This window comes from Triturus cristatus, chromosome 9 (genome assembly GCF_964204655.1).
Source record: "Triturus cristatus chromosome 9, aTriCri1.1, whole genome shotgun sequence".
Classification (NCBI taxonomy): Eukaryota; Metazoa; Chordata; class Amphibia; order Caudata; family Salamandridae; genus Triturus; species Triturus cristatus.
The window spans coordinates 370,220,887-370,292,975 of record NC_140592.1 but is presented as its reverse complement, the minus strand read 5'-3'; positions in this window follow the sequence as shown (position 1 = coordinate 370,292,975).

The following is a 72,089-nucleotide window of genomic DNA, read 5'->3' as shown; positions in this document are numbered from 1 at the left end:
TCCTTCCCCTAATACTTCTCGTACAGGATCCAAAACCAACTCTAAACTACCTTCCGCATCAGGAAAACGAGTGAAGACGAATCCTCCTTCTCCGATTAGTACTCCCTCTTCCATTTCCATGGAACTTCTTCTCGAGGAAATAAGATCACTTAAACCATACATGGCCGAAACAAATGTTCGCCTTCAAAACCTCGAGGATAATTGGTCGCATACGGAGCAACAGGTTGCTGATCTTGAGAGGAAAATGTCTTCAGTGCAGGTAATCTCGGAACAAGTTCCAGGAATGCACAGAGAAATAATATCTCTTAAACAACAGGTTGAAAATTTGGAGAATCGAAACAGGCGCAATAATTTATGCATTTATGGCCTTGCGGAAAATCTTGAGGGTACCAACCCTATATCCTTTTTTCAATCCTTCCTGCCAACGCTTCTTGGTCTTCCAACTTCTCCTACGTTGAATATTCAACGAGCTCACCGCTTAGGTTCACTGTCTCGTTCTGTTAACTTTGCAACCACGTCAGCGAAACCTAGAGGTGTCATCTTGTACTTTCTAGAATATACAGATCTGTTAAAGGTCATTCATGCTGCCAAACAGAAGGGGAAACTCACTTGGAATGGTTCTAATCTCTTTTTTGCTCAAGACTACGCTAAAGCTACCGCGGATCATCGTAAACAGTTTTTGGATATAAGACCTGCTCTTAGTTCCTTAAATGCACGTTATGGACTGTTTCATCCTTGTCTCTTCAAAGTGACTTATAACAACAAAACGACAAACTATGAAGATCCTGTGCTTCTTCAACAATTTCTTAATTCCTGCAGAGATAATGCCATGGACACTCTTCAACTATAATTTTCTTGATGGTTTTGTTCATTCTTCTTAATATATGTTTTTCCGTAATTTGTATTATTATCCTTTTTGTTGTAGTTTGATGTGTCCTGAGGTGTCCTCCTAATGTTTTCTTTTTCTTCTTTATTAGGTGCGATTTTGTGGTCCCTTTTTGATTTATAATATCTTCGTCTTATGCCCGGAGGCTGTTCTTCCCTCGCTGCGCCCTCCTGGATTCCTCCATTTGGTGTGCTGTTTTCCCTCATGTGGTTCCTCCATCCCCACCTTCATTGTCTTTCTGTGGTATATCTTTTTAGACGTCTTTCTGCATTATCATATGTTGCTTGTTCTATTTTGTATTACTGTTTTGTACACTTTTCATCTCTACCCTATTGCTGCTCTTTCATCTTTCCTTTCTTTTTCCCTTTTCATTATTCTTCTTCCTCTCCTTCTTCACTTTTCCTTCTTTCTCTAGATGACAGCACCTTTACTTTTTTCTCTATCCTTTCTCTAGTCTGGAACTCATATTATTTTTCCTGGCGTTTTAATTTCTACCTTTTTCTCAGCTTTGCTTCTACTTTTCCTATTATCCGTAAGATAATTATTCCGTTTGAATTCAACCGATTGCATTTTTGCTCTGAATTTTATACTACTTCGGCAATGTATTTACATTTCTTACTGTTTTGCATAACAATTGTTTCAAGTTATTTTTGATGTGTTTCATTCAGAGTCGTTACATGGAATGTTAAGGGAATAAATAACCCCATAAAAAGACAACGGGTACTAACCCATCTCTCTAAATTAAAAGCTGACATCACATTAATTCAAGAATCACATTTATCTGAGGCTGAAGCATCTAAATTGAAACGAGTTTGGGTAGGCAATGTTTTTTCCTCTCAAGCCTTAGGCAAGAAAAATGGAGTCTCTATTTTATGCCACAAAAAGTATCAGATGTCAGTTTTACTTCAGGAATACGACTCGGAAGGTCGATGGGTAATAGTTAAGCTTCTCATAAATTAGATACCTTTAGTCCTTTTTAATATTTATGCTCCAGTTACTGTTGATAATGCCTTTTGGGCTCATATATCTGAGAAACTTCTTCTGTTGAATGATGACTATATTATTTTTGGAGGCGACTGTAATCAGGTTCTTGACCCCATACTAGATAGACACTCCCCCGTTAAATTTACCAATACTAAGATGCATTCCCATTTTACGTCCACCATACGACGCAAGTCCCTAGTCGACATGTGGAGGCTTTGTAATCCCGTCACTCAAGAATACACCTTTTACTCCCCTTCACATCACTCGCAATCCCGAATAGACTACCTCTTTTTCAGTAAATCCCTATCTCAACTAGTTTACCATTCTGAAATTGGTTCTATTTTAATCTCGGACCATGCCCCAGTATATGTGGAGTTTGATTTATTACCCTTTACCCCGTCCACACGTAGATGGCGGTTTAATAATACTTTACTAACTGATCCTGCTTTTACAAACCAATTCACCCTGTTTGCTTCTGAATTCTTTTTCATCAACGCTACTCCGAACTTATCTCCTGCTACGTTCTGGGACTCTTTTAAGGCGACTTCCAGAGACTTCATTATAAATTTTGTTTCTCGCAAAAAGAAGTTCTTCGAAGCCAAATCGTCCCGACTACTTACTGAAATTAAACAACTCAAATATTTTTATTACCATTCGAATTCTGAATCTTCCTTAAAAAAACTTATTGATGCAAAATTTAAGTTTAATAAAACATCCACAGAAGCCGCCTCCTCCTATCTTTTAAGAAGCAGTGTTCGTTATTATGGCGGTCAGAACAAAATGGGGAAATTATTGGCAAACTATTTGAAAATACGACGTGATCGAACTGAGATAGAATCTATACGGAATAATATTGGCATCTCCTTAGTTAAAGACAAGGACATTTTAAACGAGTTTGTTTCCTTTTATAAGGCTTTATATACTCCTGAGCGTCAGCCGAATACTTTTAACCTCTCTTCTTATTTTCAATCTATTAATCCCCCTTCACCTCCTAATATTGATGTTGCCTCTTTAGAGTTAGATATCACTCTTGCTGAAATTACGCATGCAGTTTCTGTTTTAAAAAGAGGGAAAGCTCCAGGTCCGGATGGATTTACTATTGAATTTTATGCACAGTTTGCTAATTTACTTCTTCCGCGTCTCTTAATACTTTTCAACTTCTTCATTACTGTTGGCGCCTCTTCTGGTACTTTTCAAGAAGCCATGATTTGCTTAATTCTCAAGGATAACAAAGACCCTTCTCTTTTCAAAAATTATCGTCCGATCTCCCTAGTCAATCTTGACTATAAGATATTTGCAAAAATGCTTGCCCTCCGCATTGACCCCATTTTACCCACTCTCATTGGCCCTGAACAATCAGGTTTTGTGAAAGGCCGTTTATCTTCTGACAAATCCAGAGTCTTTTTTAATATCCTTGGCAAAGCGTCTTCTCTTGATTATCCTATTGCAGCCATAGCGTTGGATGCAGAAAAGGCATTCGATAGGATTGGATGGGAGTTTATGTTTCAGGCACTTGACTGGATAGGATTTCCCCCTAAATTGAAATCCCTTATCTCGTTATTATATTCGGGTCCTAAAGCATCTATTTTTGTCAACGGTAACGTTTCAGATTATTTCCCACTTCTTAGAGAAGTACGCCAAGGTTGCCCCCTATCGCCACTCTTATTCATAATTGCTTTGGAACCTTTCTTAACTAAGATTAGACAGGACACTCAGATTACCGGCTTTCGTCTTGATTCTTCTCATGTTAAGATGTCTGTCTATGCGGATGACATTCTTTTCTACTGCTCTAACCCTTCCTCTTCCATTCTGTCTTTTATGAAACAGGTTGATGCATTTTCTCAGCTATCTGGCTATCGTCTTAACTCAGACAAGTGTGAGATACTACCTCTCAATATGCTTTGCCTTAAGCAGGATTTTATTTCTACTGGTTTCTCTTGGCAATCGGAGAAGATAACATATTTAGGTCTGTGGTTTTCTTCGAATTTCCCGAGCACATTAAAACTAGACTTTGATTACATAACTAAGACTCTATCTGATTCTATTGACCGTTGGCATCCACTATTTCTTTCTTGGTGGGGAAGACTAGATTCCATTAAAATGATGCTTTCTCCCATCCTTTTATATATTATTTCTATGATTCCTGTACATATTCCTGATTTTTACTTTAAAAAAATAGATTCTATTTTATCAAAATTCCTTTGGAAGAATAAATCTCCACGTATAGCTCTATCCTCTTTGAAGGCGGATAAAACCTCTGGTGGTCTTAAATTTCCAGATTTAAAAAAATACCACCAAGCCTTCTCATTAAAACAATCTTCCCGTTGGCTTTCTTTTGATCAGGATGCTTCCTCTCCTATCTGGTTATCCATGGAAAATTATTTTATGTCTCCTTTTACATTTGAAGAAGTCCTTGCCTTCTCAAACAATATTTCCTCCTTTCGTAATCCAATTATTTCACATACTCGGAAATTAATTACCCCGTTATTGCCTTCTTCTTATCCTTCGCTTTCCTTGTTAGATCAGCAACCCATCTGGCATAATAAGCTATTACGCATTAAAAACCGCACTATCTACTGGAAGTCTTGGAGGTCTAAAGGAATACTTTGGATTTCACAATTACTATCAAACAATATCCCTTTATCTTTTTCAGAACTTCAAACGCAATTTTCCTTATCTTCTTCCTGTAGAACTCAATATGATCTTTTATATTCCTTCATTATGTCAATACCTTAGATCTTTACCTTCATCGACTCTCCCTTCCGCCGGCTGTTCTTCGCTTTTTCCCTTATTAGCAGGGTCTTCCTCTGCTTCATCTTTATACAAGGGTTTATCTCTTTCCTCTGAAAGGGGCAAGACGAGAGTTGAATTGGCTTGGGAGAAAGAGCTTCTAGAATGTTGGTCAACCCCTTTCTGGGATAAGCTGTGGCTCAAAATTCACAAAACGTCCAGAGCTGCTAATACTTCTCAAACCCTTTATTTTGTCTATCAACGCCTCTTATTTACTCCTGCAAAATTAGCCTCTTTTTCTTCAACGTCCACCGCCACCTGTTGGTCTTGTTCTTGCACTAAGGCAGACCTATTCCATATGCTTTTTGATTGTACCCCCGTGAACCGTTTCTGGTTTCTGGTTTGGTCTCAAATTAATAAAATCTTTAACACAAACATCCCTTTCACCCCCTCCAATGTTTTTCTAGGCTCTTTATCCCCTTGCTGGTCCCAATCTCCCTCTAATTTCAAAATCATAGATTTGTTATTGGGGATTGCTTTCCATTTGATCACTTCTAATTGGAAACAGGCTGATAAAATCACTTTTCGAGCCTGGTGGAATGCAGTTTGTTTTCATCATAGACTAGATACTAGTTACATTACCCCTATCTCTGTGTCTATCAAAAGAGACCTTCTATGGCTCCCTGTCTCCACATATGTAACTTATATTGCATCACATAATACTCCTATGGTCCGAACCGCTGCTGAAGTAAGGAAACCTCCATGATTTGCTTGTTGTCTTTGTTCCCTTATCAAATGTTTTATTAATCTTCCCTTTGATTTTCTCACATATTGTAATTTGATATGTTTATTTTCCTAATATTATCTTTATGCCTATAGGAATTAATCTACGTGTTATTTTTTCAACCAGGATTTTAGCTAGAGTTTTAAGATTATGCTTCCCCTCCTCTTTTTTATCCTCCCTCCCCCTTCCCCTCTTTATAACTCTTGTTATAATATGATTACTTATGTTTTATGTTATATATGAATTTTGCTGAATAAACTCAGTTATTAAACTAAAAAAAAAAAAATGAGCTCCAATATTCCCCCACCTTCCTCAAGGCACCCCTCTGAGGAAGCTGTCTCTGTCCATTTGTAAATGGAAAAATAGCCCCTCAGATGGTTTCCTTCTCTGGGCCATCTCTTTAACGCTATGCATAGATCTTGATCTTTTTCTCTTTCTCATGGGCTATTAGTATGAGGCCCAGGGGGTCTGAACATATCAGGGCTCTGGGGTCTGAATGCGACTTTACTGGTCAACCATGTGCCATCGTGCCCCTCGACTCACCTGTAAGGACAACTGGACAGAGGTCAAGGTGGCAGGATATATGGGGATCAAAATGCCCACACTTTTAAATACAATATTTTTTACAAAAACCGTTTCCATACATAACCGTCCCGTAATGGGTAATGCGGACCTTGAGATTCCTCTTGGAGAGAGAGAAGTGATCACATTAACCAACTGAGGTTTCATAATATAAAAGACTTCATTTACCAATGATTACTTTAACTTGCATTTGTCTTGCAATTATGGTTTGTGCGTTTATATACAATTATCTGAAGGTGAAAAATAAAAAGACAAGGGCTATTTCGCTCTTTTTAGTTTAACCTTTGATCCCTACCACGATGGCACGGATTACAGTTGCCACTTTTTTCAGCATTTCAACTCTGCATGTAAAAGAAGGCAGCCTTGAAACCTGCCAAATAAAGAAAGTCATGCTTCCAAACCATCTTCATTTACAAGTACTTAGAGGCATTTGCGTCATTCTGGGAATGCAGCTATGGACCCCGAGAGAGCACTCCATACAATTTGAAGACCTCTGCACTACAAGCACCTGGGCCCGATTATCCTGTATTTTCCTCAGGAACCTGGAGATCAATGGGAATGGAGAAACACATCAGTGATGCCTGGACCATACTTTTGATAGATCATCTTCTCCACCATGCTTTTGGTAATGGAATGAGAGAGCAGAACCAAGGGAAAAGACAATTGTTCTCTGAAGAGAAAAGGTCTAGAAAAGAGAAAGCCAATGCGGATGTATGCCAGGTCTCTAGGGGCCTGTGTTTGACCTCATGGTCAAAGGCTGAAATCCCAGCAGGTCCACTCAACTTTTCATCGTTCTGATGTTGATAAAATGAGTACTGTTAAGTTGGATAACATTAAACATCTGTTATTCAGCGTCAAGATAGCCTTCTAGGTAAACGTACACTTTACAAATACATGTTACGTTATATGATCTGTTGAAAGATTTGTGAACAATAATGTTAAAGTTGGCAGGCCCTTTCTTCCTCCCTGGTATGTAGATTGCGGGAAGAGACAGGAAATTGACTTCTGCCCATTGAAAGTATTTTTGTTGTGTTGGAAGTTAGGAGAGGAACCTTGGGACTCCCCTAATGGTTTACATAGAACCTGGCTACCATGTTGACTACTCTTACACAGACAGCTAGCCTCTAAATATATGTCTGAAATTGAAGGAGATCTCAAAAGATGGCCAGCAATCCCCTACAGTTGGATACATGGAGGCTCTCCTCTCAAGTCCAAAAGTCCTAAATCGACTTCTTTCCCATCACTGCTCCTCATCTGTGGTACTAGCATCTGTAGTACTTACTACAGGGTGTAAAATGACCCTTGTTCAAATTCTCCTGCTTTAGCCACCATTTAAGAGACTAGCGAATCACAAAAAAAGACAGGAATGAAGGCATCATAGTTTTGGAAGATGAGGAACCAATGGGTTACGACATGCCTGACTAAGGGTTGATGGTGACTTTGGACCAAAGAATTACAAAGCAGCCAAAATATCCATCTGCACTGCCAATCATTCTCTCGCAGGTGGTGGCATTTCTGCAATAGAAGTAAATTGTTGTCTCAAGGTAGGAGGAAGAAAGACTTGTCCCAATTAGGCATGGAAAAGTGCTCAAATGAACTGTAATATCTGGGATGAGATTAGGCTTGTGTTCTTCCAATTGGCAAGAAATTCAAACTCCTGAGCCACCTGATGCACTTGTTGGATATCCATGAAGCCCCTAGACAAAGAGGAGGCTCAAATCAGGTAACAATCTAAATGCAAAACCGGTCCCAGGTTGCTTGTTGCCGCTTCAGGGAAGACCTGGCTTGGCAGCTTGGGCTGGACTGTTTCCCTGAGGAACAGGGTCCAGACTGATTTGCATATGGCTGGGTCTGAACTTGGGTGGTGATGTGAGCTAAAGAACGATGATGGATTCAACCAGATCTGTGACTGGGGGTGAGTGTCTGAAAAGTTTCAGCGCTCCGTCCATCATCTTCTTGTGTTTGCTCAACAATCTAAATGCAGATATTTACACCCATAGAATACAAAGTAGCCACAAGAGGAGCAAGGACCATTGTAAACACGGTAGGAGCAGAGGAAAGGCCGAACAGCATAAGTTGAAACTGATAAAGGTGACCCAGAAAACACAAAACAAGAAACATTTAGCCTTCTGGGTGCATTGGAATATGGAAGTAAGCATCCTTTGCATTTAAAGATGCAAAAACGCCTCTTTGGTTTACGGACAGAAATATTGATTTAAGTCTTACAATCTTGAATGGAGTGTGTGGAATGAAGAAATTGATGCTCTTGAGACCCAGGCCAGAAATGTCTAGTGTGTTTTCGAACCAAAAACAGTATTGAGTAGCATCCCTGGAACAGTTTATTTTCTGGAACCAGAACAATGGCCGAGTTGGTAATCAGGTCGTGAATTCCCCCAAAGTAGCACCTTGTATTGAAGATGACAGCTAGAAGTTGGAGTGTTTCTGAAGATTTTTGGAACCTTTTCTGAAAACTGGATCTTGTATCCACGATCCACCACCTCCAAAACACAGGCATTCAGAATGGGCAGGTTGCATATTCCTTCAAGATTTATGAGGGTCTTCAGCGATAGTGGAAGCTACCTGGAACCAGGACTTTTCTGCACCAGGGCTCCCCTGGCCTCAACCCCTGCCTTTGAAAAGGCTGGTTTTGGTGTCTTGCAGAGAAGGAAGGACAAACAACCTTCTTGACACTACAGTTTGACATCTATCAGAAAGGATGAATAGGAGATACCAACCTGTGATCCACAACAGATCTCTCGACCTTCTCTTCTTATTGGGCATCAATCAATCTGGAGCCAGAGAAGGGAAAATTCATCAAAAGGGACTTGTGGGAGTTGTCGGCCCTCTTAGAATGTATACAAATTTGATGACGAGGAGCAATGGAAGAACCTGCAGCATATAGATAGTCAAAGGAAATGTACAGTTAGTACCATATTGCTTATTGTATATTGTCAGCTAATGATTGCAATTCTAAGCAGGACTGAACAACATACATTCCAAGGGTGTTAGTTCTGTTGCGAAATGTTAACTGTGGCAATGACTGTGTTTTCTACCCACTGTCACTTTTTTATGTACTAAGGGCCTTATTTACAAGGCATTAATGCATCGCGGTGCTGCAAGCCACTTGACTGCGCCACGCTCTGTTAATTTTGAAGCACAGGTATGTGTCATATCTTCAACCATATGATGGTTCCCTTTGCTCTCCCCTGCGCTGGCGCACAATTAGCTGCCTGCGCTGACGCAGGCACCCTTTCACCATAGTGTAAGGGTGCCTACGTTGAGAGAAATTATTGTTTATGTGCAGGAAGGTGTCCCTTCCTGCACATAACCAATCATAAGAGGTGATTTCCTCGTTCTATGTGTGCTGCAGAATACATCACACATGGAAAGAGGAAAAAAACGAGGAGAAATGCAAAAATGTCTCCTCGTTGCTCCTCCCTACGCCTCCCCTGGGAGGCGTAGCATTCTGACGCATTTCCAGGTTTACAATTTCTTGTAAATCTGGGAATGCGGCAGAAGCCATGGGTGTTGCATGGGAACACCCATAGCAACACCAATGGCACGCCCCTTTCACACAAAATGTTGTGTGTAAAGGGGCCATATTTACAAGTACACGAAAAGCCACGCAGGGTGGCTTTACGTGTCCTTGTAAATATAGAGCAGCAGGTTGCGCCGCCAGTGTGTCACAAAAGTGACTCACTGGTGGTGCAAGGGGCTTGTAAATAAGCCCCTAAATCTGCTGAAGAAACATATTCTGAAATGATAGACTCTTGGAAGAACGACCAGACATCAAAGGAGGAAACGCCTCATTGAAACCTTGGAGCGAATTCCTTTTTGATTAAAACCTAGGAAAAGTATTTTCTATTTTCTTCCACACTTTAGATAAATGCTTCTGAAAAGATCTGTGTAAAGGCAAGGATTCTGGTTGTCCTTCGTGCCTTCTGCAATAGGGTCTGGAAGAGGGAAAAATAACTATAAGATATGGTATTACCTTCTTGAGCTCAACACCTTCGACAAAGCAGACTCTCACCTGCTGATGTTCATCTGGATCACAATCTTCATCTGGTTGGGGTTCCTCACTCATCTTAGCTGCTTTGGTTCAGTAGAAGACTCTTGCTTAGAAAATAGCAGCCAGTGGTGTAACACAGGCCCCTGCAGGTCCTGCGGGGGGCGCCCAAGCTCCAGGGGCTCCCCTCAGCAAGGTACTCTGGCCCCGAACTCCTGATTGATTCCGGAGAGGGCCCCTCCACATACCTTGCAGGGGGCCCCTCAAGTTTTGCTACGCCAGTGGCAGCAGCCAAATCATCCTCTATCATAGCTCGAATGGCTGGCATAGTAGATACTTCATTGATAGGATCAGTAGACATCTCTGCAGCATCTGAGTCCAATATTGTGTGCTTTCTTTAGAAGATGCGCATTTTTGTCTCCATTTCAGCTCAGATATTATTACTACTGGCTGTTACATGTTGGGTTCCTTCTTTTCTACTTAGCATGCAAATTGTGATCATAGTCTACAAAAAAAAAAAACCTTTTCTCTTTTTTCACTACTCACAACAAAGGATGAGCATTGCTACTCAAAGAATGCAGGTACCATACAAGCAGGCTTTCAGTTCTTTATCCACTAATCCATGTAGCCACATGCCAGCAGTACTAAAGGGAAAAAAAACTCACAAATAAGGACCGCTGAACATACTCCTTAGGAGTAAGCAGTGAGTGCTCTAAATTTAACTCTGAGGGACCGCTAAAGTAGATCCCTTCCGAGCAAATTCAGATGTGCCCTAAGGGCCTCATTTATGAAAAGTGTTGCATCGTTGCGTGAAAACAGCGATGCAACACTTTTCAGTGAGCCCTCCTTGCGACACCATGGATGCATTGTATTTAATGTACTGTGCTCCATGTCCCAAGGATTTACAGATACGTCAGTATTCCTGGCGTATCTGTGTGCACAAAAGTGGCTCCTTGCTGGGGTGTGTCTGAAACAGACGCAACTCCAGCACAGTCGCTGCTCCTGGAGGGAGTGCTGTGGGGCGGTGGGGCGGGCTGGGGGAGGGGCAGGGTAGGGGGTAGTAAATTCTGGCATATGGCCGACCGGAGGTAAGTACATAAATAAATAAATAAAACGAATTACATTGCGCGCGCTGCAATGCCCTTTGCGTTGCAGCGCGCGCAATGTAACTAGTTTTATTTTTTTATGTACTTGCCTCCAGTCGGCCGTATGCCGGAGTATACTGCCCCTCCCCCACCCCGCACCACCACCCCTCAGCACTCCCTCTAGGAGCCGCGACTGCTCCAGCAATGTGTCATTTCACCTTGGGCAAGCCCCATGTGAAAGGGCCTGCATCACTCCTTATGCCTGCTGTGAGGCGGGTGTAAGGATTTGACGCAGTGGCGTCCTAGAAGTGTTGCAGTGAAATATAATTTTTTCACTGCAACACTTCTACAAGCGTTTTCTGCACTGGAATGTCCACCCTGCATACATTATACATGTCACAGATATAATGTAGCGCAGGGGTTTACAAAGTGACACATCTACCTAGATCTGCCTATATGGCGCAGTGCAAAAGTGACGCAAAGGTGGTGTAAGGGCCTCATAAATAAGGCCCTAAATTTGCATCTGAGGGATCGCTACAGTGAGATATATCTCCACAGACTCACAGAGAAGCCCCAAGCAAGTACACTGTGGGACTGCTCCAGCTGGACCCCTGCATGCATAACTGAGTGCATCGGGCAGAGTAAATACTTACCTCATGGGAAAACTATAAATATAAAAGTAAATTAAATAAACTAACCAAGCTCCAGGAGGAGGCAACATGCCTTCTTGACATGAACACAGAAACTAAAACCGGAAGTATTGTTTGCGAGGTGAAACAGGACAGAAGGATGCTAAATCATTGTTTTGTTCGACCTTGTGACTGATCCAGCAGGGGTACGGCGCACTCTCTGCGATCTAGGACAAGGCTCAACTTGTAATGACCGGTCCGAGGGGAAGAACGCTCTTGATGCCTCCTGAATGCTCCCTGATGCTTTCTTAGGAGCGGGTCTCACCAGCTCCCTTTGAGCTTCTACACACTAGTGGAGGTGAGGTTGAACCCTTTCAATTTACAGGTGATGCCAGAAACTGGGGCAATGGAACTGATCAAATGGATCAGTGAGTAAACTTGTCCTCCATCCATTTTTTTACACTGACGTCACACATGCAAAATATTAGCATTTCCTGAGCCATTAGCATTCTCCTATGCTTCCCCTTCACGTTGCTTGTGACTTCCTCTTTTGGACAGAAAAACTTTTTTTCTGAGATGCAGAAAATTAATTTAATTGCACGACTCAATTGGAGCATGGTGAAGCTTTTGATGCAGGTGTAATTCGTAGCTAACAAAAGTAGTGTTGATGATAGGGAAATTGACTAATAAAACAAAAGTTGGAGATTGGATCTTGGATGTACTTGCACTGGATGTCATAAAAAAATATTTGATTACTCACGGAGGGCAACAGGATAAACATAATGTCATGTGGAATGCTTTTTGGAGTTTTATGAATAGTCTTACCTTAATGTGAAATGCTTTATTCATAACCTTTTCCCCAAATGTAATTGTATATTTGCTTTATTCTAACTTGTTCTCAGCGTCCTTTGGCGTTATGTCTCATAGCCTTCCTGTGTGGCCTTTATCTAAAACAGTGAATGAAGTTTCTGACTTAATTTATATATCACTTATATTTGTACCTTTGAGGGCATTGGCTTGTATTATATTTCGTTTGATCAACTGCATGTAATGCAAATGTCTCATTATCTCATTATGTTTGTATTTTAATAAAAATAAATGTAAAAAAGCTATTGAAATGTATGGGTAGCTCTAACGAGTCGAGTTCACTCCGCCTTCATCACTTCTAAGGGCCTGCGTCAGCAGCACTGAAATGGCAATCGCGTGTGGAAGATCACTCCTTGGACACACAGCTGAAACTTCCACGATCATCCCACAGATGATGTGACTTATTTTGTGATCAGGACAGTAAGGTAGTCAGTGCCAGACTGGCCATCAGGCACACCTCCAAACCCCCAGGAGGAAGGAGTTGTGCCTTTGCATTGTCTTGTCACTCCCAACCACTGGGGATTGCAGCACGGTCCAGTGGCCAACCCCTATTATCACCATACTTTAAACGAGAGTAATGCATGATACAGACGGCTTTAACAGACGCCATCCTGAACGCGCACTTCTCAGTCTGTCCACAACTGAAACACTTCATTGGGACAGCATGGCTAACAGTGAGCTTGAGGGAATTCCCCAGATCCCTGTTAAGGATGCAGACACTAGCTGAACAACCACTGCAAACAAATAGACAATTTAGCAGGGCAGAGCTGTGCAACAATTGTTTGTGGTAGCAGCTACCTCATTGCATGCTCTTCACCAGCAACCTGACTTACAAAAAGCTATTTGCTCATGTTGGGAGTGCACCTGAATACATTCAAGACCGTGAAAGTTCATTTACTCCAGCCTCCCCTTCCTGCATGCTACCAGACCACGTCGCTTTCATCGAGTATGTGGGTGTGGTCGTCCACTGACACTGGCTCCTGCAGGGAGTGATAACAAGTCTTGATGTGATGTAAACTGTAAGACCTGAGCCCATAATCCTACTCTCAAGACTGACAACGCCTTTGTCATAAAGGACTTTGTTCTGGTAGATTACTCAGAATGTAATTACACACAGGGTTACATCGAGATAAGCCTTTATCACAGCAAAATGTGATTATGAAGTCATGGGGCTAGATGTAGACCTGAAAAATGCTAATACAACATAGAGTCCCGTTTAAGGCGTTATGTTATGTTTTTAAAGCAAGGACAGGAATTGCTCCTCACCACATTACCAGTCTGTTAACTGCTTACCAACCTGCTCGCTGCTTGCATTCCAGCAACCTTTCTCTGAGTACTGTTCCCAGATTCAAATTGTCATTTATGGGAGGTCGCTCCTTTGGGTATCCAGGCCCTAAGCTCCGGAATACCCTTCCTGAACATCTCAGATCTTGCACCTCTTAGCTCACCTTCCACAGGCAACTGAAAACATGGCTTTTCTGATCCTCTGGGCTGATTCATCTTACCTGTTGCCTAAGTGCCAGGAAACCCCTTGTTGGGTAGCTGTTGCACTATACAAGTACTCTAAAGAAAGAAAGAAATGAGAACGTTTGTGTATACTCATAAAGTAATAATACATTTTGAAGTGCAAAAATGATAGGGTAACAATGTAGCAAACAAAATTGTACTGTAGTTGCATTTATATAGTGCCTCAAATTCCTGACAATGTGCCACAGCGACTTAGCTCCGAGGTAGTACGCTCCATTGAAGTGATTGGTTGTGTTGTGCATGAGTATGCTTTTTTAATACGTTTTGATAATGTTACAGGCCTTGATGGATGTCAACATAGTTTATGTTCGTACATTGGATGCATTGGAGCGCTTGATTTTAATTAATAAATATTTATAGCAAATATTTATAGTTTTGGGAGGCATCATAGAATTAACAACTCAAAAGTTCCAGATTTAATGGCTTCCTAAACAAGCATTTGCAATGCAATAGGTCTCGCATTTGAGAGAGTTTGAGCTATTGGCATTGTAAATAACAATGCATTTTATTTATGTGTTTTTAAAAGCTGCAAATAGTGCATAAACACACACTTTGTACTTATAGTCCTTGCTTACAAAGAGCAAGGCTGGCAGTAAAAGAGGTGTAGGTGCTGCCAGCGTTGCTTCCCATAAGCAGCGACTGTAAGTCCAAAGTGCATATTTACGCACCGCTTGCCGGTTTTTTAAAATACATAAATAAAAAGTATTGGTATTTACAATACCAATAGCTAAAACGCTCGCAAATGCGAGACCTATTCCATTGCAAATGCTTGTTTGTGGAGTCATTGAGGCTTCCTCGCTCGTCTAACACGTCTTTACAAAGGATTATGGCCAAGGCAGGCTTCAGACATGCAAATCTATCCATATGGCCATTTGCACCCTATCTGTGAATGGTGCCAGCCAGACCCTGGTCCCACAGCCCAAGAAGTTACACATACTTGTTGGTAAGAATACCCAGTTATCACACCTATCTAAGGGAGACAACCGTAGCATGCATAGATACCATTTACCCTCTAAATAAGGGCATTCCTCCTATGCCTAGTCACCTTGCTAGCTAGTCCTTTCAGTCTGTAAGAGTATAACAAGCATTTATGAATGCATGGATTTGACCCTGTATAATATTTAATTTTGTATGGTCCTGCAATATTTGGTAATAGTTTGTTAAAGTCAGTTGCTATTTACCTCGATTATATAAGGCTGGGGGTGTGTCTTAGTAAGGCCGACTGAGTCCAGGTTATGTCTGTAATGGACGACATCTGTTGAGAAAGATGAAGAAAGGTCTGTGACTGTACGTCTGTGAACCCAACTGAGTGCTGTGTGCTTCTTAGGACGGAATGTTGCACATTGGCAAAACATTCACCCCCAGTCACAGATCTGGGTTTAATCCATCGTTATTTTGCTCACCACGCCACCCCAGTTCAGACATGGCCATATGCAAATCAGTCTTGACCCTGTGCCTCATGGGAACAGTCCAGCCCGAACTGCCAAGCCATGTCTTCCCTGGACCGGAATCAAGCATCCTAGGACCGGTTTCGGGGTTTCACCCCTCTTCAGCCAGGATAGCTTGACTCCAGTGGCGTAGTGAGCGCCGGACCCACGTCTGGGCATACCCTTCCCACATAGGGCGAACAGAAAAACACACAAGATGATGGACGGAATATTGCACATTGGCAAAACATTCACCCCCAGTCACAGATCTGGGTTTAATCCATCGTTATTTTGCTCACCACGCCACCCCAGTTCAGACATGGCCATATGCAAATCAGTCATGACCCTGTGCCTCATGGGAACAGTCCAGCCCGAACTGCCAAGCCATGTCTTCCCTGGACCGGAATCAGGCATCCTAGGACCGGTTTCGGGGTTTCACCCCTCTTCAGCCAGGATAGCTTGACTCCAGTGGCCTGCTGATCAGAGGTTCTGGTGGTGTACTCTCACAGGTCCACTAAAATAGCACTGATTTACCTGCTCCTGCACATTAGGAAGCCTTTCTCCCTGTACAGGTTCCTTTGGTCGATGAGGGAGTTCCCTGCTAAGGAGTTCTCTTCAAGGGTGATTTTCTAATTGCATTTCCTTTAGAGAGCCTTTCTGTCCTTAAGCCACGCTAGGCTGTAAACTATTACAAGATTCTGATAAACTAACGTTCAAACGTTACTACAACATATCACTTTCACCTAAAATGACCCATTACAGCAGAACTTGATTTCTGAAACTCTGAAATAGCACATAAACCCACTGCACCACAGCGATGCAAAAATAGAAGCACGCCCTCTCTATAGAAGTGCATTCTAAAGGAAAATGTGAGGTCATTTATAGAACAGCTATAGCGTAAATGAAATCGCGATACTGGAATCGTCTAGTCAAAGCTCAGACCTTAACCCAATTTGGATACTATGATGGGGTCTAAAGAGAACTGTTTATACGCGAATGCTGTCAACATAGGGTTTTCATAAGCAGTTTTATGGGGAGGAGTGGGCCAGAACTCCTCCCCGACAATGTGAGCGGCTGATAAACTATTACAGGACATGTTTTCTTCAAGTTATTGCTGCTAAATTGGGCCCCATACGAGGTGCACTTTTCTCACACAAAGCTAAAGAATGTTGGCTGATTTTTCAGTTTAGTAAATGATGACAAAGTGAAAAGTATGTGTTCTATCGCCAGACGTGAGATTTACCTCCTGTTAGGATACGGTAAGGACTAACAGAAGTAAATATATGTCTTAATATGAAAAACCATAGAATCTTCAGAGGATGTACTTTCTTTTTCACATCTGTATATTATCTACACGCTGTTCGTTTACATCCTTGTTTATCCAGCAACAAACCTACATGTATAAGGCATTCCCTAAATGTATGTAACAAGAATGACTCCTTTTTATTTATTTTGCCGTTACCGAGTGCTACATATAGGAACTGGCACTATGCATTTTAGTGAGACTCAGTTGACCGACCTCAAATCATTTCAAGGCTCAGTTGACCTTTCTGACATTGTCCCTGTAGCCTGCAAGGTACCACATGTGTCAGCAGTGAGATTTTAACTCACTGGAGCTTCCTACTTTGAAGAGTGACTGTAAATATTGTTCAGTTAAGGAGGTAGTGCAAGAAAGATCTGATGTAACAGAGAATCTGGGAAGGTAAATAAACGTACACAGCATGCGTATGCCAGTGCAAATACTCATGGACATCATCAAAGACTTATCTGGAGTGAGTTTTGAAGAGAGGGACGGTGTGAGAAGTTGGCCTGGCATATGCTGTCTCCTAGTTATAGGGACACCTTGCACCAGTCCAATTCGACTCTTATTGATGATAGGTTTAAGACAACCTTTAAAGAAAGCTATCCTAGTGGTAGCTGTGGAGAGCAGCCTTCAGGCTAAGTCTTGAAGGAGTGTTAAGCTTATTGTTTTACCATAGATAACCTCTTGAATAACCAAATGAAAGAGTAGCCCACACAGGTATATATATGGAGCTGTGGCAAAGTTACAATTCAAACAAGCATTTATAAACACAATAAATAGCACAGGAATCACAGGGCCCCAGGGGGGAGACCAAACCATATATCAAAAAAGTGGTATAAGAACCACGACAATTCTATAGACAATGCCTAGGGCATTTAGGATCGCTGGACCCTTAAGAATCCACCCCAGGTTATGAGGAAGGGGACCCACGGGAGGCGCGTGCAGTGGAAATAGCTGCTATCGGGATCTCTATTAAAGCCTATGGAGAATGTCGCGGTTTGATTTACACAGATTAAAGTCACTTCTAGCAGGAGTACAAAGTTAAAACTTTAGACTTAAGCTTTTGAGGAGCCCACTACCACAAGAGTACCGAGGTACCACTGTTACCTGCCCCCAGGGAAGCCGGGTGCATAGGTCGTTTTCGATGTTGGGTCGCGGGTTGATTTTCTATAGGAAAATGTTCAAAAGTGCTGCTAGCCAAAAGCGTCGATGATGCCGTGAAGATCAAAGATGTGAAGATTGTAGAGAAGAACCTGAAAGCAGAGGGGACAGAGTCTGGGTCACGGCAAAGTGACCAGGGAGCTCAAAGCAAAGAGCCCTTCAATGTTGGGTGCTTCAAGCGGAAAGAGGTGTAGCTTGGATCTGCAGCCACGGGCTCCGGGAGGCTTCAAGGAAGGCCAGCTTCGGGAGGGGGAGGGCAACTGTCCCACGTCGGATGAGGGTCGCTGTGGTGTTAGTGTCTGGATTGGATCCACTAAGCCTTGGCAACCGCAACCCACGCAAGATAAACAAATCAGCTACTGGTGCAGACCCACGAGGTCTGTGAGAGGTCTGTGAGAGGTCTCCTTCGAGGAAACTGGAGAGCAGGCCTGGAGCAACCAGGGGAACTCTTAAAGTTGAAGATTGTCCTCCGCCAGGGCCCACAAGTCGAGAGACAAGGGACCGCGGAAGGCAGCAATTTGGCGTGCGTAAAAGGGAGCTCACGGGCCACCAGGGCGAGCTAGGGCGCTGGTCTTTGGCACAATTGCTGCTGAAAGGTTGGCTCAAGGTTGGGCCAAAGCATGACTTCCCCACTGGTCAGGGTTGTGTGCTATGCAAGAGGTGGCTGGTGTCCTGGGGTATTGGGGATCTCGGCACCCGCGCAGTCCACGGTGCTCAGCTCGGCTGGGCACACTCACTGGCCTCTGGGATGCTTAGGAAACCCACCTCAGGGTGCTGGGAGTCGACGAAGTCCGAAGGAGCAGCGAAGTTCCAACTGGGTCACTTGCAGTGTTTCAGGTGCCTGCCAAGCAGGGGGGTAACTCCTTTACCCCAAGGGAGATTTCTTCCGTCAGCTGGGCAGCAGCAAGTCGAAGATCAAGACTGTGAAGTTCAAGAGTAATCTGAGGCTCTGGGGCCACGTTATTCACCTTTATCCCCAAGATTAGGGGAGTGTCCAGAGTAGTGTCCACCAATGAGTGGTGAGGCGGGAAAGGATGGCTACACCCTCTCCCCTTTGTGTGTTTCCCGCCTGGGCGAGGGGCAGGATGCCCCTGAACCGGTTCCAAGCGGTGTATGCAGAATGAGGACTCTGCAGCTGCATACGTGCAACTCTGAAAGGACATTTGGTGCACCCACCCTGTTCCAATCCACATTATCCTGTCTGGGGAGATGCTAGCACCTCCCTGCCACAGGAGCCCTATTGTCCAGCTGGCGAGGCTGGGGTTTTCCCCAGCAACAGCCAGCCAGGGTCGTGTAGGTGGCGGGCAGTAGCCATTTTGTGCTACTTGTGCACTTTTTAATTGGTGTCTAAATTCTACCGCTTTTCCCATATCGCCCCTCTAGCAGGGGGGAATCATACCCTCATTCCCATGGCTGGACTGGGGGTATGATTCCTACATGTTTGACACCAAACACGATATGGTTCTGTGTAGCCATTCGCAAGTTATCGCGATAGACTTATAATGCGGTTAAGAGTATATGGTATGGCTACACGACAAACAACCCAGCAATGATTTTACGAAGGTTGTAGGGAGGCCCTACTCATGTAGGGGTCCCCCCTCACACATACCTCAGCACCCTGCCTTGTAGGATTAGCAAGGCCTGCCATAGGGGTGACCCACGAGAGTACATGTGTTGTAATGGGGTGGGATATAGGGTACCTATATCCCTGTAAGGGGTGCTAGCACCACCTTACCCAGACTACAGTAGTGGTCTGGTGTTGTCAGTTTGTGTGGCTGTCCCAGGGTGGCACAATAAGTGCTGCAGCCCTGGTAGACCTACTGAGGGACCCATGCCCTGGGTACCTAGGGTACCATCTACAAGGGACTGTCAGGGCATCCTCAGCATCCAATTGGTTTGTACCTAGGGTACTCACATTAGTTTTAGGGAGAAAGCAGATAGGCTGGGGTGCTGGATAGCAGGATCCCAGCCAGACTAGTCAAAAACCATTCAAATACCAGGCAAAAAGTTGGGGGCAACCATTAGTCAGATTCCACCTTCCTACATAACGCCCCCCCCCCCCAAACGAAAGGAGATAAGGCTAACCTTGTCCAGATAAGCCTTTATTTCCTGAGTGGCCATATAAGGAAGAACCTGCACTAGCATGGTTGCTCCCTGTCTTATGGTCCACTTGGGAAATCCTACCCCAAGGGGTTCTAGAGTTTCTCCAAAGTCTAGGGGAATTACCTGTATTGGTTTTTGGTACAGAGGTGGGCTGGTGGGGTGTCTGAGTCTGGAAATGAGGCCCTATTTGGGGTGGTCTCAACCTCCTCAGGTCACTGGTCACCATGGTAGCCTTTCTGCCCATGACTGTGTCATATCTGGCCCTAAGGGTCAACCTCTGGCTGCCTACAGCTGGGGGTTGGATCCCTTTGGTTGGAATAGTGAAGGGTACTGGAAGGTTTGGGGCAACTATGCCCCAGGTTTCCCTGTGCCCAACAACATCCATTTGAGGGGTACCTATACCTAGGGGTAAGGGGGATCCCTCAGTTTGTAGAGGAATATTCACCTGGCTAAAACTATTCTGCTGGGTGACCCTAATCTGATGATGAGGGGGTTACTCTGGACAGGGGCCCATTAAGGGTCCACTGACCTCCCTGACCTCTGCAGCCCTGGGCTGACTGAGGCAGGGTAGAGAGGGGCAGGATACCTGCTCCAGACTGGGTATCACCTTGGAAGGATTCCCTGCCATCAGAGTGGTGGCCAGGCCAGGCCTGTCCACTTCTGGGGCAGTTACTTCACAAGGGGCAGGATCAGTTCCCTGAGAAACTTGACCCTTACCTGTAGTCTGGTGGGGGAGGGCTGTTCCTCACCCCCTATGCTCTCTGTTTGGGTGGAGTGATCCATAGTTTCAGGCTTCACTCCCTTTATTTTCTCCTGGGGTGGAGGTGAGGCCCTCGGGGTCTCATCCACTCTCTCAGTGATGCCTACCATCTTTAAATGGGCTTTGTGGTCCACCTCAGCCCAGGCTGAGATTTCCAGATCATTCCCCAGTAGACAATCTACAGGCAAGTTTGGGGACACTGCCACTCTCTTCGGGCCAGTGACCCTTCCCCAGCTGAGATGTACCACTGCCATGGGATGGTCTGTCCTTATTCTATCTATATTGGTCACCTGGTAGCTAAACCCAGGTAAAAGCTGTTCTAGGGGCACTAGTTTCTGGGTCACCATGGTGACACTATCCCCTGTGTCCTTGTAGGCCACAGCCTTCTGACCATTGATCATAGGCTCTTGTCTGTACCTGCCCAGGATACTGGGACTCATGGTAAAGTTGGCAAACCCCATGCCACCATCACAGACTAGAGTTGCTTGTGTAGGGGACCTGGTTAGGCCAGAGTCCACCTGAGTTCCCCAAGAAAGCCCAACTAAGTGTTTGGGTGCACTCCCACCACCTGGGGGATTACTACTAGTAGCAACAGGAGGTGTTGGAGCTGCAATGGGAGGAACATTTTCTTTATTGCCATTCTTTGGACAGCTGGAGTCAGTTTTCCAGTGGCCAGGTTGCTTACACACATGGCAATATGGTTTCTTGTTAGAAGAGGAAGGATTTTGGGACCCACCCCCAGCACTGGGTTTTTGGGGCCCTTCAGAGGACTTTTCTGTTTTATTATCCCCACCTTTCTCTTTGGGCTTGGTAGAATCTTTCTTCTGGTCACCACCTTGGTTCTTGAGCCTAATCCTGGTTCTGACCCATTTGTCTGCCTTCTTTCCCAATTCTTGGGGAGAGGTCAGATCAGAGTCCACCAGGTGCTGGTGTAAGAGTTGGTTTTGACAATTATTAAGAATCTGCTCCCTCATGATGAGATTATACAATCCTTGATAATTATTTACTTTACTGCCATTTAACCAACCTTCCAATGCCTTGGTAGCACAATCCACAAAGTCTACCCAATCTTGATCCTGTGCTTTTTGGGTGTCTCTGAACTTAAGTCTGTATTGATCAGTGGTTAAGCCAAACCAATCTATTAAAGCATCTCTCAAGATATAATAATCATCTGCATCCTCTTCTCTTACAGAGAGGAGCTTGTCTCTACCTTTGTCTGCAAAGGAGAGCCACAGGATTGCTGCCCACTGCTCTACTGGGACCCTTTGTACTTTACAGGCCCTCTCAAGAGCAGTGATCCATTTGTGGATATCATCCCCTGTCTTATAGGGGGGCACAATCTTGTGGAGGTTCCTATTGTCAGGGACTTTCTCTCTAACTCTAGAGGTTTCATTACTGCCACCAGGGGTCTCTAGACCCCACTTTCTTGAAGCTTTCTGAAGCTCCAGGGACTCCTTGTCCAATGCTAACTGTTCTCTCCTGAGCTGTAGTTTTGCCTGCTCAAACTGGATCAGTCTGCATTTCCTCTCTTGGGAGGATTCTCTCCTCTGAGGATGCCCCTGAACCAGTTCCAAGTGGTGTATGCAGAATAAGGACTCTGCAGCTGGCTACGTGCAACTCTGAAAGGACATTTGATGCACCCACCCTGTTCCAATCCACATTATCCTGTCTGGGGAGATGCTAGCACCTCCCTGCCACAGGAGCCCTATTGTCCAGCTGGCGAGGCTGGGGTTTTTCCCAGCAACAGCCAGCCAGGGTCGTGTAGGTGGCGGGCAGTAGCCATTTTGTGCTACTTGTGCACTTTTAAATTGGTGTCTAAATTCTACCGCTTTTCCCATATCACCCCTCTAGCAGGGGGGAATCGTACCCTCATGCCCATGGCTGGACTGGGGGTATGATTCCTACATGTTTGACACCAAACACGATATGGTTCTGTGTAGCCATTCTCAAGTTATCACGTTATCGCGATAGACTTATAATGCGGTTAAGAGTATATGGTATGGCTACATGACAAACAACCCAGCAATGATTTTACGAAGGTTGCAGGGAGGCCCTACTCATGTAGGGGTCCCCCCTCACACATACCTCAGCACCCTGCCTTGTAGGATTAGCAAGGCCTGCCATAGGGGTGACCCATGAGAGTACATGTGTTGTAATGGGGTGGGATATAGGGTACCTATATCCCTGTAAGGGGTGCTAGCACCACCTTACCCAGACTACAGTAGTGGTCTGGTGGTGTCAGTTCGTGTGGCTGTCCCAGGGTGGCACAATAAGTGCTGCAGCCCTGGTAGGCCTACTGAGGGACCCATGCCCTGGGTACCTAGGGTACAATCTACAAGGGACTGTCAGGGCATCCTCAGCATCCAATTGGTTTGTACCTAGGGTACTCACATTAGTTTTAGGGAGAAAGCAGATAGGCTGGGGTCCTGGATAGCAGGATCCCAGCCAGACTAGTCAAAAACCATTCAAATACCAGGCAAAAAGTTGGGGGCAACCATTAGTCATATTCCACCTTCCTACAGACGGCTATGCATGTAGATATTGTGCAAGATCAGTAGCACCTATCCGTTTCGTCTGTAAATCTCTGAGCCTTCCTCACAAATGGATTTGATGGAGGCAGAGCCTGGTGAGTGTGCAGAATGTTTATGTAGGACTGAGTACATACTTCCTCAGTCCTTTCTCCGAAACACCAGAAACACAAAAAGAGAATTGGGTAAGAATGTCCATTAGTGTACACATACTACATGCACTGGCCCCTGACTCCATTGGATAATCTGAGCCCTGCCCTACTGAAAGACAGGGGTGCATCCCCACACAGTATCTGTAGAACAGTATGCATGCTCATTCAACACCTCTGGCGGAAAATCTGTCCAGTCTCCTATAGAGAGACCGGGGAGTATGCACACTTTTATACAATGCTCTGCATGCCCTGGCCTGTGCGCCTTAGAGCATATGAGGCATTGGCTTAGTGGGGAGGTGCGGGTACATAGGCAGCATGTGTACCAGTTCCTCTTTGCTTTATGGTATGCATTCTCTGTATGCACTGAACTGTCTACATTTTTTTCTTTTTTAATTTGTGGTTTTTATATAGCACAAACTCGACCCAAAGGTATTGTAGCGCTTTACATGAGCACCTGTTAAGTTACACAAGGAAAAATAAAATTTTTGGTAGGCATGGAGAGATTAGGTGATTTGCCCAGAATCACAGGATGGTGAGTCCGATTCAAGTTAATGAAGCAGGGGCACTAACACTGGGGTCAAGTTATGCAGCAGGTGCAGTAACACTGGGGTCAGGAGCATAAGGAGCAGTTAAAGAAAGATACAGAGGTAGGCTAAATGGGTATATGGATAGGCAGGGCACTGGGCATTCTCAATAAGTAAACTCACTTTCTCCCACCACTGCCTTCAGCCCGGATGGCGCCATCTTCCTCAGGCCAGCTTCTCTCATCCTGGTTTGTGGGCATGGCCAAGGCTAACCGTTGCGTCATGGCAACGTTATCAAAGGTTGTGTCGAAGCAAGACCAGGCAGGGCCCCCTCTTTAAGTTAGAGTGAATAATATATATATACACGTGGTAATGCTGTAGCTTATTATTTAATTTTATATGACACAAACTGGGAGGAGTGAGTGTCTTACTAACCCTCCCGTGAGTGTGGACTTGGCCCGGAGGCATTGACGCTCATAACAAAGGGGATTCTGCTGTAGTTGGAGTGAGCACCATGAAGATAGAATTGGAGGAAAGTGGTGAGTGGAAAAGCGACGGGTGGACAAAACAACTTACTTCGCAGACCATCTACTCCTGTTATACAAAACGAACATGAGGTTCTGTAATTCTCGAGTCTGACTTCATTTCGTTCTGTGCCACCATTTTGTGTTGCCCTCACGTAGGCCTGTGAAGGTAGCCTGGCGAATAAAGTGGCCTGGCCTTCTTAGTTCATGTATACATTAACTAGGATTCTTTTTGACTCTGAAATGAACTGTAAGAAACTGACCTCTGCACCTGAAACTGACCCCGCAAAGCCAATTTCCCTGATCGATCTTTGTTTGAGATTGCCAATCAATGTTCAGGACATCGTTAACTTTTAGTTTCCTTGCACATGCCTTATCTGGTTCAGCATCTGTTACCGTTTCTTTTTTTATGTTTCTTCATTACATGGGTTATGCTTTCAATTATAGGTTTGTCCGGCTTGTGGAGATTGAATTTGGGACATTCCTAATAATTAACTTTTGGGTTGGGATACTGTAAATTGAGTTTTTGTTATGTGACACTTTGTTTGAAAATGTACCTTATTGGCTAGAATTTTGTGCAGTGGGTGTACATTTATAATGTGAATATTGGGTATAAAAGGAGACGTCTCGCCTTAGTAAAAGGAGCAGTCTCCTGAGAATTTACACTGTGATGTATTTCTGGGATCACTGTTACTAGCTGCAGCTAATAAACTTGGTCTCTGACGCCATCCAGAAGTATTCCGTGTCTCTGTATACCAAGACAGGTGAACTCGAAGATCTTAGGCGTGCCCCTGACGCCACTGGGTTAAACCCCGGTTCTTCAACTGGCGCCCAACGTGGGGGGACTTCAGCGGTACTGGTCCAAGCCCGAAGATTGTGAGGAGCCCCGTGAGGAAATTCTGAAGGACGGCCGCCACTTTATTGACCCCTGCATGTCGACGTGGGCCGAAGGTTTTTTCTGCGAGGCTTCCCCTTTCCGACGGCTGCGAAGGACTGCTGCCCTGACTGTCGCCCTGTCTTGGACCCTCTTGTGATGATTTGTAAGGCGAGACGTTAGACGGTCTTCTGGTGGCGTGACAGACATTTTGGTTAAGTATAAGTGGGTCGCTCCCACGACTTTGTTTTGTTTCTTGGTTTTGATTCGGCCATTGCAATAGTCGAAGCCGGGGGGTTCGTATATTTGCGAGTGTATTATTTTTAATAACCCCTTGAAGTTTGAAGCAAGACTAGTGAGCTAAAAGATGCCTGGTTTTAGCAAAATTAGGAAATGGTTTTGTTGTAGTTGTAATAGGGATTCCCGATTGGAGGACTCGTGTCCGATACCTCCGGTTGGAACTCCAACTTATGAGCTCTATTCAAAGCATGGTGTAGGTCCCATTACCTTTAATGCAGTATGGGTTCGTTATACAAGGAAAGATGGTGTTTTACGATGGCCCCAACATGGTAGTTTTGAATCAGATGTTTTAGATAACCTAGAAGTTGCGCTATTTAAGAAGAAAGCCCGGCCGGCGATGTTTTACTCTTTCCGCCTTTGGCGTAAGGAAGCCAAACAGCGAGAAATTAAGCAAGCTAAGAGAGATAGGAAGGAAAGGAATATATCGGTAATGCAAGCTGCTAGGCAGTTTAAGGAAGATGAAGAAGATCGTGCGATTGAAGTGTCAGATAGACAACATTGCATGGCCATTGACAAATGTTACCCGGCTTTGCCACCTCCCCTTTCAAATGTGACTGTAGACCCTGAAAAGGATCCTTTGATGTCACATTTACTGAGATTACCACCCCCTTATGTGCAAGGTGCTACTGCACCTCCGTTACCTCCAGTTGTTGCACCCCTTGTTGTCGTTCAACCCCCTGTTGTTGTTCAGCCACCCGTTGCTTCACAGGTGGTTCTTCCTCCACCGGCGCAGCCCCCTCCAAGGCCGCCAGCCTTGCCACCAGCCTCGCCTCAAACTCCTTTGCCTTACACTCCTTTATCTTCGACTTCTCTTATTTCTGTCCCTACATCTTTGTCACCTCAAAACACTTTGTCTCCTGTCCTCATGTCAACTTCTTCTCCTTCCGCTCGGCAACGAATGACTGAGACTGTCACTAGTCTTTTGTCTCCTTTCTTTGTGCCACTGAATATGACCCCTGTTTCTGAACGTAAGCAGAGACGTAGTCAGCTCCCTGGTCCCGAAGAGCAGGCAGTGTTAGATCTCCTTGCTCGTAGATGGGTTTTGAATACCTCCAAGTACAGTCCACAAGTGGTTATGGATATCTTCCTACAGTGGGCGGCACCAAAACAAAGGTATGTTTTTGATGTCATGTGTACCTTCCTTCGTCAGGAGTGGGAAGATAATGAGTTGGGTTCAATTCTGCTGGAATTGCTTAATGTTCAGTCTGAATTTGCTAAAGGGACGATAGTGGGTTCCGATGTTCCAGAAGCGGTAGAGACACTACTCACTTTTAGGTCTAGACTTCCACCTCAGTCATTGTTCGAACCTGACCCTTCTATTAGGAGAAAAGTGAAGCAGTATCCTATGAGAGAGGTTTTCCCTGTATGGAGAGAGGCAGTTGTGGCTGATGCCGCTCATGGTATTGCGGCTGCACCGGCTCATTTTCAGCGAGTGTGGGTGCATGTCCCTTGGAAGAGAGCTGAGGTCCTGGCTCTTAAGCAGACTTTGCCTGACCCCCGTAAAAATCCTGCTGGTTATTATAAGGAGTTGTCTCAGACAGTTGATGCGTGTGTTATGAATTTAGCTGACATAGATATGTTGATGGGTAATGTAGTTCCTCAACCCTTGTGGGCGAAGATCCGTCACGAGGATCACGCGCCAGAGTTAGGAGATATGTGGGTTAATATTACTGCTGCAGATGGTCGGCAGGTAGGAGGTGCCAAACCTGAACCCTTAGTTGCAGAACTACCTGGTAGGATTATTAATTTAATGAAAACTATGATGCCTCCTCTGCGGGTGAATTGGGACAAGTTAGCAGCATGCAAACAAAAGAAAGACGAGAGTGTGTCTGATTTCTTTAATAGGTTTGAGGAAACATTCATTGATCATAGTGGTCAGGATATGAGTACAGTAGGTGGTCAGAGGTTGTTTGTAGATAAGTTTGTTTTTAATTTACTTCCTGAACTTTCTAATAAGTTAAAGGACTCTGAGAGTTCATGGGCTGTTTCTTCTTCGGCTCAGATATTGCCTACTGCACAATACTATTAGAATAGAGATAAAGATGAGAAGGATAAAATAGAGAAGAAGACTGGAGAATTAAAAACGAAAGTTCTTCTGCAGCAGGCTTATCCGCCTCGCCCTAATCAGCGTCAGTTTCGGCAACCTTCCCAGTTTCAGTAACCCCCACAGTTTCAGAAACTGTTGCAGAAGCCTGAGTCTTTTGCTTCGCGACTCCCGCTAGGCCCTAATCAGTGCGCTTATTGTAAAGAAGAAGGTCACTTCAAGAATAGTTGCCCGATCTTGCTACAGCGTGCGAATGGTATGTCTGGTCTGAGAGGTCGTGGTGGTTTCCAACAAGTACCTAGGGGTAGGGGACGTGGTACCTTCCCCCAGAATGAACGTTCCTTTTCCCCTCAGAATTCTATGAATTATTTTGACCAACAGAATGTTTCGACCGTCCAGTCCGCTCAGTACTATACTGATGATTATTATGTTGGAAGTGAGAGTGCTGGTTTTAATGATAGTTAGGACAGCCATGGACAAAGGGAGGGAGTAGTGTCAGTTCCAGTAGACCAAAGTGGACCTTATGTTGAAGTGATTACATCAGGTGTGGCAGAACCTTTTCTTTTGGATACTGGTGCAGCAAAAAGTTCTATCATGCACTCTAAACTCCCCGGCGCACCTTTGTCTGGCTTGACTAATGTTTCAGTAGGATTTTCTGGCGCCCCAGTTCATAATCCGGTTTCTTGTCCTTTGCCCTTTTCTATTGGTCCCTGTGATTTTGAGGCTCCCCTTATTCTAACGACGGGCTGTGGCGAGAATCTGTTGGGTTTGGACTTGATGAAAAGATTGCATGCAACATTATATTGTTCTCCTTCAGGAGTACATCTTTGGTGGGTAAAACAGTGATTTCCCCGATGTATCTGTCTAAGGATCGCCTTCCACTGGAACTGCGTTCTCTCCCTGATACACTTTGGGCTACAGGTCCCAATGATGTTGGTCTCTTGCAGATTCCACCCTACGTTGTTACCCATAAGTTGAATGCTAAATTACCTCGCATTCCCCAGTACAAAATTTCCAGTGATGGTGAAAGAGCTCTTTTAGCGATTATCTATGATTTGGTTGAGGAAGGTGTGTTTGAAGAAACAAGAGGTAATGTGTGTAACAGTCCTGTTCTGCCTGTCCTTAAGCGTACTAACTCTTCTCAGCCACCTGTGTATCGGTTTGTGATCGACGTCAATAAGATCGTTGTGCCACAGTTTCCTGTTGTCCCGGACATTACTGCTTTATTGACAATGGGCCCGATTCACAGAACTAACTTAAGACAAAATCCTAAACTTACTACCATTTTGGTATTCACATAAGGCACTTACTCATTTTGGTATTCACAGAAGACACTTATTCATTTCGGTATTCACAGAAGTTAGGAGTCCTAACTTTAGGACTCCTAAATGCCTTCTGTGAATACCGAAAGCCTTAAAATTAGGATTTTTGTCACCTTAATAGTAGTATAGTTAGGACTCCTAACTTTAGGACTCCTAAATGCCTTGTGTGAATACCGAAAGTCTTAAAATTAGGATTTTTCTCAATTTAGTAGTAGTAAAGTTAGGAGTCCTAACTTTAGGACTCCTAAATGCCTTCTGTGAATACCAAAATCCTTAAAATTAGGATTTTTCTCAGTTTAGTAGTAGTAAAGTTAGGAGTCCTAACTTTAGGACTCCTACACTGAGAAAAATCCTAATTTTAAGACTTTCGGTATTCACAGAAGGCATTTAGGAGTCCTAAAGTTAGGACTCCTAACTTCTGTGAATACCGAAGTGAGTAAGTGTCTTCTGTGAATACGAAAATGGTAGTAAGTTTAGGATTTTGTCTTAAGTTAGTTCTGTGAATCGGGCCCTATGATCCCTGCCTCAGCTGCTTGGTTTTCTGTTATTGATCTGAAGAATGCCTTTTTCAGCATTCCTATTGCTGAAGAGAGTAGGGATATTTTTGGCTTCTCTCTAGGAGGCCGAAGCTTCCGGTTTAAACGAGCTCCTCAAGGTTATTGTGAAAGTCCTTCTATCTATAGTCAAGCTTTGAAAACACAGCTTGATACCTTTCCTCTGCCTCCTGGTGCTACTCTTATCCAGTATGTTGATGATCTTTTGGTTGCTGCTGACTCTGAGGACATTTGTAAAGAAGTTACTCTTTCTTTGTTACGCCATTTGTCTGACCTTCATCACAAGGTTTCACCTTCTAAGTTGCAGTATTGCCGCCAAGAGGTGACCTACTTAGGTCATCTCTTGTCGAAGGAGGGAAGACGATTGACCCCAGAACGTATTCAAGCAATTGCTCAAATGTCTGTACCACGTGCACAGAGAGAGGTGCGTGCATTTTTAGGCATTACATCTTATTGTAGACAGTGGATTCCAAATTTTTCTCTGTTAGCGAAACCTCTGTTGGCACTTACTCTTAAGGATACACCACACCCTCTTCCCTGGACAGAGGAATGTCAGAAGAGTTTTATGGATTTACGAACTGCACTGTGTTCTGCTCCTGTGTTAGGTACTCCTGACTATAGTAAGCCTTTTACACTCTATGTGCATGAGAGAGAAGGTTGTGCGTTGTCAGTGTTGGCACAACAATTTGGAGATAAGCAGCGCCCATGTGCGTATTTTTCAGCTACTTTAGATCCGGTAGCTAGGGCGTTGCCTAGTTGTCTAAGAGCTACAGCGGCAGCGGCTGTTTCTATCCAACAGTCTGCTGGTTTGGTATTGGATAATACATTGATTGTGATGGTCCCACATGCAGTGGATACCCTATTGAAAAGAACGAAGACTCAACATCTTACCAGTGCGCGTTTGTCAGGTTATGAGTTGATGCTTTTGGCTAGCCATGTGCACATCAAGCGGTGCAACACATTGAATCCAGCTACATTGTTGCCGATTTTTGTAGAGACAGATGCTCAGGAACAGCATGACTGTTTTCTCCGGACAGAGGAGGAAACGAAGGGTAGAGTTGATCTGAAAGATACTCCTCTTTCGAATCCTGATGGTACCCTATGGGTAGATGGTTCGTGCTTTAAGCTTCCGAATGGAGAGACGACTGCAGCATATGCTGTTACAACTTTGCACACGATTGTTGAAACAGCACGTACTGCACAGAATTCAGCGTAAGCAGCGGAGTTGATAGCGTTGACTAGAGCGTGTGTGTTGTCAAAAGGAAAGAGAGTGAATGTTTATACTGATAGCCAATACGCATATGGCGTGGCTCACAGTTTTGGTCGCTTGTGGAAAGAGAGAGGATTTCTTACTTCCCATGGTACAAAAATTCAGCATGGACAATTAGTGAGTGAACTTCTTGAATCACTTACTTTGACGACCCAAATTGCGATAGTGAAGTGTAGTGCGCATAAGAAGGTTACGTATGATGTGGGTCAAGGGAATGCGTTTGCGGATGAAGTAGCGAGAGAAACGGCGAAAGATGTGACGAGTCGGATGTATGTTGCAGGTCCTGCCAGATGGGTTGTGGAAGGAGGAATGTGTGAAGATACAACAGAAAGTGTGAAGATGATTCAGGCAGAAGCTACTGAGAAAGAATTGAGTATGTGGAGAGAGAGTACGGGAATGTTGGATTCAACAGGCTGTTGGGTTGAGTTGTCAGAGCACCAGCGATGGTTGTTGCCGGATGCATATGTGCTTCCGGTGGTTACTATGGCTCATGGGTTGGCTCACATTAGTTCAAAAGGGATATGTAAGTTGTTGTCTCCGGTATGGCAGAATGGTGGAATTCCTAAGTGTGCTGAGAATTTGGTTAAACATTGCATGATTTGCTTGATGCATAATCCTGGAAAAGGAACCCCAACTCCAGCGGGTCATTTTGCTCCTCCAACGTATCCGTTCGAGGTGTTGCAGACAGACTATATTCATATGGAAAGATGCAATAACTTGAAGTATGTCCTTGTGGTTGTTTGTGCCTTTTCCAGATGGATAGAGGCCTTCCCCCTAAAGGATAATACTGCCCTGTCTACAGCCAAGGTTTTGCTCAAAGAATTCTTTCCCAGATATGGCTTGCCGAGGATGGTATGGAGTGATAATGGAAGTGAATTTGTGGGTCAGATTATGAAGAAAGTATGTGCGGGTCTGGGTATTAACCAGAAATTTCACGCTGCGAATCACCCCCAGTCAGCAGTGCTATAATGGCACTCTGAAGCTGAAGTTGGCCAAGGTGCAAGCGAGCTCTGGTCTTACATGGCCCGATGCCTTACCATTGGCACTTTTGTCCACAAGAACGACAGTACATTCTCGCGTGGGACTTAACCCATACGAGATTGTTTTTGGACGCCCGGCGAATGTCTGGGGTGTGCCGAGGCCTAAGCAATACAGTGATATCGAGTACCCTATGTTGGTTGACTACTTACATGATTTGACTGCTAAATTGCGTGTTCTTCACCAACAGGTCCATGACACTTTGCCTTCAGTTTCTGTAGACGCAGGCCACACGATTCAACCTGGCGACTGGGTTCTAACCAAGAATTTCCAGAGGTCAAAGAACTTGGAACCAAGATGGACCGGTCCATACCAAGTCCTGTTATCAACTCGGACTGCTATTGAGGTGTTCGGCAAGAAAAACTGGGTACATGGTACCCATTGTAAGAAGATACCTTTGCCCTTACCGTACGATAAGTGGGTCCGGGAAGGTGTTGCCGATTCCGAGAGTAAAAGGGTTCCGAGATTTGTACCTTTTAGCGATGCACATCTGGAATGGACTCAGTCAGAACGTGCGGATGATAAAGTCTTGCAAGAAGCTGTGCCGCCGTGTTTGAGACTTGATACTACGCACCCAGAGACACTCTTTCAGGATCAAACTGTGCCTGGTAAAGAACGCTACAACTTAAGGTCTAAAAAGGACAAATAAAATTTGATTTTTTTTGTGAATTACACTCTTTCAGACAAGAGACTATTTTTCTTTTTCTTTTTCGAACCACCATCCGGGTTCAGCTGCAGGGTCGCGGTATAAGAACTTAAGGGGTGGCCCGCGTATTGACGAAAGGTCTGCGGTTCTAGGGACGTCTAGGACGCCTGGACGCACACTTAAGTGAAGAAGGAAAATTGCCGCAAGCAGCACGTTAGAGGATGGAGTCTGTTGTAACTGAAAGAGATGTTGAGAGAATAGATCTTAAGACAAGATTTTGTACATTGATACATAGCAAATGTTTTATAATATTGTGCTTTTTGATGTTTTTAAGTATTACATTAGCTTGTGTGGGTTGGACTGTCTATGCTACACAACAGACATCTGCACCCACCTCCCAACCTATGCTTTCTTTCACTACTGTTTCTTTGCACCAGTTTTATATGTTGCCTGAACATGAACAGACAAAGAGATCAGAATTTGCCAACAACTCGTTCATACAGTTGTTGCATCAGCATCAGTTAGTAGTAAATACCACTAATTGTTGGGTTTGTGGTCTTATGCCTCATACGACAGATAAAGGTATGCCATATTTGGTTTTGCCTTTTTATTTTAATGGGTCTGTGTGGGCTTTTCAGACCATGTTTATCTATGCAAATGAGGTACGCCCCTTACGTTCCCTTAAAGATAACTCGAGCAATAGTGCCTTAATAAGGGGAATAATAGCTATGATCCGAGATATTGATGCATATAATGCTATCCCTAAGGATGAGGTGCAGGCTTACGTTGGTTGGAATGTGACTGGATATAGTACCAGCTTGACAAAGAAGGAGAGACAAAAAGGTCTCCCCCTATTTGGATTGTACCCCACCGAGGCCACTTTTGTTTTCAAGGTAATGGTCGGAATCCGAAAGCTCAGCTAGGTAAGAGTGTGTGTGCTCAAACCTATGTCTATTCATCTCGGACTTCTCCACCGTTTGTGCCAGCGAAAGGCACATATTTTGTTTGTCATGACAGAGCCTATACATGGTTGCCACCTGATTTTTCAGGAACGTGTTATGTGGCGTTTCTACTTCCCCCTACATACACTACTGCTTCAGACTATCATAGAACGAGATATGGTAGAGGTGTCTTCAATAAGGAAGATACCGCAGCACACGAAGTTGGAGATTTCCTCAAGGGCTTCTTGCCCTTTTGGGGTCCTATGATCAATAGTAGGCATATTCGACAGCTTGTCCGCGTTGTTGAAGCTACTATTAATGAGACAGCAGGTGCTCTTAGTAATGTTACAGCTGAGCTTCAAGCGGACCGCCTTATGACTTTGCAGAACCGTATGGTATTAGACATCATACTTGCAGATCGAGGAGGAGTATGTAAATTGACTGGATCTAGTTGCTGTGTTTACATACCAGATAATGCCCCTACAGTGTACCAAGCCATCTCTAGGTTGTATAAAATCTCTGAGTCTATCCATGTAGACGAAGGAGACTGGTCATTGACGGGATGGTTTTGGGGACTGCTGTCCAGATGGGTGTTAGAAATGGGATTCCTGGTTGGTTAGGGCTTGCGCCAAAGCCAGGCAGAAACCACCACTCTAGTCAGGGCAAGGAAGGTACACGCCAAAGATAACCCCTGCTCACCCCCTTGGTAGCTTGGCACGAGCAGTCAGGCTTATCTCTGAGGCGATGTGTAAAGCGTTTGCGCGCGCACCCAGCAACAACACCCAAGGCCCACCACAAAGGAAACTCCACACAAGGTATTCTATAAAAATAGCCTTTGTATTATACACAACACATCAGATAAAAACACACACTTTACAATGTGCCAACAGGCACGGGCAGAATTTACAAGGGATTATATGTACAGGAGACAGGGCCACATGGACCACTGTCAGGAATTAGCACTTTTAGAACATAGGACTAATACTGTAGTACAAAATAGCAAATTTAGCACACAACCAGTACTTACTGGTATCAGGTAAGCACCACCTACGCAACCCTAACCACCTTAGGAAAATATTGCGCAGGGAATCAGGACCTCACTAGCACCACCTGTACTAGGGAGAAAACAACCACCTAAGTATCACAATACCTGTAGGGGTCTAAGCACATAAACACATGATGCATAACATTCAGAGGTGTAGGGAATGAAAACACATGATGCATAAAAATACATTCAGAGGTGCAGTTTAGGAACCATAGCGCAAGAACTCACATGAGCCACCACCTGTGGCAGTCCCTAGGCCAACTGGCTTTGAAGGGGCAAGGGCGCCCTGTGTTCAGCAGAGTCAGGGCGCAAAAAGCACAACCTACACGTAGCAGTTGCCCACTAAGTGCTGGGCAACTGGAGAGATGCTGTGGCACCACTGTGCCTTGTTAAACACAAATCTGCAGCACTCACGTGGAGCCTCTCCTGGGCTCTAAAATGAATAATGTGCCTTTTTGGGCCCCTTCTAGGCTCTTTCAATGATGTGCCCCCTAGAGCGTTCTAGCGCTCTAGAACAACGATTGCCCTCCTCGTTGGAGTCCCGATCAGATACTCGAGAAATTGCCAGGAATAATGCCCCGTAACGTTGGAGCGGCCCGCTGCCTTCCGGGGCCGCTCTGATCGCACAGAAAAGTGCCCCCAGACGTTGGAGCGACCTCCGCGCTCTCACACCAACAATGCCCAGCGTGGGTTAGAGCCCCCTAGGCTCTCAACACGGTGAAATGCCCCTGTACGTCGAGCGATCTCCCACTGTGGCACCGCTGTGGGGGGACAGGGGCAGAGACTACTACCACGCGGAGTCCCGCTTACCTGGGACTCCCGCGTTGTCTCCTCCTGGTTTCCTCGCCGGCGTCTTCGCCCGGGCCCCCTCCTGGGACCCGGGACTGGAATGCGGAGCCTACCGGCTCCAAACCTGCCGGCCGAGCGTCCCAGTGCGGGGTGGGCTCCCGCCTGGGTCTGAAGACACACGCTTCCGTCGCAGGAGCGCGGGGTGAGCTCCCGTCGCTTCCTGCAATTGGCCTCGCTGCTTCGCCCGGGTCCCCCCCTCCTGGGGACCTAGGACTTTCTCCTCTAGTGCGGGGAGACAGGGTAGGCTCCCGTCCTACCCGGCCTTGCTTCGCCGGCAGCTTCCTGGGTCCGCCTTCGTTGCGAGGCCCCGCCTGCAACCAGGGATTATCAGTCTACTTCCGGGTCACCGCAGGCAGTAGCGGCCCGGCAACGTCACTGCAACTCTTGGGCTGCGGCGGTGATTTTCTTCATGCGGGGTAGGCTCCCGTTATCTCTACACAAGGTCCCTGGCGGGGTGGGCACCCGCTAGGGATATAAAGCGGCACGAAGTCCCTGGCGGGGTGGGCTATCTAAACAGCACACAAGGCGGAAATAAGCGGGGTGGGCACCCGCGAGGACGGCAAAATAGCAGGGAATCCCTACGTCGGGGTTCCCTCGCTAATAATGGCAGCTCCGCGCTGCTGGCCACCAATAAAGCGCTCCTAGCGCTATAAATGAAAGAAAAGCGCTTCCAGGCGCTTAGGGGTGCCAGTAAGCACAAAAGTCCAGCAGAGTCCTTAGGAAGGTGGGCAGGGGGCAAGGCTGGGCCAGGGGCCAGCTCACTGGGCCCTCCAGGCAGGAAGGCAGTCCAAAGTGGCGGTTCCTCCTGGCCTCCAGCAGCAGCAGCCCCCCTCAGGATCCTGGAAGTGAACAGTTTCTGTGGGGACACAGCCCCATTTTTATACAGTAAAACCCTTTGTTCTGGGTTCAGGGTGAGGGGGAAACCCAGTCGCAGCTGGTTGGGGAGCACCCTTGATGTGCTCAGCCCCTCACTCTATTCACTGGCAGGGCTAGGGTCGTCAGTCGCACCACAGGGGGCGGAGCCAGCATTGTGTGGGGAAAATCCTGCCCTATTCAGGACCCAGGTGTACTCCTCCCACCCATCTAGCTGCTGATCTCCCCATTCACCACTGGGTGACTCATCCTGACTCTGGGGAATCCCTAGCCCGTCACATGACCTCAACCAGCCAATCACGCGACAAGGCACACATTTTACACTGCACACCGAAGTGCCCACTTCTAGAAATGGCACTTCCACACTAGGTACATGCACGCCGCACATATCACCGCGCAGCATTCAATCACACGAGTCCGCACATACCAAACTCGGGCCTGCACACCCCACGCATCAGGAACTACTAGGGACACATACATTCCCCATGCATTCCTATGGGAGGGCAGGCCTATCTCACCACATGCACTCAGAGCGCGCACGCACTTTACCCTGGGACACAGGGAAAGTGCGCAGAAACCAAAGAATCACCACACCAAGTCACCAGTAAAAAGCAAAAAAAGTTCAGGGGTGAACCTGCCAGAAGGGCCAAGTCCAACCCAGGGTTTAACCCCTCAGGTTGTACCGGGGGCAGAGGTGGGCTCTCCCACCCTCTGCACCCCCTTCCAGAGGCCTGCTCCCTACCAACTGGGGCGGTACCTCTGGAAGAAGAACTGGTCGGGACGCTGGTTACAGACGTCCCACCCTTCAGGTCAGGCTGATCCCGAACCTGGCCTTCCAACCTCCGGCCTAGAACCTTTGGTGCAATAATTGCCTAGCACTCCAGGACTTCTGGGGATTTCCACTCCATCCCCCTGAGGCTATCAAATGACACATATGTCGAGCGACTGTCTGTCTGGCGCTGATCTCCCGTCCCCTGTCCACCTGACAGTGCGCGGAGATCCCCCAGAACAGAAGTGGTGCCACCCTGGCCACTACACGGGATCCTAGCCCAACTGGGTAGTCCCTGACCCACAGGCTCTTCCACTGGGGAACTCATCCCCCAATCACTCCTCACACTGGACTCCTGTACCCTCCCTACCGGAGCGGTACTGCCAGACTCTAGAACCACAGGAGCCCTGGTTACAGGTGCTCCAGGTCCTCTACACACTAAGAGATCTTCCTCAAGTGGAGTAACAGGACAGCCTAGGTCCCCAACTTGGTGTTCCCTCAAGAAACCATCCAAGTCCTGAGGCAGGGTTTCGTGTGTCTGGGGACCCTCGGTCACCCTCTCACTCCTGCTCCACTGAGCCAGGCAGTGAGCCCCTACACCCTCCTCGCTATCCTGGGACCTAGCTGGGCTACACTGAGCCTCCTCCACCACGCTGGGCTGGAGGATCTCTGAACCACTACTGTTGGAATCACTCTCCCATTCCTCATCAGAACTTGGGACCCCTTCCCAACGGTCTGCTTTTCTTGCCAGGGTCCAAGGATCCAAGGCATCACATCCCAACAGGTGTTGGCGCAACCCGGGATAAAAACTACTGCATAGCTGTTCTTTGATAACCAGAGCATACAGTCCATCAAAATCCCGTTTCGTGTTTACACTTAACCAATCATCCAGTGCATCCTCACATTTACCCACAAACGTGTCCCAAGTCTGGTGAGACAGCTTCCTACTGCCCCTGAATTTCAACCTTAACTCCTCCTCCTGGGGAACAGGTACCAGACTGGGGGGACTGGGATTGGGATTTCCTACACTGGAATCTATCTGGCTGCTACCACTGGACTCAACCCTCCCTGGGGAGTCCAGAAAACCACAACTGCGCTCAGGGGATAACCTACCCTCCAGAGCTAGTTTCTCTCTGGCAAAGGCCCTCTCAGCCTCCGCCATCTGTCTTTTGACCTCCAGCTGCGCCATAGCCTGGGCATGCTGCAACCTGAGCTTTTCTAACGTCAGCTGGTGCTCCCTTTCTTTCCGCCTATCTTCCCACTCCTCTGGGGACAGGGTAAGGGATGAGGCGCTGCCTCCTACGCTGGACCCAGCAAGGGACTCCCTACCTATGGGGTCTTCACTCTCTACTGGCGTCCAGGTATTGTCATCCTCTACCTCCTCTTCTGACTCTTCAGGGCTCCCCACAGACCCACCACCCTCCAGGTGTGAGGCCCGGGCCCCTTCCATACTGTGCTCAAGATCCCATGGACCCTTTTGCCATAGGACCAGGTGGTCCTGAAGTTCGTACAGAGTGTCGGACTCTCCCCCTGTACAGGACCTTTCTAACTCCTGCCTCTGGCGCCAAGCTAGCTCATAGGGATCACAAGCAGGCTCCATTCTAGAAGACGTTCTAGAGAAAAGATCACACAGGGAACCTAGGGGTCTGCGTTTAACACAGGAGTACACAATTCACAAAAAGATTCAACAAGCTCTCTAACCCAGAGAACTCACACTCACTTGCCTAGTGCCACACACCATCCATCCACACACAACCCTCCCCTCGGACTGGTAAGGCAGTTTCTACCACCCCTGATTCCTCAACCTGACCACCACGTGACACAGGTACCAACTCTGGGCGCAGGGTGGGGGACAAATGTACTGGACACTATTACGCTGCCACCACTGGATCCCACCCTCTGGTGAATCCAGAAAACACAATGCACTAAGGGGGATGACCTACCCTCCCGAGCTACGGACACCTAACTCACAGTGCACAAGAAACACATTTCCAAAGAAATGACAATTAAAAACAAACTTAGAACAATAATCCCTATACCATGTGATTTATCTAAATGCAGAGTTTTGTAGTGCAGCCAGTTGCTGCTGCGGTACAGCGCAAACGCAAGTCCAAATCCCACCGCTGCCACCAATGTTAGAAATGGGATTTCTGGTTGGCTAGGGCTTGCGCCAAAGCCAGGCAGAAACCACCACTCTAGTCAGGGCAAGGAAGGTACACGCCAAAGATAACCCCTGCTCACCCCCTTGGTAGCTTGGCACGAGCAGTCAGGCTTATCTCTGAGGCGATGTGTAAAGCGTTTGCGCGCGCACCCAGCAACAACACCCAAGGCCCACCACAAAGGAAACTCCACACAAGGTATTCTATAAAAATAGCCTTTGTATTATACACAACACATCAGATAAAAACACACACTTTACAATGTGCCAACAGGCACGGGCAGAATTTACAAGGGATTATATGTACAGGAGACAGGGCCACATGGACCACTGTCAGGAATTAGCACTTTTAGAACATAGGACTAATACTGTAGTACAAAATAGCAAATGTAGCACACAACCAGTACTTACTGGTATCAGGTAAGCACCACCTACGCAACCCTAACCACCTTAGGAAAATATTGCGCAGGGAATCAGGACCTCACTAGCACCACCTGTACTAGGGAGAAAACAACCACCTAAGTATCACAATACCTGTAGGGGTCTAAGCACATAAACACATGATGCATAACATTCAGAGGTGTAGGGAATGAAAACACATGATGCATAAAAATACATTCAGAGGTGCAGTTTAGGAACCATAGCGCAAGAACTCACATGAGCCACCACCTGTGGCAGTCCCTAGGCCAACTGGCTTTGAAGGGGCAAGGGCGCCCTGTGTTCAGCAGAGTCAGGGCGCAAAAAGCACAACCTACACGTAGCAGTTGCCCACTAAGTGCTGGGCAACTGGAGAGATGCTGTGGCACCACTGTGCCTTGTTACACACAAATCTGCAGCACTCACGTGGAGCCTCTCCTGGGCTCTAAAATTAATAATGTGCCTTTTTGGGCACCTTCTAGGCTCTTTCAATGATGTGCCCCCTAGAGCGTTCTAGCGCTCTAGAACAACGATTGCCCTCCTCGTTGGAGTCCCGATCAGGGACTCGAGAAATTGCCAGGAATAATGCCCCGTAACGTTGGAGCGGCCCGCTTCCTTCCGGGGCCGCTCTGATCGCACAGAAAAGTGCCCCCAGACGTTGGAGCGACCTCCGCGCTCTCACACCAACAATGCCCAGCGTGGGTTAGAGCCCCCTAGGCTCTCAACACGGTGAAATGCCCCTGTACGTCGAGCGATCTCCCACTGTGGCACCGCTGTGGGGGGACAGGGGCAGAGACTACTACCACGCGGAGTCCCGCTTACCTGGGACTCCCGCGTTGTCTCCTCCTGGTTTCCTCGCTGGCGTCTTCGCCCGGGCCCCCTCCTGGGACCCGGGACTGGAATGCGGAGCCTACCGGCTCCAAACCTGCCGGCCGAGCGTCCCAGTGCGGGGTGGGCTCCCGCCTGGGTCTGAAGACACACGCTTCCGTCGCAGGAGCGCGGGGTGAGCTCCCGTCGCTTCCTGCAATTGGCCTTGCTGCTTCGCCCGGGTCCCCCCCTCCTGGGGACCTAGGACTTTCTCCTCGAGTGCGGGGAGACGGGGTAGGCTCCCGTCCTACCCGGCCTTGCTTCGCCGGCAGCTTCCTGGGTCCGCCTTCGTTGCGAGGCCCCGCCTGCAACCAGGGATTATCAGTCTACTTCCGGGTCACCGCAGGCAGTAGCGGCCCGGCAACGTCACTGCAACTCTTGGGCTGCGGCGGTGATTTTCTTCATGCGGGGTAGGCTCCCGTTATCTCTACACAAGGTCCCTGGCGGGGTGGGCACCCGCTAGGGATATAAAGCGGCACGAAGTCCCTGGCGGGGTGGGCTATCTAAACAGCACACAAGGCGGAAATAAGCGGGGTGGGCACCCGCGAGGACGGCAAAATAGCAGGGAATCCCTACGTCGGGGTTCCCTCGCTAATAATGGCAGCTCCGCGCTGCTGGCCACCAATAAAGCGCTCCTAGCGCTATAAATGAAAGAAAAGCGCTTCCAGGCGCTTAGGGGTGCCAGTAAGCACAAAAGTCCAGCAGAGTCCTTAGGAAGGTGGGCAGGGGGCAAGGCTGGGCCAGGGGCCAGCTCACTGGGCCCTCCAGGCAGGAAGGCAGTCCAAAGTGGCGGTTCCTCCTGGCCTCCAGCAGCAGCAGCCCCCCTCAGGATCCTGGAAGTGAACAGTTTCTGTGGGGACACAGCCCCATTTTTATACAGTAAAACCCTTTGTTCTGGGTTCAGGGTGAGGGGGAAAACCAGTCGCAGCTGGTTGGGGAGCACCCTTGATGTGCTCAGCCCCTCACTCTATTCACTGGCAGGGCTAGGGTCGTCAGTCGCACCACAGGGGGCGGAGCCAGCATTGTGTGGGGAAAATCCTGCCCTATTCAGGACCCAGGTGTACTCCTCCCACCCATCTAGCTGCTGATCTCCCCATTCACCACTGGGTGACTCATCCTGACTCTGGGGAATCCCTAGCCCGTCACATGACCTCAACCAGCCAATCACGCGACAAGGCACACATTTTACACTGCACACCGAAGTGCTCACTTCTAGAAGTGGCACTTCCACACTAGGTACATGCACGCCGCACACATCACCGCGCAGCATTCAATCACACGAGTCCGCACATACCAAACTCGGGCCTGCACACCCCACACATCAGGAACTACTAGGGACACATACATTCCCCATGCATTCCTATGGGAGGGCAGGCCTATCTCACCACATGCACTCAGAGCGCGCACGCACTTTACCCTGGGACACAGGGAAAGTGCGCAGAAACCAAAAAATCACCACACCAAGTCACCAGTAAAAAGCAAAAAAAGTTCAGGGGTGAACCTGCCAGAAGGGCCAAGTCCAACAATGGGGATGGAAGATTTTGACATTCCTTGGTATGGTTTTAACCATCCTTTTCTCTTGTTGTCTTTGCATCCAGTGTGGTCCCGCCATTTGTAGTCTTTGTGCTACTATGTGTGCAGGGACCTGTCCCAAGAGAAGCAGAGAATAATAAGATGATGCTACAGCAACACCTTGATGACCTAATGAATATCGACATAGACCTAGATTCAGATTAACATGAGTCTTAGGTTATTGCCTACGTAATGGCAAAAGGAGGGTCTGAGGTTCTATAATTCTCGAGTCTGACTCCATTTCGTTCTGTGCCACCATTTTGTGTTGCCCTCACGTAGGCCTGTGAAGGTAGCCTGGCGAATAAAGTGGCCTGGCCTTCTTAGTTCATGTATACATTAACTAGGATTCTTTTTGACTCTGAAATGAACTGTAAGAAACTGACCTCTGCACCTGAAACTGACCCCGCAAAGCCAATTTCCCTGATCGATCTTTGTTTGAGATTGCCAATCAATGTTCAGGACATCGTTAACTTTTAGTTTCCTTGCACATGCCTTATCTTGTTCAGCATCTGTTACCGTTTCTTTTTTTATGTTTCTTCATTACATGGGTTATGCTTTCAATTATAGGTTTGTCCGGCTTGTGGAGATTGAATTTGGGACATTCCTAATAATTAACTTTTGGGTTGGGATACTGTAAATTGAGTTTTTGTTATGTGACACTTTGTTTGAAAAGGTACCTTATTGGCTAGAATTTTGTGCAGTGGGTGTACATTTGTAATGTGAATATTGGGTATAAAAGGAGACGTCTCGCCTTAGTAAAAGGAGCAGTCTCCTGAGAATTTACACTGTGATGTATTTATGGGATCACTGTTACTAGCTGCAGCTAATAAACTTGGTCTTTGACGCCATCCAGAAGTATTGCGTGTCTCTGTATACCAAGACAGGTGAACTCGAAGATCTTAGGCGTGCCCCTGATGCCGCTGGGTTAAACCCCGGTTCTTCAAACAGCAGTCAGCTGCTCAGACGTTGAGACTTCTGCAGCCAGTCCTTCCAGCCACTGTGCCAGACTTAGAAACACACACTACATCACTCTGCCTTCTAGCCACCGTCCTGGACTGTGGGGCAGCTAAGTTGTGCTGGCAGTGGAGAGGTTATATTCTTTTCAAGCCATTGTCGAGACTGCCTTCTGTTTCATTTCTCGCCACCCTTTCTAAGAACAAGATGCACATTCACACGATTGCCCTGCAGTGCTGGGCAGGGCAAGCGCCACAGTGCAAAGAATCCAAGTAAAGCACATTGAATGACATAAATGGGGATCGCCGGTAGCGTCCTGGCATAAGGGGGCACATCCTAAATCCGGATCCCGCTTCTGTCACTTTCGATATTACTACGATTTCTTTGTCTCCACAAGAAAGCCTCTTTTCTCCTCATTTCCACCGCTTCGGCTTTCTGTTCCTCCGCATCTTTTGAAGAGACTTAGAGTGGGAGGAGGAGATGAAGCTTTGAAGCTGAAAGCACGGCACACGTGAAATGGGCGCAGTGCTGATTAGTTTAAAGTTTTTTTTTTTTTTAATGGAGGTGGGCGAGCAGTGCCCTGCAAAAGAAAAAAATTAGAGCACAGCCGCCAATTCTATGGGGCTGGTGCACTGTTCACCCATCAGTGCTGAATGTCGATATGACATAAGATGTGAACGAGACACGGAGTACACAGAAGAGACAGCCCGGTGTGTGCAGCTGCCCTTCATTCAGGCAGCCTCCAGAGTCAGGGCAGGGATGTCTGCAGATGCCACTCACTCGGCGACCCACACGCCCCTCCTTCCCTCCCTCCTTGCCGTGATCGCAGGTTATTGGATTGTGAGCGCCGAAGGTTTGTGCGAGGCTGGCAAGGATGCCCTCGAGGAAGGGAGTCCCACGGGCTGGTATCCTGCCAAACCCGGTACCCTTAACAATCACAGGAAGTTTTCAAGGCAATGATGAGACTTATTTTTAATGGTGCGCTAGCAATTCTGAACTAACCAATGCTTAATTGCAGACAGTGAGAGGCTGTTACCAGGTAGCTCGGTAAAAAGATGGCGGGTTTTGTAAATGTACATTAATGGCTTCGCAGAGGAGGTCCGCGAGGTTTGGAAACAAGAGCGAGACGATACAATTGAAACAAGCACGCAAGTGGTGCGCGCGCCTCAGCGAGACATCTGTCTTGCATTATCGGGCATGATAATGTAAAACAGATGTCGGCCGTGCGGGTAGTAGACACCAATAGGCCATGGGTGGGGCAAATGCGGGACATGCGCCTGCATTTGCCCAATTGCGTGCTGTCTTTGTTAGAAAGACACACGCAACGCCCAATAGCCTGCAACGATTACAAAACCACATGCACTAGCGTGTGGTCAGCTTTCTGAAGCCTCTACAAAAAGTCTCGCGCTGCGCAAGGAGGGCTGCGCACTGCAACGCTAGGCCCAAAACCTAAAAAGTGTTTTTTTCTCATTTCTTCTGAACTCATTTGTTCACAGTATCAAGAATCTGTCAAGATGTTTTCCAATTTAAAAAGATTTTCTTTTTATTGATTATGTATCATATTTTATCATAGTATGATAATACGGATTATGTACATCTGCTGATGATGGACAAAACTAGCAATAAGTAAGCGATCATTTTAAAATAGAAGACATCTTGCCATATTTTTTGTCAGTCGAACAAATAAAATTGGAAGAAAAAAAGACTTTGTTCGGATTCCAATCCTCGTGCCCACATGGCATGTTGGACACCAATAAAAAGAGCCGGGCCAAGATTTTTACCCAAGTGGCTTGGGGTCCTAGACCTAGATGTTTGGCCTCTACTAATGTCATATTGTTACTTAGCTTCTTTTCATGCAAGCTAACAGATGGTCACATTTCTGAAGGGCTTGTGCCGCCGTTGCGATAATTATCGCTCAGCGCTCTTAGCGTGAGGATAATTATCGCCGGCCAACTTTGAATTTTATCGTGGAGATAGCGTGCTATCAGCAACGCTTATCTCCAAAGTGATAAAATTCAGAGCGCAAGCTGCCAATTGTGAGATTATCGCTGGAAATACAGCGATAATCCCACAAGGTTTGGCGATAGCTTGCTGATAGGGATAGACATATTTACCCATGATATCCACCTTACATAGGATATCTTGGCTCAGTCAGAAAAATACCAGATGTTAAAAAGCAGCGTTAACCGAGGCTAGCGCTGCTTTTTTTTAATCTCTAACAGGGTTAGCGATATCCTTGATAATAGGAGAAATGTCGCTTAGCGACATTTCTCCTATTATTTTACTCTGGAACGCCCCCTTTGCATCTCATTAGAGATGCAAGGGGAAGCGTAGAGTAAAAGGGTGCTAACATGCGAATTTGCGTGTTAGCACACTGTTGCTGATAGGGCGCTAGTTTTATCTCTGCTTTTTTGGCTTTTAAAGCCAAAAAAGCAGAGATAAAACCCTTGTTGATATGCCCCAGAATTCTTTATTTAACGAATTTTGGATTAAACAAATATAAAATATATTTCTATTATTCTAAAATAATGAGTTATTTTCTAAATGGTAATAGGTTGATCTATGTTTTTCTTCTGTTATTTTTTATGGGGGGGGGGGCAGGTCATAAAAGTGCTCCCTCTATCAATTACTGCCATCCCTTACTGGAATAAAATTCTGAGGTGGGTGCATGAGGACATATTATCATTTTCGTAGGGGCGTGTTCTAACTGTTGAAGCTACTCTAGCTGATTGTTCCTCACTGAACTACAGGTATTTTTCTGTTTCACCTGAAACTTCAAAGAAGAAAATTATTACTATTCTGACTCCAGTCCAGTGCTTTATTTGTAATAAAATAAGTGCTGGGAACCTTGTCAGGAGGCCGCTTGAGCTGGCACCACCCATTGCCCCTGCCAGCGTTGCCAAAACAAAACTATTAACCATCACACTCCTAAAAGTGTGAAAAGTCAGACTACACCTGGCCCCCAAGGCTGTAAGAATCTCTTGAATGGCAGGTATTAGTTATTTCTAATGTATAATTATTAATAAGAATCTGTTGTAGTGCTCATTTCTCAATTAGACACCATGGGCCTTATTATGATGTCGAGGTCTCGGGACCAACTGCCCTTCGGTTGGCGGTCCTGACACCGCCATTACAATGCGACTGCACATGGTGTGGTCGCATACTCCCATTTCTCTATGAGAGCTTGTGCAGCAGCCATAAACCGGACGTAGCACAAGCTCCCATGGAGAAATGGAAGATTCTGTTAATCCCTGCACCACGTGGCAGGCACGGCGTGGCAGGTGCCTGCCCCACAGTGTGGGGATTAACAGGGGGACACCGTAGGTGCCCCTTCGGCCACCAACCAGAGGCCGTAGAGGCTTGACTGGGGGTGAATGTTTTGATTTGTTCTGCATTCCGTCCATCAATAGTGTGTCTTTTGCTTTCTCGCCATAAGTGCGCCAGATATGCCCAGACGTGAGTCCTGGGCTCACTGTGCCACTGAAATCAAGCTAGCCTGGCTAAAGAGGGGCGAAACCCTGAAACCGGTCCTAGGATGATGGTTTCCGGTCCAGGGAGGATCTGACTTGGCAGTTCGGGCTGGACTGTTCCCATGAGGCACAGATACAAGACTGATTTGCATATAGCCAGGTCTAAACTGGGGTGGCATGGTGAGCATAAGAATGATGGATTTAACCCAGATCTCTTGACTGGGGGTGAATTTTTTGATATGGTCTGCATTCCGTCCATCAATTGTGTGTCTTTTGCTTTCTCGCCATAAGTGCGCCAGTTATGCCCAAACGTGGGTCCTCGGCTCACTGTGCCACTGGAATTAAGCTATCCTGGCTGAAGAGGGGTGAAACCCCGAAACTGGTCCTAGGATGCTTGTTTCTGGTCCAGGGAGGACCTGGCTTGGCAGTTCGGGCTGGACTGTTCCCATGAGGTAGAGGGTCAAGATTGATTTGCATATAGCCAGGTCTAAACTGGGGTGGCATGGTGAGCATAAGAATGATGGATTTAACCCAGATCTCTTGACTGGGGTTGAATGTTTTGATTTGTTCTGCATTCCGTCCATCAATTGTGTGTCTTTTGCTTTCTCGCCCTAAGTGCGCCAGGTATGCCCAGACGTGGGTCCTGGGCTCGCTGTGCCACTGGAATCAAGCTATCCTGGCTGAAGAGGGGGAAACCCCGAAACCGGTCCGAGGATGCTTGTTTGCGGTCTAGGGAGGACCTGGCATGGCAGTTCAGGCTGGACTGTTCCCATGAGGCACAGGGTCAAGACTGATTTTCATAGAGCCAGGTCTAAACTGGGGTGGCAAGGTGAGCAAAAGAATGATGGATTTAACCCAGATCTCTTGACATGGGGGTGAATGTTTTGATTTGTTCTGCATTCCGTTCATCAATTGTGTGTCTTTTGCTTTCTCGCCATAAGTGCGCCAGGTATGGCCAGACGTGGGTCCTGGGCTCACTGTGTCTCTGGAACCAAGCTATCCTGGCTGAAGAGGGGTGAAACCCCGAAACCGGTCCTAGGATGCTTGTTTCCAGTCCAGGGAGGACCTGGCTTGGCAGTTCGGGCTGGACTGTTCCCATGAGGCACAGGGTCAAGACTGATTTGTATATAGCCTGGTCTAAACTGGGGTGGCATGGTGAGCAAAAGAATGATGGATTTAACCCATATCTCTTGACTGGGGGTGAATGTTTTTATTTGTTCTGCATTCCATCCATCAATTGTGTGTCTAGTGGAGGCATGGGGGCCACAAAGTCGCTTTCCGACAGGCTATCCATGCCGCAAAGCCCGACATGGAAAGCCTGTCGGAAAACAACATCGTAATCCCGACAGCGGAAACGCCATCCTCAGGGATTATATTAGGGCATCCGACTGGCCGACGGGTTCTAGGAGCCTGCCAGAATCCAGCCGGAATGACCGGCTGGGTTCAATTCCAACCACCTACGTTGTTATTAGGCGGTCGGAAATGAAACCAGAGATGTCGGTCAAAAAGCCTCCAACCTGCAGTTGGAGGCTTTCCGACCAACATCATAATCGGCCCCCATGTTTCAGACTGATATGTACCAGTGTTGACAATTAAGTGCTGGTGCGGAGCACTGGAAACCACCGGCTCAAATTAAGCATTGTTCCAGTCTCATATTAAGAAGAAGTGTATTCTCTGAAGGCTTACCTCACTCTCTGCAGGTGGAAAGAGTGAAAATGAGTGACTATCAGTGTGCATGCAGGAAAAAGCGTTTGGTGCACAGAAGAGGCAGTGGGACATTGGGAGGAAGAGAAGCTTTAAAGAATGGAAAGCTTCAACAAACAGGGACCCTTAGAAGATGGAACACTCTCCTAAGAACAGCTATCAAAAAGCACAGGTTAGGTAAATATCTGAAGCAGTAGCTGCCATTACCACAACCTATTTATGTGCAAGTGTCTTAAAAAATGAAGCCAGAGACAGAGGGTCCCACCTGGTGCAATCCAAAGCCTTATTTTCAATCTTTGGCAGAGGAGGTAAACTTATTCCTGTATATGTGATATTGCATGCCCGCAAGAAGAATTCCGCATCTATGTGAGACATGAGGGCATAGTGTGAATTTACTGGTCTGTTGTCTACATTTTCAGTTTGAAACTTTATTAGAATTGATTTTCCGGCTTAGGTCACGGGTGTACATTTCTTTACCCTCTCCATTCAAAAGCATAAAGAAAAATATAGAATGAGTTACAAATTGCAGACATTACAGAAATGTTAATGATCAGAAAATCTATCTATCCATCTCCTTAGTAGCAAAATTGTAAAGAAAACAAAGCAAATTGCCATGCCATTTTGGTAATGGTTACTTTAATCATTCACACATCCCTTCTTGGCAGCTCGTGTTTCTAGGGAAAAATCTAATACTGCGGCTCAGACTGCCAATTATGATGCAGGCTTCACAATGTTTTTCTTACATTTACTCATCAATACAGAAAAATACTTTGTTTTTTAAATGTTCTTCAAAGCCACTATTGCTACTTCTCCCTAGCCTTCTTTGTGTTCCTTCTAACGAGTTAGAAGACAAAATATTGTGTTATCGCTCAGTGATCTGACTGCATTTTCACACTGAATTTAAGGCCAGACGTTTAGTGATTATTTAAAAGTTATTCGATGTTTTGCATTAAAAGACAAAATTCTTGATTTGCAGTAGGCTACTCCTTTACTGTTATTCCTCATAAAATCAGTGCACTCCATTTTGTTTCCTCGATGGATACAAAGCACAGTGCAGTGTGCAATCATCATGTAATATGCTATAAGGATCCTGACTTTGTACTCACTATATAATGAGTTATGATTTTTAAAATGAAAAATGTGTCCTGCTTTTCTTTTCCAAACGTGCCTTTGGAAGAACCCACAAATCTATCTTGCATTTGTCAGGCCTTGCACTGTATCAGGGCTGTTAATGCAATTTTGTGAGGACTGCTTTTTGTTCCCAGTCTGGCCCTGGACTTAGTTTAAAGCTCAAGTGTTACAAGAACTGGCGAGTGATTCTGACAAAAAGGGTCACATCGAGAAAATCAGTGATCTTGTCAAAATGTGACTATGGAGTCACTTGGTGAGATCTTGACCTGAGAACCTTTGATAGGCTGTGTGTAGCGGGTGCCAACTCAATTGAATGACCATCTACAATACCCAGATGAATACCACAACCAGGCAAAGAAAAAAAGTCTCAAAGCTTTCACTAAAACATGATTTACATTACTAAACTAATCCTGTGTATACTGAAAAGCACACATTGCGCCAAAAAAGCACTTGAAATTGATCCATCCACTTAGAAACAGCAACAATGTGATTTATCCTGGAATAGGCACCAAATATTTGTAAAGCAAAGAAAAATACAAAGCGAGATGAAACCTGGTTACAAATAAACAAAAGACACTGCATCAGAACAGAAACACGTTCACAGTATCAAAATCCTCGGTGTGCACAACCAAGAATACCCGCACATGCAAACCAATACATACAAAAGTAAAAGTGGTACAATGCCATCTTTCAACCCAAATAGAGAGAGGAAGCTCCAGAAAATGGACTATGGAGATGCCAAGACGCCACTGAAAGCCCAATAGAAGAGAAACACTGCTCCTCATGAACACGCAACTCCACCTGGCACACGTCTCCATGGGTGACACACGGAGGAGGTTAAAGGACTTTTGAGAACCCTATTGGTCTTTTTTACAACAAAGTGACGCAAGCCATTTTGCTGCGCCGCGCTGAGCCACTTACAAAGCACAGGGATGCGTCAAATCTACAACGATATTACGGATCCTTGTGCTCCCCCCTGAGCTGGCGCACAACTGGCTGCCATGCGCCGACACAGGCACCCTTGCCCCAGGGTACACGGGAGCCTGCTTTGCGGGGAGATTGTTTTTGTGCAGGAAGGGATGCCTTCCTGCACAAAAAAAGTTTCGAGAGGTGTTTTCCTCTTTCTACGCATGCTGCAGAATGTAGCAAGCATAGAAAGAGGAAAAAACGAAGAGAAAATAAAAATTTCTCCTCGTTGCGCCTCCCTTGGGGAGGTTTAGCATTATGCCGCATTCCCAGGTTTACAAATTCTCGTGAATCTAGGAATGTGTATGGTTCCATGGGTGTTGCATGGTAACACTCACAGAAACATCCATGGAACTCCCTCTCACGCAAAGTTCAGCATGTAAAGGGGACATATTTACAAGGACACGTAAATCCACTCTCACGCAAAGTGCAGCGTGTAAAGGGGACATATTTACAAGGACACGAAAGCCATGCTGGGTGTCTTTTCATGTCCTTGTAAATATGGGGCAGCAAAATGTGCAGCCGGTGTGTCATGAAAGTGACACATTGGTGGCGCACACGGCTTGTAAATACGCCCCTATGTGAGCAAAGGAGAACACCTATGGAGCATTTGAACTGGACATCTCTATTGAGCATATACCTCAATACGGTGTCATTAAAGAACCTACCATTATTGGTCATAATGCGCGGAACGTCCACAAGGTATTTTTGCAATAATAGTACCATGCTACAGGTTCCCTTCAAAAAGTCATAAGAAATGCACATGGTAGCTCGTTTCTCACATACAAAATGTTAAAAACAGATGGTAAAACAATACCAGACCAAGGCATGCAGAAAAAGAATCAAGGGTTCATAAGCCACCAATTGTCTAGAATATAAGACGTTTGAAAGATATACATGACTTCAGGAGATAATTCGACTTTCCACCTGAACATGCTCAAACAAAAAGAAAGAAATTATTAGACTTCAGGTCTTTTTATCCATGCCCTTGATATTTTCCGATCTGTTTTTGACATTTGTTGGAATTATCCCTCTCTGCAGGATCATGCCCAAACTTTTTTGCCTCCACCCCTCCTGGTTTCTGAACCGATGTTTGTGTGCTTTTAGGACTATGAGTACTTTGCCTCTGCTAACCAGTGCTAAAGGGCTTGTGTTAACCCCTTTAAACATGGTCAAATTGGCTTACATCAAATGAGCTAAAGTCAACAAAACAATTTCCCTTTGGAATGTCTTCAAGAGCACACTGTCATTCACTCATATCAAAACCATACAATATTTCACAGTAAGTTTTGCAGAATTACCAAAGATTCATACAAAGTATTTTTATTCAATGAATCTCTAGTTCATCTATAATTGTTAAAACGGATGTATGTCGTTACAACACACACTTTTACAACGCATGCACTTACAACGCATTTTTTACAACGCAACATCCACTACAACGCATTCCATTACATCGCATGACACTACAACGCATTTTTAAAAACTACCTTTACAACGCATTCCATTACATCGCATACTACCTTTACAACGCATACCATTACAACGCATAATATTACATTGCATTTAAGGTAAGTGTTGGATAGTATGGGGGTAAAAATTACTATTCTAACTCCAGGGGGTGCAACAGTAGGGTAAGTGTGTGATAGTGTAGGGGTTTTAATGTAATATTATGCGTTGTAATGGTATGCGTTGTAAAGGTAGTATGCGATGTAATGGAATGCGTTGTAAAGGTAGTTCTTAAAAATGCGTTGTAGTGTCATGCGATGTAATGGAATGCGTTGTAGTGGATGTTGCGTTGTAAAAATTGCGTTGTAAGTGTAGTGTGTTGTAATAGTTGCGTTGTAAAGGTTGTTCCCCTGTTAAAACCTTCTGTTACAGAAGTGCATTAAAACCATTAAAACACAAAACCAATATATATCATTGTTCACCAGTCACATATGTCAAATTGCATGTACAAAATAACACTCCTAAAATCTAAAAAGTGGGAGGTTTACACTAGACAGAAAGGAGTTACTCTCATTAGACGCACTAATCAAAAAGTCATGTCTTGGTCAACACATCGTAACAACCATTCAATCTGGGGATCCAAGTTAGCGTGAAAATACTCCTAACCATATGGGTTCAAGACACCACAGTCCATGTGATACAAATCATTAAATTAAAACTTAGAAATAAAGGACTGCAACACTAAACGGTGTCAGTAATGATGTAAGAGAGGACAGACTGTCTACGTTTTGTTCTCAGGTGGCACAACAGGTCTGCAAGACCATCCTCAGATTTCACCACCTGTGATAACCGCCAACGTGAAGCTCCGGTGACTCTGACTCTTCATGGTACAGAGACTGTCAGCAGCGACCGGCAATGCAAGATCTGCAATTCTCACTACAGCATCCACAACCTGCGTTGACCGCCAATGTGAATCTTCAGCAATGACCATCTGTGACACCTGACGGAATCTTCGCGCTACAGCTGCGACCATCTGCAATGCCCTGTCTGCTCTTCGCACTATTGCAACGCTCTTCGGCAGCCTCCTCCACCGCAAACTGGACTCTTCACTCCAGAGAACGTCAGTGGGACCAACATTGACCAAGTATCCTGCCCATAATTCATTACAGCCAGTCTGAATTTATGACTTTCCACTGTTTTAGCACAACCAGATAGCTGTGAGTGGTGCTTTGCACTTTTAGGAAATATACTTACCTAAAATTTTGAAATTGCATATCTCCAATTTTACTGATTGGATTTTGGCTCGCCATTTTGGTCTCATTTTATTTATTAAATTGTACTCTATTTTTCTAAATTGGTGTGGCATTTTGCTTGTGGTGTGTTTTCACTTTATTTCTGTGTGTGTGCCTCATAAATGCCTTACACATTGCATCTAAACTAAGCCTGACTGATTTTATGCCACGCAGCAAAAGTATTAAGCACAGGTTAATTTAGTAACTTTTGTGGTTCACCCTAACAGGCATGGTGGTTGTTGCTTGATAAGGGTTCAAACCCCCCTCAAACAAAAACCCAATTTCCTACAATAACAATAGACATTGCAATCTCAAGCACCAAGTGCAGAACAGATCGACTGAATTACTAGGTGGGTGAACAAGTGCATTGATTAGCTCCCTTCTGTCAAGGTAGAGTACCTTGGTACAAGTTAGCTTTTTCTGCAGGATTTGACTTCGAAACTGGCATGGTCATGAAAAAGCTACTGTGTCCCATGAGAAGGCTCTTTTTATTTTCGTGTAAATATTTTTGACTACATGATGAGCTTTACTTACATATTTATAACGTTTCTGTTTTCTGCTTTTATTGTCATTTTAGCAGTGCTTGCCACATTGTTACCTTGATTCCTCAAGTTGTGGCATTCCATAAACATGTTTCATGGCTCAAGTAAATGTTTTATTGGTTGTTCAGCAGGTAATTGTTATAGAATCTGCATCTTATCAATTCTCGACAAGGCTGATGCACAATTAGAGATGTGGCTGGTGTCACCAGGGCACATGCCTATGCTATAAATGGACAAAAGGATTCTGCCTTCGAAATGCTTAGATTTTCAATGCTGCCATTCTTTTTAATTCTAAAATATGGAAAATAACCTGATCATTTGACCCTCTTTAGGGATGTGTGCCACTTATTATGCATTTGTTGCTGGATAAACTAACCCCCTTTATGGGAGGGAGAGGTGTGGCGCAGTGGTCAGGGCGGCTGACTCTGGAGTGCGGGGCTCACGGTTTGATCTCCAAATTTAGCTCACCATCATGTGACTCCGGGCAGTAGCTCACTTACTCTCCCTGACAACCCCCAGTGCCTTGAGACTCTTACGGGTGATTGGTTCGCTGATTATTTATTTTATCCCAAGGTGGAGTATTGATGGCAGCCGTCAGTCATTGGACACCATAGTTGTGTGTGCAGCGAAGAGTGAGTTGTTTTAGCTTATGAGGACAGTTGCAGATGCTAGAAACCTATCCACATTATTGTAGATCCACGCATGCATCTACAGTAGGAATACCAAGTCATGGTGTGACCTTACAAACTTTGTTTGGTTGAACCCCCATCATTGAAGGTGACGGCATGTCTGCAATTGTGTTTAGTTGTCGGCAAATTCTATTGCAGAACCATACAGTGGAAATGGAAGGGTTTGACTGCCGGTATCATTGTAGGGTTGCCTGTCCTGACTTGCAAGACCTGTAGACTTCTATACGTCTCAATGGACTCATTAATGTACATGCTGGAGATCCTTAATTAGATCCTATATATGAAGCAAAAGTACTGACAACCATAAATACATCAACATGTAGGCTTCTCAGCTATGTCAATTGCTATTGAGCTTCCAAGAATTAACTATCTTATATGTATGCCAGTGGAAGGTCTTATCAAGAATGCCCCTCTTTGTACCTTTCCGGAGAGGACCTGGAAGTGTGGCTTCCTGTGAACGGACATTATAGTGTTGGAGTAATCTCAGGTCCACGGACTAGTGATCCAGGGTTGTTTATATGAAAAGGAGAAAAAGAAAGCAAAATCAGAGATGCAAATGTATTTGACTACCTAGCTGTGACATTTCGATTTCGAACAAATCCATGTTCAGTTGCAGCAGAAACACATTTCACAAGCGAGTGTTAAAGTCAACAGCCTTCTGTGTCAAGGTCCACACTACAAATGCAGATCCGCCAACTCACTGGGTGCCACCGTGTGTCACACTATATTTGCTCCATCCACACAGTTATCCTGTGAAGAGCCAATATTACATGGTGGGCGCACAATTAGCTGGAAACCCACGCAGAGAGCAGGATTCCAGCTAATTGTTTGGAGGTTAAGCTTAGCCGATGTCCATAATGAGGTGTGAAAATTCCACAGGACATCGGCGGCAGCCTTAAAAGCTTTGATTTTGGTTGTTTGGGGGGGCGTCATGAGAGGGGTGGAGAATTGTCATGGAGGTGCATTTTGCAGTGTCTCAGGCTATGCACAGCATTAAGCCCCGCCTCCTTCACGGCCATGCCCCCTCCACACACTACGAAAAAAACACAAGTTGGCAGGTCTGTAAATGGGGCTGGTAATAATTTAAGAGTATGGGCAGAAAGGAATATGCTCAAGTGGGATGGGATTATTTACTGTATTCTAGACAAGAGGCAATGACTATTGTTGATTCTTTGCCGAACATGATGTTAGTGAATAGGACAGAAACCTGGAAGGCATTCTCAGTTATCACCACTATAATAAAAATCCTCATATACCATTGTAATAAAAGAGGAAAGAAAATAAACAAGAAGAAAAAAACGAATCACGAGGACAATCTATAGGCACACACACACACACACACACACACACCACACTCATCCACTAATACTCTAATTCAGTCGCAACCACCCACCCACTTCTGCACCATGACAGTGAAACTTTTTTTTCTAGCATCTTGTATGATGCAATAAAATTAGTGCCCAAATCATCAACGATTAAGAGTAAACCTTCTTTCTTGTGCAAAGCCTTTTCAAAACCAATTTACAGCTAATATACCTAACTTCCAGTCCTCTGCCATTTTTCTGTGGGCATGACTAATCGTCTTGGCTATCAGGATAACCGTTATTAAAATTATTTTTTTCCATGTGGAAAGCTTAGAAGAAGAGTGGCCCAATTATAGATAACCAGCTTGTCAAATCGTGTAATTTCTTGGCCTAGCTTCGTCCACAATCTTTCAAAAATATTGTACTAACTCAGTCTATTGTTCTGCACAATACGTATAACATATTTCACAATATATGTAACATATTTCTCCCAGATGCTTTCCTTGGTCAGTAACTGTAAAATGTGTTAAAACCTAGTCTGTACATCTTCTCTGGACACCAATCATTGCTATAAACCACTTTTTTGCAAAAGCTACTGATTCATTGTAACAGAAATACTTGAGGACAATATTTAATTCTAAAAAGATTCACCGATTCACGGACGAGCTTATTTAGCTTACTCGACCAACTCATTTGATGAAAACACATTCTGTGTACTTTTAAAGCTCAATTCTAAAATTAATTTATATAAAACAAGTAATATTTATGTTCCTGGTCAAGATTAAATTGTTGACTTTCAACATTTTGATGACGTTTCTATTTGAATGATTACTGGCTACTATTTCCTCCAAAGGAAATGTTGTCCAAAATCTGTTATCTCGATGCGGCAGTAGGATTTGCACTTTTTATACTGACAGTCAAAAAGAGTTTTAAGGATGGATGTGAATAGGGTATGCTGTTTCAGGGGGCGGTGTGTTTTTAAGGGAATTTTAGAATGTACAGTTGTACTGTTTTTAGATGTTTTATGGATAATTGTCCTAATAAACTTTGTATTACCTACCTCCAAGAGCATATATCTCTTCTTTTCTTCAACCTAAAAATAAGCTTGAATAAATAAAAAAAATACATCACAGACCGGTCTTCTCATACTTATGAGAAACTCTTAATTCCATTCCAAGCCAAGACCTTCAAAATATAGCTCTACAATATATTTTCAAATGTGACTTGTTTCATAAATTGATTGAGAAGGCAATAAAGAGTCCAGACCCAACTAAACCAATGAGATGTTATATTGTTGTGAACAATCTTTTACAATTTATGCCAAGCCTTCCTTTTCCATCTCATCTTCTAGCAATTGAAAGAGGGAGTTAAAAGCAGAGAGGTTATATAGATCCATAAAGCATTAGAACTGCCACAACCCAGGAACAAATAAGACAGCTACTTAATCATTTGTTTGCTTTTATATAGTATCAAACAAGACATAAAAAAACATCCTTAGCTCTAAGGTGTCTTATGTGTTTCCAATCAAATGTTGATTTTATTACCTCTACCAACACAACCATATCTTACAGTGTTGCCCATAGGACTATAGTCCTTCAAAAAGTACAGAAAACAGTCAAATATTTACAGAATCTTAAATAGCACATTCATAATCCTATTTGATCTTTTTCAGGTCAACGCCAATATTAAGATTCAAAATCTTCAAGCACCAATATATATCGAACTCTACAAAATATGCTGTATAAAATTCTAGGTATAGGTGTGCCTAATGTTTTTGACATAATTAGACTGTTACCTGGAATGTTACTCTATTGATCAAGAATACATGGAGCATGCCCCATTGAACACTTGAGATTAGACAGTAATCAGACAACAGTAGACAGTAATCACAGTAGTTGTGTTTTTTTATCCTAAGCTGAAGCAAACAATTTATATTTGTTATTCCCGGAGGGAATCCCTTTGACCAAACCACATTCACTCAATCTATAAAGAAGTGTTTCCAGAGCCAAGTAAAAAACATGCATTTGCAAAGCAACAGGTTTACCAGACAGGCATAATTTTTTTGATTTATGTTTCTTTTGCAAACATCTGAAATTTGCAAATAAAACCAATAAACATACAGAAAGTATAAAAGTAGGCGAGAGGCCCGGAACCGGAAGCCCAGGCACCCCTTGGCACTCAAGTGCACTTCATTTCAGGCTACTGTGTATGTTAGTCGACAAAATATCGTCACTCACAGTGTAAGACAGCCAATAGATGAAGTAGGCCACCTTCCCCCCCCCCCCTTGCTGCACAAAGTGGAGGGTGGAAGCAACACATAAATTGCATTTGAATAAACCAAATGTTGAAATGGGCAGAACCAATGCCTCTCTGTATGTACATATTGAAACATTTCTATTATGAAAACGTGAGGCTTATGAAACAGCTGAAGCTGTATTTTGGGAAAGACCTAAACAAACGAGAAAGTTGAAACGCCACACAATTTGTTAACACCGCTGCTTAGAATTAGTATACAAACAAGTAACAGGGTTGGAGACAACCACTAGAAAACCAAGTACCCTAACATCTAGACTGTAGAAAATCTACCAACGTATTCAATTTTCTTTTATTTAATTGCATTCCGTCAAAAGACTTTTGCGTACAAAAGTTAAAAATGTCTAGAAAATTAGGAAAAGAAATAAGTTAGTAACAAAAGCCTTGCAAAGAATAAGAATTGTGAAACAGAAAAGTCAGAATGGTGCGAAGAAGGGAAAAGTATTGTACTTGATAGTAAAGGCGATTGAGCTTATTGTATCAAAGGCGTTCAACATATCAAGACAGTTAGGTACCATAGGGACATCACAGGTGCCATGCTCATCAATAAGACTACGTAAGTTCCTTAAAATTCACTTGCCGTAACTGCTGAATATGTTTTAGAAATGCTTCTTTTATAAATTGTAAGGTCCACATTGAACACCAAAATCATCCATTTACATGAATATAAAGTTGTGCCTGTTCCCACCTTAGGCAAAAGATTCATAAGAGCTCTCTTTATTGTTAAGGTTTTAATACCTGAAAGCATGACACTATTGAAAACTGCATTAAATACTAATGGGATTCTACCAGAGAACGTCTAAGGACCTGGGAATCAATACAGTATAAACAACACTTGGTCCTAACTTATTTTTTGGCCCACCTCAGGTATGTGGGGCTAGGAATGTATGACCGATTGAACCAATTTTCCTAGCATACCTGAGGTGGGCCAAAAACACATCTAGACCAAGTGTTGTTTATAGACTATTGAAAACTGAGCACAATTTAGGGACAAGGGGCACTTAAATTTTGATTACCATTCTCTTCTTTGATATCTTAACTGGCTCTTGTATCGCCTGTTATGAAACCTGTGTAGTCAAGGATAATTTATCTTTAAGTAAACTATATCTTACTAAAACTCATCAAACGTAGGTGCATATCAGCAAGGGTCGGCGATAATTATCGCTAAGCGCGCTTAGTGCGAGGATAATTATCACCGGCTATCGCTGGATTTTATCACTGAGATAGCGCGCTATCAGCGACGCTTATCTCCAAAGTGATAAAATTCGAAGCGCAAGCTGCCAAATGTGCGATTATCGCTGGAGATCCAGCGATAATCGCACAACGTTTGACAATAGCTTGATGATAGGGCAGGGCAGACTTAGCCATTATATCCACCTTCCATTGGATATAATGGCTAAGTCAGACTGAAAGCAGGTGTAAGGAAAGTTGTGATAACCACGGTTAGCGCTACTTTTCTTATCGCTACGCAGGTTAGCGATCAGCTTGCTGATAGGAGAAATGTCTGTTAGCGACATTTCTCACGTTATTTTGGGGAGGAACGCCTACTTTGCATCTCATTAGAGATGCAAAGCTGGGCGTTGAGGGAAAGGGTGCTAAGGCATGAATTCACGCGATAGTGTGACCTTGCTGATAGTGCGATAAAATTATCGCCGCTTTTTGCCTGAAAACGGATGCTAAAGCGGCAATAGTTTTATCGCCGACCCTTGCTGATATGCCCCGTATTTTGTTAATTGTTATCCTCCAATTCATACAATTTCTCAGAAAACCCACAACAAATTATTAAATTCCTTATTTCCAATACCAGTATGCTTGGGCTCCTTCTTACGGAATGAACATTGTTGCAATTTTTCATGAAACTAAAAGGTGCAACAAAAGGATGTTCTTTGAAAATGCTACATAGATGACCGCTTGATTTTGGGGGTGTAGTCAACCTGAGTTAATGGAATTCTATGAGGGGTTAGCAACAGAAACAAAATGATTACGTTTATCATTTCTTGCAGTAGATTTCTTGCACATTCTAACAGCACCAAGTGATAAAAATACAAATTACGTATGATTTTCTTTACTGATCCTAAAGATAGGAAAGCTTATCATCTCTTTCAGTGGCTTAAAATTGATGTGGCAATAATGAGTTCTATAGAATTTTAGACTTCTTAGGGTCAGAATTTTAACAAATCAGAGACGTGATGTGTAATTAATGTGTTATTGATGTTATAGGTCAATTGAATATTACAATCCAAGACTGGTAGGTTTTTCCCTGTGTGGTCCCGGAGGACATTCATGTTTACCTTTACTGGAATGTGATTGTTGCAAAGAGCAAATGTTTTTCATTTTCAGTTTGTCTCCCTTAACAGTAGGACATGTAAAAATATATGAATCAAAAGCCCTGAAATGCATAGATCGGAAACTGACCTCTCCCTATCATGATACAATATTATCAAGAAAACAAAGGGGCAGATTTACAAGAAAGTGACGCATCTATAGAGATGCGTCACTTTCCTTGCACCACACTAAAAAATGCTTGCGCCACCATGGATGTGCCTTATTTACAATACGGCGCACCATGGCGGAAGGATTGACAGATGCGTCAAAAATTCTGAGAAATTGGGGCAAAAGTCACGCATTGCAAGAGTCGTGTTGCAAGCATGACGAAACTCCAGCAATGCATTTTGTGGCCTATTCCCACTATACTGCATCCCTCCTTACGCCTGCTTCAAGCAGGCGTAAGGTTTTGACGCAGTGGCGTCCTAAAAGTGACGCAGTGAAATCTTGTAGATTGCACTGCGTCACTTTTACGAGACTTTCCTGCATGGGAACGCCCCCCTGCATACATTATACCTGATGCAGGAATAATGTGACGCAGGGCTTTACAACGTGACGCATCTCCCTAGAAAAAAAGTGACGCACTGGTGGCGCAAAGAGGCGCAAGGGGCTTGTAAATCTGCCCCAAAGTATCGAAACACTTTTCTTAGACATGTCATAGAGACTTTTATGGCATCAACTAAAAAATAAAGAAACATTTACGGAGAGTTTTGACTTACTTTTGCTTGAGAATTGTACTTGCAGCGACCCTGAGGGGCAAGTGTGATTTTCCCAATGAGTTTAGTGCAGCTTGTCAGCTGAGAACTAAAGGTCAGCACAAGCAGTGAAGATAAACTTGAAGAACTAATATTGATAACCTTGGAATGAGGTTAGGAGAATCTGAACTATGATGTAATGATCATGCCCAGTCTCTGGCTGCTGTACATCAAACAATGTTTGAATATTATCTACCCTGGGCTCTTGCACTGGGCTTGAACCGTGCACATCAGTTGTAGTGCATGTGTTAGCGATAACTAAGTGTAGCCCCGTGGACAGAAAAAATTGGGGCACCATTGCAATGAACTCTGAAAACTTCTCTTGGACAGTTCCTATTGGGCAATAGTGTGTGATCATCTGCAGGAATCATTGAATAATTATTTTCCTAAGACTACACAGCTATTTCCAAACCAGAAGAGACAGGAAACCAGAGAAGCAATTGTGCCAGAATTTCTTGTTAATCTGCTAAGAACGTGTGTCTGGCATCTGTAACTTATTGACAAGCTGAAGCTCTATGTATAATGTTTTGTCACTTGGGCAGACAGAAAGCAAACGGCTAGTATTTCTAATGCACAGTGCTCAGTGTGTCTGGGGCACTTTTCATTTCAATACCAAAACCTTCAGATATATTTTCTGTGGTTGTGTCTTAGTTAAAAATTCTGTGGCCATGTCTTAGTTAAAAGTAATGATAAATAATGTTGATAACAACAAAATGAGCCATTGTGGTGTTTTTTGACACCACAGTCATTACAATTACAAAATAAAAATGGTTTGTTTTGTTGTTAGCAACATGGTTTATTTTTGCTGTTTGCTTATACCATGATTTCTAATTATAAATTCCTATGTCTTATTATGGGAAGCCTGACAATGCACAATGTATTGTCTAATGAGAAAAGTGAAGATATTTCTATAAGAAAATCAGTTAGTGTCAACTTAGGGCCATATCTCTGAACAGGTTTGCATCGCAAATCGTAAATCATATTTTTGAAGCCACCAAAGCCACTTTGCGTGGCTCCAAAAATATGGAGTAACACAACGCGGCGCTAATCGCTGCGTTGCGTTACTCTGCCCTGGGTAGGCATTAAATGGGTGTTGCATGAGTGTTCCCATGAAACTCCCATGGTTTTTCGCGCATTCCCAGATTTACCAGACCTCATAAACCTGGGAATTCGCCCAAAAAGTATGTTGCCCCAGGGGAGGCATAACTAGGAAAAATAACTTTATTTCTCCTTGTCTTTTCCTCTTTCTGTGTGAGCTGCACTGTGCAGCACATATAAAAAGAGGAAAAAGCCTCTCAGAATGGTTTTTCTGCAGGCAGATGCCCCTTCCTGCACAAAAACAATCCTGCCTACAACACAGGCACTGCGCTGGCAATAGGCTTCCAAAAGGGCACCAGCTCAAGAAAAGGACAGGAATTCGTCATATTGGATAAATATTGCGCATTCCTGCCCTTTACCTGTGACGCAAGGCAGTGCAGCAAGGTGGCTTGCTGCACTGTGCCACTAAAGTCGTAAATATGGCCCTTGGTGTTTCTTAATTTGAAAGGTCAATTCAATAGGGAGTGAGAGAAGATTTTGGAAGAAAAACTACTGCTGTTCCTTATGGCCGGATCACAAAATATTTTTGAATGGCGCTTTTTTATTTTCTTGATGGTAAGTTTAAGCACTGCAAGCTCCAGAAATCATTTATCACCCTTTTCAGAAAACAGGATTCTACAGAGATTATAATAGGTGACAAAAACATTTATGCACAGTCACTGTGCGGAATTTTGTATTTTGTGCTGCAGTGTTTTGTGCTGCATTATAGCAATTTATTTTTGTTGGTTTGTACCATGGTTGCTGTGTGGTGTTTTTCTTTGACTGTTTTGTTGTAGCCTGTTATGTTTTATTTGTGTTCTTATGTTCAATGGCAGCTTGCACAGGTAACGCTGTGGGGCAGCGAGGCGGGGTGAGGTTGGGGCTGGTTGGGGTGTTAGTGGAGTGTGACATACAACAGGAAAGTGGAGAGTAAATAAATAAATAAATAAAAGCCCTTACTTTGCGCTCACAGCATCGCCGACTCTGCGTCTAATGTCTTCATTACCAGGTTGACTGTAAAGAGGGCCAGATCCTCACCTCAACCACCTATGGGCGGCCTATTACCATAGTTCAGCGACACTGCATTTTGAAAGATTTCCATCCAAAGAGTAGGACTTGTTTTTCTATTCCTAAGGAGTTGCCATCTCAGTCCATATTGGTCAGTCTGTATGACTCCTGTTCCTTTTGCTCTGCAGGCCCTCATTTGTACTATTCTCAGTTCTCATTCTGGTCTCCAAATCTTTACTCTTTCATAATGTTTATCAAATGTTCTGTCTTGTCTGGAAATAGCTTTTTCAATACACTCTAGTGCTATGGGAACTGGGTCCCTAGTTGATGATGCAGTATGCACAGCAGATACATCCCTAGTCTTGGACTTGATCTTTGCGCCCTGAGGCTGGAAAAATGTCTTCCATCACCTTTTCTTTTAACCTTACTATTCGCTGTCACCATCTTCGAGATGTACTTGATGGGGGTCCCACACACCGATATGTTTGACCAGTGTTGGCTGGTGACATTTGAAAGTGGTGAGCGTAAAATTATTGTCCTAATGCACTGCAGCGAGCGAGCGTAGCGAGCGAGCCTGAAGAACCTACGGAGGGTCCGGGGGGGGGGGGGGAGGGGGTTCTCCCCCTGAGAAAATTTTGGGAAAAAAAAGAGTGGACAAATGGTGCATTATCAAGCAAATTTGTGAAAGCAGGAAGGTTAATAAAGCAATTGTGAAAGTGCAGTTATTACATTAATAAAGAGATGTCATATAACATAGATAGCTGCTTATTCAGTATATGTGTCTTTGCTCTCCCTGTGCCCTTACATATCACTCCTCTGTGTCTTTGTTCTCCCAGTGCCCTTGCATATATCTCATCTGTATATTTGCTCCCCCTGTGCACTTACATATCACTCCTGTGTGTCTTTCCTTTGCCCGTGTCCTTACATCTCTCATCTGTGCCTTTGCCTCTCCAAGTGCCCTTATATATCACTACTGTGTGTTTTTGCTCTCCCCGTGTCATTACATATCACTCCTCTGTTTGTTTTCCTCTTCTTGTGCCCTTGCATATCACTCCTGTCTGTCTCTGCTCTCCCAAACCCCTTACATATCACTCCTCTGTGTCTTTGCTCTCCCTGGGCTCTTACATATCACTCTTCGGTGTCTTTGCTCTCCCTTTGCCCTTATACATCACACCTCTGTGTCTTTGCCTCTCCACGTGCCCTTACAGATCACTCCTCTGTACATTTTCTTTTCCCTGTGCCCATCCCTTCCAACCCCCTTTGCCTTTATCCACCACTCCTAGATCCTTTGCTCTCTGTGCCCCTTCTGCATCAGTCGCTGTGTCTTTCCTTCTCCTATCTGTTTCACTTTTGCCTTTAACTTTATCTCGTATCCATCGCTCTGTCCCTTGCTCTACTTGGGACCTTATAATAATCTGTTCATCTCCGTCCTCTCCCTGTGCACTCATGCACCTCTCCAGAAAACTTAAATAAAACCATCATACTAAGGGGCTGCTAACCGTATCTACCTGCCAAAAATGCACCCATATCCCACAGCACTCTATCTTCAACCACCTCCTATATCGCACTCTGTGTCATGCGGCGCATCCTCAGGCCCCTCTGATCTGTCACAAATGACAAAAAACTCCCCCACACAAGATCCCAACAATACACCCTTCCTACCACTCATTCCCACTGTGCAGCATGCTACCCGCCTGAAAATGCACTACCGCGCACTGCAACGGGATATGAAGCGCTATGTGAGTGACACAATACGCTACCTTATCTCTTCCTATCCATCACTTACCCATCTCTCCTCTGCTTCCTTCCCTCCCGCTGTGTTGCCGCGCGCCTCTTTGTCATTGTGCCTCTCTAGCCTCCCCCAACCCTTTCGTCCTGTCATCTCCCTCCCTCAACGCCCTTCTCCCACCCTTCACTCTTCTCTTTCACCCCCTCTTACCCGTCCATCGCTTTATGTCACTCCTGACTCACTTTTAACCTTTCCTCTCAATGCTCCATGACGTTCTCCGTTTCAAGATCCAGTTTAGTTTCTTCCCTCTTTCTCTGCCCCTGTCCGCTCTCCTCTTTGTCTTTCCCTTTTGACACCCCCAGTCTAGTCTTTATTCTCCTCCTTCCATGTTGTCCCTTCCTGCTCACCCCTGTGTCACTTTTCCCCTCTCCAAATGTAACTCCTACCTCTGTGCCCGTCCCACACAAGCGGTTACTCGACCACAGTCCACTGCGCCAGAGCCTCAGAGGCGCCATACCATGGTACCGGGTCCATCAACTGCTCCCACACACTACACGCAGAGACACTGCACTGGTCACTATTATATGGATTACAAATATGGATTATTATTATAAATCCCCGTCATCACAGAACTCAAGTGCCCAGGTCCACACGTGTAGAGCGCACAAAGGGCATAAATATAAACACGAGCAAAGAGGCTTCTTTCGTCAGTTATATGCCCAAAGTGCAGTTGCTAAGAAAAGAACACAGCACTGCACAACTATATTTCAGGAAAGAAAATGCGGTGCAAAGGAAGAGCAGCGCCGTGGTAAGTGCAGACAGGAAAGAGTGCAGCGCAAAGAAAGTGCAGCATACGGACAGTATGGCACAAAAACACTGTGTCTTTGTGCCATACTGTCCGCACTATTTATTTATTTATCTCTTTATTCTCTTCTCACTCTCCTAATTTTCTCTTTCCCCCATCTCTCTGCCGCCCTATTTGTTTCGCTTTCTGTGTCCTCTCTGCAACAGCATTAAGCCTCTGCTCAGAGACGACATTTCTTTCCGCTGCCACCAATTTAAGTCCACCGTCTATTTTGGTTTGGCTTAAAAGCGCATAGAAGCTCTGACTTTCAAGCTTCATGGTTCTACAAAGGCTGTAATTTAGTTTGGTGACGTATGCGTATCCCGTTATGTTCCAAGCCTAGCACACTGCGAACTTTACCACACTGTAAGAGATAAAATGGAACGTGAAAGCTTTACACACTTCGTGATTTCAATCCACGCGTGAAAACGATGACAGCGTACTGAAGTGTTCAAATTAAAATATATGATTAGCATAGCGTAACTAAAATTAGCTTATTTGATTTAGTCCCGTAATAAGGCCCCTCTTCGTCATTATAGTTTAGTACGACGGAAAGGGTCGAAAACAGGACTGCGGCCATCTTGGCCCTTAACTCTCTCGTCGTGTAGGAACTACGATCACGTGGTTCCCTGAGCCCATATTTTCCCCATTTAGCACACACCAGTTTAGAAGACAGGCTGAATTGTATTTACGACCGAGAAGCAAGGTCACATCTGCTAAAAGGGAGTACCAAGCAAAATTCCTTCTGAACCTGGGACGAGAAGGGAGTCACCCGGCCGACCTTCTATTCTTAAAGATAGTAACTTTTTTTGTATCGCTGAAACTAGATATAGGATGAGCTCATTAGGAGCGCCTGGACGGGCTGGTACTTTTCCACTTGTAAGGCTTTGTATGTTGCGCTGATAATGTATAAAAGTATGAGTTTGTCAAGGAGCCAGCAGTCTTCCTCGGTGCACCTCATGGGTGAGGATCGATGGGGCTCCTCTACGTAGAGTTTTCTGTCTGACTAATAAACGCTTGAACCTTCTAAGTTGCCAACTGCTCATTATTTGACTTACATTGCGGGTCACCGGTAAGTGTGGCCCTTGGGACTAAAATTTGAGTACAACAGTTGGCGACCACGAAGGGACCCCGTGATAGGGTCTGACCTCCCCCGTAATCGGGTGGTAGGTTCGAGGGCGTCTTGGCCGGGTGAGCGGATGGGGAGCTCGAGGGTTTCGCTCCGCGCGCTCGAGTGGGATGCCCTCTGCTGCTAGTCACCCTTCACCGGGGTCCTACGGGCTCAACCCAAGAAACGGACCGTGTTGGTCGAGAGGAGTTGGCAGCGAAGAACGGACATTCGTACCAGGGTGCACCCGGTGAGTAGAATTTTGATTTGAAGCACTGATTATAAACAGTGCACGTTTTGATTTTGAAGCACACGAGGTGGAGCGTGTAGTTGAATTTGAAGCACAGGCTCTAGGGCGGTGCATTGATTTTGAGGCAGGCGCTGGAGAGCGGTGCCACTGTTGGTTTGAAGCCCGAATTTGTATGGCTGGGCATTGATTTGAAGTACATGTACATTTGGCACGATTTGATGGGCCCTTTTTTCTGATTTGATGAACCGCGCGCGGAATGTAGCCCGATTGCACCTGGGAGACTCACGACCCGAGCTGGGTAGCCACGAGACATATCCGCGGTGAGGCACAGACCTCCTCGGGACAAGCCTCAGTGGTGAACCAGGGAGGCAGTGAGATGATCTGTGGTGTAGTTGGGGATGTCTATTGTTGGAAACATTATGGAGTAGTGTGGGACTGGCTCACTGATGGTGGTGGTAAGGGTTGTCGCTCTTGGTTGTGGTTTATGTCATTTGTGTTTGTATTGAACCAATCACCATGCCTTGTTTTAGTAAATTGAATTGTTTTAGCTGTTGCTGTCGGACAGGTGACTCTCGGCTGGCTGAGAGTCAGCCTGCCCCGCCAGAAGGCAGTCCTAGCCACTATATGTATGTGAAGCATGGAATTACCCCTTTATTGTGTTGTACTCTGTGGCATAAATATACTAAAAGTAATGAAGAATTGCAATGGCCAAAGACTGGCTCGTTTGATGAGAAAAAAATTGTTTTCTTACAGGAACAACTGTTCTCCAGGCGTAGCCGTCAGGCCATGTTTGATGCCCTGGGTTCGTGCTGAAGGAATCCAAACAGCGGCGGATAAGGGAGGAGAAGCAATCCAGGGCTAAGGCAGGACAGAATGTGACTCAGAAGGCCATAGCTTATGAATATACTGTATGAACCGTGAATTCCGATTGAAGGTAGATAAGAGCTATGTGACTCGACCCAATGCTGAAGATGAGATAGAGGACTTATTGGATATACGGCCACCGCCTCCTTATGTGCCTCAACGGCTGTATCCGGAGAGCGCAGGAGTCTCGGCTCCAGCCACGGCCGCGTCCTTAGGAACCTCGGGGGCCTCAGCCCCTCCAGCCCCCCCCAGTTCCTCCCCTTTGACAGAACTCTCCCGACTGTCCACATCCGTGTCAGAGGTGATAACTATGTTACCATCACTGTTAACAGCCGCAGCAGCTGGGACAACACAGCTGCCATCCGGGTCAATGACTTCCCCTTCTGTCCTGCCCTCCTCCTCCGCGAGTACTACGCCAGTGGCAGCTGCCACCACTCCGACACGTCCGGTTCCCTTAGCTGAGGGTAAAAGGTTGTTTACTCGTTCGGCTTAGGGAACAGAATAAAAATAAACTATTGCTGTACAGGCATCCCAATGGATGCGGCAACCCATTTATTCATTATCAGATATTTGGAGCACCATGAGAGATTACGAGCCGGTAATGCAACAGCATGCATTAGAACATATGGCGAACCGCCTTATATCATTATGGGAGCAGGTACACACGGAGGGAAGGGCCCCGGCCATATTATACGATATCGTCACACAAACCCATAGATCTCGCCTTACCCCAGAAGAAGTGTATGGGAATGTGCAGACCTTGGTGGCATATAGAACCCTTCTGCAGTCGACTAATCCTACGGGGCTATCCCAGTACCCTATGCGGGAAGTACACCCCATTTACCATCCAGAAGTTACGGAAGTGGTAGACGCCCTCGGGGTAGTTACTCGTCCCAGAGTGAGGCGCGTTTCCAGGAACAATGGGTGTATACCCCCTGGAAATGAAGTGAGGTGTTGTCACTAAAAAGTCAGTTACCAGATCCCAGGAAGAATCCTACTGCGTATTACAAAGAGCTTACTGAAGCGGCTTCCTCCGCAGTAATGACGTTGGCGGACATTGAACTATTCTTTGCTTTATTAGTACCGGTGGACATTTGGCGCCAGGTACACGATCAGGACCATGCAACCGAATTTGGGGGAACTTGGGAACAGCTACGGGAATGGGATAGAGATCGTAAACCGGGGAATAAGCCCCGGGCGGAAATATTGGCCCTTCCTGATAGGATAATAAATTATATGCATTCGCTGATCCCTCCCCGGAAGGTGGATTGGGATAAGTTGACGGCCTGCAAGCAGAAGAAGGATGAGAGTGTATCAGATTTCTTTACGAGATTTGAGGGAGTTTTCATTGACTTCAGTGGACAGGACCTGGCCACTGAAGGAGGGGTACGTTTGTTCGTGAATCGATTCGTGACCAATCTGCTGCCGGAGGTATCGGCTCGATTGCAGGCTGCTGAAAGCACCTGGACAACTACTACCCCTTCGACGATATTGAGTATGGCTCAATATTATGAACATCGTGAGAATGAAAGCAAGGACAGGACAGAGAAAAAGTCGAAGGACTTGAAGACTCGAGTATTGTTACAGCAAGTAGAGAGAGGACGGGGGAGAGGGCGAGGGTCGCAGAATTTTGCTCCAAGAGGGGCGGGTCCAGCACAGACGACAGGACGGACAAACTTGGGGATAAATCAATGTGCCTTCTGTAAGCAGGAGGGGCATTGGCGAGCCCAGTGTACGTTATTATATGAACAGAACAGTGTTCCGAGAGGTCGAGGAAGGGGACGGTTTGGTGGACAGCTAGGGGGATCTACGAGACAAGAGCATTCGGCCACAGGTGAGACTGGTCAGAATTGCTTTGATCACAGTCAGGGGAGGCAGTATTACAATGACGGTTATATGACAGGCGAGGGATCAGGTTATTCTCAAGCATAGGACAGCCAAAGACAGAGTGAGGGGCAGGTGTCGATTCCAATTGATCAAGCTGGACCTTATGTCCATGCACGATTATTGAACGCATCAGGTAAGTTCCTAGTTGACACAGGGGCCATGAACAGTTCTGTTTCACGTGCCCTAGTCCCGGGGGCTGCTCTGTCTGGCCAGAATAATGTGTCCGTGGGGTTTTCTGGAACTCCGGTGGTAAGCCCCATCTCGCAACCGCTTCCTCTTACCCTGGGGTCGGTATCAATAAACTCACCTTTCCTTTTGACCTCCCAGTGTGGAGAGAACCTTCTAGGCATGGATATATTGAAAAGATTGCATGCTCGCATCTATTGTTCCCCGGAGGGGGTTTACTTGACCATAAAAGACCCTTCACCCCTCTCCGCGCAATGCTTATCTAAAACAGATTCTTTACCACCAGAACTGGCGTGCATCCCAAAAACCCTCTGGGCGACTGGAGACACTGATGTGGGCCATTTGCAAATTTCCCCAGTATCGATTACCTTAAAACAGAATGCCCAGTTGCCGAAAATTCCCCAGTATAAAATTGCCCCTGCTGGGGAACGAGCTCTAATGGCTATCATTCATGATTTGATTAAAACCGGAGTAGTGGAAGAAACGGCCTCTAACACGTGTAATAGCCCTATTCTTCCGATTCTTAAACGAGCCCCGGTACAACAGACTCCTGATTATGCTGATACCTATCGATTTGTGATTGACCTACGAGAGATCAATAAGATCGTGGTACCCCAGTACCCTGTGGTACCTGATATTAATTCCATCTTGACGATGATTCCTCCAACCGCACAATTTTTCTCAGTAATAGATTTGAAGAATGCTTTCTTTAGTATCCCTATACATCAAGATAGCCGCTATCTTTTCGGCTTCTCATTAGGGGGTCGTAGCTTCAGATTCTGTCGCGCCCCCCAGGGGTATACGGAAAGCCCCAGTATTTATAGTCAGGCACTGAAAAAGATACTAGACACGTTGAGCTTGCCGCCAGGTAATGTATTACTCCAGTATGTTGATGATCTCCTGGTGGCCTCTGATACTGAGGAGGGCTGCCGGACGGCAACAGTGGATTTGCTACAGCATCTGGCGAGAAATGGTAACAAGGTGTCACTGTCAAAATTCCAATATTGTCGACCGGAGGTGACCTACCTTGGTCATCTCCTGTCGAAGGAGGGAAGGCGATTGACCTCGGAGCGTATTGCATCCATTACTAACATGTCTGTTCCTCGCACGCACCGTGATGTCCGTGCTTTGCTTGGTATAACCTCTTACTGTCGCCAATGGATCCCTAACTACTCTCTTATCACTAAACCTTTCTTGTATCTAATCACCAAAGATGTGCAGGAACCTCTACCCTGGACTGATGAGTGTCAAATGGCTTTTATTTCTTTGAAGGCTGCTTTATGTTCTGCTCCTGTGCTCGGCACCCCAGACTACCGGAAGCCTTTTGCGCTCTACGTGCATGAGGTGGACGGTTGTTCGCTTTCAGTGTTAACACAGGACTTTGGAGGTAAGCAAAGACCCTGTGCATATTTTTCGGCGATTTTGGACAATGTCGCCAGAGCGCTTCCCAGCTGCCTGAGAGCCACGGCCGCTGTAGCAGTGGCGATCAGGCAATCGGAAGGGCTGGTCCTAAATACGGATCTCACAGTGATGGTACCACACGCTGTAGACGTATTGTTAAACAGGACACAGGCGCAGCACTTAACCAGTGCGCATCTTACGGGGTACGAATTGACCCTGTTTGCACCTCACATAACGATCAAGAGATGCGTCACTTTGAATCCTGCCACGTTGCTACCCCTCCCCTCAGGAGAAAGTGGCCAGGATGTACATGATTGCATATTTCGGACCAAAGAAGAAACAAAGGGCCGGATAGATCTAACAGACACCCCTTTATCTGAAACCCAAGGGGAATTGTATGTTGACGGCTCATGTTTTAGATTGCCCAACGGTACTACGGTTGCGGCTTATGCAATTACCACCTTGCAGACCGTGGTCGAGACGGCCAAAGTACCATATCACTCAGCCCAAGCGGCTGAATTAATTGCACTACTGAGGGTGTGTGAATTGGGTGAGGGATTGAGGCTGAACGTCTACACCGATAGCCAATACGCTTTCGGTGTAGCCCATAGTTTTGGGAGGTTGTGGGCAGAATGAGGGTTTCTTACATCCCATGGTGAAAAGATAAAGAATGGACAATTGGTCGAGCGACTGCTGGCTGCATTAACTTTGCCAGAAGCCCTTGCTATTATAAAATGTAG